Genomic DNA, 72,089 nt, shown 5'->3' on the forward strand with positions numbered 1-72,089 from the left:
CAGTTTTTTAAAGGTTTTTATATGGGGGCTTCCAGAGTCAGATTTTTGTCCTGACCACCAATGGGATATAATAATTTGAACATTTTGTTCTACCCAAATCTGACTTGGAAAAAATTTTATATGCCAAAATACTCGTTTGGACCGTTATTTTCGTTAAGCATTCACAGATTTCGGACGTTTAAATGGAGGCTTCCAGAGCCAGATTTCAGTCCTTAACACCAGTGGAATATCACAAATTTGAAAAATTTGTTCTACCAAAAACTGATTTGGAGAACAGTTTATATGCCAAAATACTCGTAAGGGCTTCCACTTTAATTTGGCATTCACAGTTTTTTGGACTTTTCTGTATGGAGGCTTCCGAAGCTAGATTTCCGTTCTGACCACCATTGGAATATCAGGAAAGTGGACATTTTTTTCTACCAAAAACTGATTTGGAGAACATTTTATATGCCAAAATACTCGGAAGGGCTTCCACTTTCTTTTGGCATTCACACCAGTGGAATATCAGAAAATTGGAAAAGTTGTTCTACCAATAACTGATTTCGACAACATTTTATATGTCAAAATACTCGTATGGGCTTCCACTTTCATTTGGCATTCACAGTTTTGTAGACGATTTTATATGGAGGTCTCCAGAACCTGATTTCCGTCCTGACCACAAGTGGAATATAAGAATTTGAAACTTTGTTCTATCAAAAACTGATTTGGAAAACATTTTATATGCCAAAATGCTCGTTAGGATTTTTACTCTCATTTGGCATTCACAGTTTTTTGAAGGTTTTTATATGGGGGCTTCCATAGTCAGATTTCCGTCCTGACCACCAATTGGATATAAGAATTTGAACTGTTTTTTCTACCAAAAACTGATTTGGAAAACATTTTATATGCCAAAATACTCCCAACCACCAGTGGAATATCACAAATTTGAAAATTGTACAGGCCAAAATATTCGTAAGGACCTTTACTCTTTTTTGGCATTCATAGTTCCTTGGACGTTTTTATATGGAGGCTTCCAGAGTCAGATTTCCGTCCTGTCCACCCGTGGGATATCACAAATTTTGTTCTACCATAAACTGACTTGGTGAAAATTTTACAGGCCAAATTATTCGTAAGGACCTTTACTCTCTTTTGGCATTCATAGGTTTTTGGACGTTTTTATATGGAGACAGATTTAAAAATTTTATTGTACCAAAAAATTGATTGGGGAAATATTTTATATGCCAAAATACACGTTAGATCTTTCACTTTCTTTTGACATTCACAGTTTTTAACGATTTTATATGGAGGCTTCCAGAGTCAGATTTCTGTCCTTAACACCAGTGGAATATAAGAAATTTAAAATTTTGTTCTACCAAAAACTGATTTGAAAAACATTTTATATGCCAAAATACTCTTATTTGGCATTCACGGATCATTTTACGTTTTTATATGGAGGCTTCCAGAGCTAAACTTCCGTCCTGATCACCAGTGGAATATCAGAAATTTGAAAATTTTGTTCTACCAAAAACTGATTTGGAGAATATTTTTATGCCAAGATACTCGTAAGAGCATCCACTTTCATTTGGCATTTACAGCTTTTTGGAAGATTTTATATGGAGGTCTGCAGAACCTGATTTCCGTACTCACAACAAGTGGAATATCAGAATTTGAAATGTTGTTCTAACAAAAACTGATTTGGAAAACATTTTATATGCCAAAATGCTCGTTAGGATCTTAACTCTCGTTTGGCATTCACAGTTTTTGAAGTTTTTTATATGGGGGCTTATAGAGTCAGATTTCCGTCCTGACCACCAATGGGATATAAGAATTTGAACATTTTGTTCTACCAAAATCTGACTTGGAAAACATTTTATATGCCAAAATACTCGTTTGGACCGTTACTTTCGTTCAGCATTCACAGATTTTGGACGCTTAAATTGAGGCTTCCAGAGCCAGATTTCCGTCCTTAACACCAGTGGAATATTACAAATTTGAAAAATTTGTTCTACCAAAGACTGATTTGGAGAACATTTTATATGCCAAAATACTCGTTAGATCTTTCACTGTCATTTGACATTCACAGCTTTTGGACGATTTTATATGGTGGCTTCCAGAGCCAGATTTCCGTAATTAACACCAGAGGAATATAAGAAATTTGAAAATTTTGTTCTACCAAAAACTGACTTGTTGAAAATTTAACTGGCCAAAATATTCGTAAGGACCTTTACTCTCCTTTGGCATTCATAGGTTTTTGGACGTTTTTATATGGAGCCTTCCAGAGTCAGATTTCCGTCCTGACCACCCGTGGGATATCACAAATTTGAAAATTTTGTTCTACCAAAAACTGACTTGGTGAAAATTTTACAGGCCAAACTATTCGTAAGGACCTTTACTCTCTTTTGGCATTCATAGTTCCTTGGACGTTTTTATATGGAGACTTCAGATTTAAAAATTTTGTTCTACCAAAAAATTGATTGGGGGAATATTTTATATGCCAAAATACTCGTTAGATCTTTCACATTCACAGTTTCGGACGATTTTATATGGAGGGTTCCAGAGTCAGATTTCCGTCCTCAACACCAATAAAATATAAGAAATTTGAACATTTTGTTCTACCAAAAACTGATTTGAAAAACATTTATATGCCAAAATACTCGTTAGATCTTTCACTGTCATTTGACATTCACAGCTTTTGGACGATTTTATATGGTGGCTTCCAGAGCCAGATTTCCGTCCTTAACACCAGTGGAATATAAGAAATTTGAAAATTTTGTTCTACCAAGAGCCGCATTATCGTCCTGACGACCAGTGGAATATCAGAAATTTAAAAATTTTGTTCCACCAAAAAATTGATTGGGGGAATATTTTATATGCCAAAATACTCGTTAGATCTTTAACTTTCATTTGACATTCACAGTTTTGGACGATTTTATATTTAGGCTTCCTGAGTCAGATTTCCGTCCTCAACACCAGTAGAATATAAGAAATTTGAACATTTTGTTCTACCAAAAACTGATTTGGAGAATATTTTGTATGCCATAATATTCGTAAGGGCTTCCACTTTCATTTGGCATTTACAGCTTTTTAGACGATTTTATATGGAGGTCTCCAGAGCCTGATTTCCTGATAAGAATTTGAAATTTTGTTCTATCAAAAACTGATTTGGAAAACATTTTATATGTCAAAATACTTGTTAGGATCTTTACTCTCATTTGACATTCACAGTTTTTTGGACGTTTTTATATGGAGGCTTCCAGAGCCGCATTTTCGTCCTGACGACCAGTGGAATATCAGAAATATAAAAATTTTGTTCCACCAAAAAATTGATTGGGGGAATATTTTATATGCCAAAATACTCGTTAGATCTTTTACTTTCATTTGACATTCACAGTTTTCGACGATTTTATATTTAGGCTTCCTGAGTCAGATTTCCGTCCTCAACACCAGTAGAATATAAGAAATTTGAACATTTTGTTCTACCAAGAGCCGCATTATCGTCCTGACGACCAGTGGAATATCAGAAATTTAAAAATTTTGTTCCACCAAAAAATTGATTGGGGGAATATTTTATATGCCAAAATACTCGTTAGATCTTTAACTTTCATTTAAACATTCACAGTTTTGGACGATTTTATATTTAGGCTTCCTGAGTCAGATTTCCGTCCTCAACACCAGTAGAATATAAGAAATTTGAACATTTTGTTCTACCAAAAACTGATTTGAAAAACATTTTATATGCCAAAATGCTCGTGGGGACCTTTACTCTTATTTGGCATTCACGGTTCATTGGACGTTTTTATATGGAGGCTTCCAGAGCTAAACTTCCGTCCTGATCACCAGTGGAATATCAGAAATTTGAAAATATTGTTCTACCAAAAACTGACTTGGAAAACATTATACATGCACAAATACTCATAAGAGCTTCCACTTTCATTTGGCATTTACAGGTTTTTGGACGATTTTATGTGGAGGTCTCCAGAGCCTTATTTTCGTCCTGACAACAAGTGGAATATAAGAATTTGAAATTTTGTTCTATCAAAAACTGATTTGAAAACATTTTATATGCCAAAATGCTCGTTAGGATCTTTGCTCTCAATTTGACATTCACAGTTTTTTGATGGTTTTTATATGGGGGCATCCAGAGTCAGATTTTTGTCCTGACCACCAATGGGATATAAGAATTTGAACATTTTGTTCTACCAAACATTTTATATGCCATAATACTCGTTTGGACCGCTATTTTCGTTAAGCATTCAAGATTTTGGACGTTTAAATGGAGGCTTTCAGAGCCAGATTTCCGTCCTAACAACCAATGGAATATCACAAATTTGAAAAATTTGTTCTACCAAAAACTGATTTGGAGAACATTTTATATGCCAAAATACTCGTAAGGGTTTCCACTTTCATTTGGCATTCACAGTTTTTAGGACTTTTCTGTATGGAGGCTTCCGAAGCTAGATTTCCGTTCTGACCACTATTGGAATATCAAAAAAGTGGACAATTTTTTCTACCAAAAACTGATTTGGAGAACATTTTATATGCCAAAATACTCGGAATTGCTTCCACTTTCTTTTGGCATTCACACCAGTGGAATATCAGAAAATTGGAAAAGTTGTTCTACCAATAACTGATTTCGACAACATTTTATATGTCAAAATACTCGTATGGGCTTCCACTTTCATTTGGCATTCACAGTTTTTTGGACGTGTATATTTGGGGGTTCCCGATTCAGATTTCCGTCCCAACCACCAGTGGAATATGACAAATTTGAAAATTTTGTTCTACCAAAAACTGACTTGCTGAAAATTTTACAGGCCAAAATATTCGTAAGGACCTTTACTCTCTTTTGGCATTCATAGTTCTTTGGACGCTTTTATATGGAGGCTTCCAGAGTCAGATTTCCGTCCTGACCACCCGTGGGATATCACAAATTTTGTTCTACCAAAAACTGACTTGGTGAAAATTTTACAGGCCAAATTATTCGTAAGGACCTTTACTCTCTTTTGGCATTCAAAGGTTTTTGGACGTTTTTATATGGAGACTTCAGATTTAAAAATGTTGTTCTACCAAAAAATTGATTGGGGGAATATATTATATGCCAAAATACTCGTTAGAACTTTCACTTTCATTTGACATTTACAGCTTTTGGACGATTATATATGGTGGCTTCCAGAGCCAGATTTCCGTCCTTAACACCAGTGGAATATAAGAAATTTTATATGCCAAAATACTCGTGAGGACCTTTGCTCTTATTTGGCATTCACAGTTCATTGGACGTTTTTATATGGAGGCTTCCAGATCATCACCAGTGGAATATCAGAAATTTGAAAATTTTGTTCTACCAAAAACTTATTTGGAGAATATTTTGTGTGCCATAATATTCGTAAGAGCTTCCACTTTCATTTGGCATTTACAGCTTTTTGGACGATTTTATATGGAGGTCTCCAGAGCCTGTTTTCCGTCCTGACGACAAGTGGAATATAAGAATTTGAAATTTTGTTCTATCAAAATCTGATTTGGAAAATATTTTATATTCCAAAATACTCGTTAGGATCTTTTCTCTCATTTGACATTCACAGTTTTTTGGACGTTTTTATATGGAGGCTTTCAGAGCCATATTTTCGTCCTGACGACCAGTGGAATATCAGAAATTTAAAAATTTTGTTCTACCAAAAAATTAATTGGGGGAATATTTTATATGCCAAAATACTCATTAGATCTTTCACTTTCATTTGATATTCACAGCTTTTGGACGATTTTATATGGAGGCTTCTAGAGTCAGATTTCCGTCCTTAACAGGAGTGGAATATAAGAAATTTGAAAATTTTGTTCTACCAAAAACATTTTATATGCCAAAATACTCGTTAGGACCTTTACTCTTATTTGGCACAGTTCATTGGACGTTTTTATATGGAGGCTTCCAGAGCTAGACTTCCGTCCTGATCAACAGTGAAATATCAGGAATTTGAAAATTTTGTTCTACCAAAAACTGATTTGGAGAATATTTTGTATGCCATAGTACTCGTAAGAGCTTCCACTTTCATTTGGCATTTACAGCTTTTTGGACGATTTTATATGGAGGTCTCCAGAGCCTGATTTCCGTCCTGACGACAAGTGGAATATAAGAACTTGAAATTTTGTTCTATCGCAATCTGATTTGGAAAATATTTTATATGCCAAAATACTGGTTAGGATCTTTACTCTCATTTGACTTTCACAGTTTTTTGTACGTTTTTATATGGAGGCTTCCAGAGGCGAATTTTCATCCTGACGACCAGTGGAATATCAGAAATTTAAGAATTTTGTTCTACCAAAAAATTGATTGGGGAATATTTTATATGCCAAAATACTAGTCAGATCTTTCACTTTCATTTGACACTCACAGTTTTGGACGATTATATATGGAGGCTTCCAGAGTCAGATTTCCGTACTCAACACCAGTAGAATATAAGAAATTTGAACATTTTGTTCTACCAAAAACTGATTTGAAAAACATTTTATATGCCAAAATACTCGTTAGCACCTTTACTCTTATTTGGCATTCACGGTTCATTTGACGTTCTTACATGGAGGCTTCCAGAGCTAAACTTCCGTCCTGATCACCAGTGGAATATCAGAAATTTGAAAATTATGTTCTACCAAAAACTGATTTGGAGAATATTTTATATGCCAAAATACTCGTTAGGATCTTTCACTTTCATTTGACATTCACAGCTTTTGGACGATTTTATATGGAGGCTTCTAGAATCAGATTTCCGTCCTTAACACGACTGGAATATAAGAAATTTGAAAATTTTGTTCTACCAAAAACATTTTATATGCCAAAATACTCGTTAGGACCTTTACTCTTATTTGGCATTCACGGTTCATTGGACGTTTTTATATGGAGGCTTCCAGAGCTAAACTTCCGTCCTGATCACCAGTGGAATATCAGAAATTTGAAAATTATGTTCTACCAAAAACTGATTTGGAGAATATTTTATATGCCAAAATACTCGGAAGGGCTTCCACTTTCTTTTGGCTTTCACACCAGTGGAATATCAGAAAATTGGAAAAGTTGTTCTACCAATAACTGATTTCGGCAACATTTTATCTGTCAAAATACTCGTGTATGCTTCCACTTTCATTTGGCATTCACAGTTTTTTGGACGCTTTTCTATGGAGGCTTCCAGAGTCAGATTTCCGTCCTGACCACCCGTGGGATATCACAAATTTGAAAATTTTGTTCTACCAAAAACTGACTTGTTGAAAATTTTACTGGCCAAAATATTCTTAAGGACCTTTACTCTCTTTTGGCATTCATAGTTCTTTGGACGCTTTTCTATGGAGACTTCCAGAGTCAGATTTCCGTCCTGACCACCCGTGGGATATCACAAATTTGAAAATTTTGTTCTACCAAAAACTGACTTGTTGAAAATTTTACTGGCCAAAATATTCGTAAGGACCTTTATTCTCTTTTGGCATTCATAGGTTTTTGGACGTTTTTATATGGAGACTTCAGATTTAAAAATTTTGTTCTACCAAAAAATTGATTGGGGGAATATTTTATATGCCAAAATACTCGTTAGATCTTTCACTTTCATTTGACATTCAAAGTTTTTGACGATTTTATATGGAGGCTTCCAGAGTCAGATTTCCGTCCTCAACACCAGTAGAATATAAGAAATTTGAAAATTTTGTTCTACCAAAAACTGATTTGAAAAGCATTTTATATGCCAAAGTACTCGTTAGGACCTTTACTCTTATTTGGCACCCGTCCCTACCACCCGTGGGATATCACAAATTTGAAAATTTTGTTCTACCAAAAACTGACTTGTTGAAAATTTTACTGGCCAAAATATTCGTAAGGACCTTTACTCTTATTTGGCATTCACAGTTCATTGGACGTTTTTATATGGAGGCTTCCAGAGCTAGACTTCCGTTCTTATCACCAGCGGAATATCAGAAATTTAAAAATTTTGTTCTACCAAAAACTAATTTGGAGAATATTTTGAATGCCATAATACTCGTAAGAGCTTCCACTTTCTTTTGGCATTCACAGTTTTTTGGACGTTTTTATTTGGAGGCTTCCAGAGTCAGATATTCGTCCCAACCACCAGTGGAATATCACAAATTTGAAAATTTGGCTCTACCAAAAACTGACTTGCTTAAAATTTTACAGGCCAAAATATTCGTAAGGACCTTTACTCTCTTTTGGCATTCACAGTTCATTGGTCGTTTTTATATGGAGGCTTCCAGAGCTAGACTTCCGTCCTGATCACCAGTGGATAATCAGAAATTTTAAAATTTTGTTCTACCAAAAACTGATTTGGAGAATATTTTGTATGCCATAATACTCGTAAGAGCTACCATTTTCATTTTTTCATTTACAGCTTTCTAGACGATTTTATATGGAGGTCTCCAGAGCCTGATTTCCGTCCTGACCACAAGTGGAATATAAGAATTTCAAATTTTTTCTATCAAAAACTGATTTGGAAAACATTTGATATGCCAAAATACTGGTTATTATCTTTACTCTCATTTGACATTCACAGTTTTTTGTACGTTTTTGTATGGAGGCTTCCAGAGGTGAATTTTCGTCCTGACGACCAGTGGAATATTAGAAATTAAAACAAGTAAAAAAACATTAAGTTCGGCCGGGCCAAACTTTTAATACCCTCCACCTTAGGGTAAAAGAAACATTAGAAGAAATGTGGCAAAAACCATTAAAATGCCGATTATGGGGAGGTACCGTTATATGGGGGCTATACCAAAACGTGGACCTATAATTACAATGTTTCGCCACCGGAGCTGGAACCCATTATGACCCACAAATACCAATTTTTAGACAAATCAGTGAAAAAATGTGGCAAAAACCATCAAAATACCGAATATCGGGAGGTACCGTTATATGGGGGCTATATCAAATCATGGACCCATGCATGCAATGTTTCGCCACCGAAGCTGGAACCAATTATGACCAACAAATACCAATTTTCGAACAAATCCCTGAAAAAATGTGGCAAAAATCATCAAATTACCGAATATCGGGAGGTACCGTTATATGGGGGCTATACCAAAACGTGGACCTATAATTACAATGTTTCGCCACCGGAGCTGGAACCCATTATGACCAACAAATACCGATTTTCAGACAAATCCGTGAAAAAATGTGGTAAAAAAAATTAAAATACTAAATATCGGGAGGTACCTTTATATGGGGGCTATACCACAACGTGGACCTATACATGCAATGTTTTGCCACACGCTCAGAGACCCGCTATGACCTACAAATACCAATTTTAAGACAAATCCGTGAAAAAATGTGGCATAAATCATCAAAATACCGAATATCGGGAGGTACCGTTATATGGGGACTATACCAAATTATGGACCCATACATTCAATGTTCCGCCACCGGAGCTGGAAACCATTATGACCCACAAATACCAATTTTTAGACAAATCGTTGAAAAAATGTGGTAAAAAAAAAAACTAAAATACTAAATATCGGGAGGTACCTTTATATGGGGGCTATACCACAACGTGGACCTATACATTCAATGTTTTGCCACACGCTCAGGGACCCGCTATGACCTACAATAACCAATTTTAAGACAAATCCGTGAAAAAATGTGGCATAAATCATCAAAATACCGAATATCGGGAGGTACCGTTATATGGGGACTATACCAGAACGTGGACCGATATATCTCATTTTCAATACCAACCATCGTAGACACAATGCAAATAGCTCTGCTAAATTTTGGAGCTCTACGACAAATAATGTGGGCTGTATCGTGATTTCAACAGACAGACAGACAGACGGACAGACAGACAGACAGACAGACAGACAGACAGACAGACAGACGGACAGACAGACAGACGGACATCGTTAAATCGACTTAGAATTTTATGCTGATTATGAATATATATACTTTATGGGGTCTAAAACGAATATTTAGGGATGTTACAAACGGAATGACAAAGTTAATATACCCTCCTTTCCAAGGTGGAGGGTATAAAAAAAAATTGTTCTACCAAAAAATTTATTGTGGGAATATATTATATGCCAAAATACTCGTTAGATCTTTCACTTTCATTTGACATTCACAGTTTTGGACGATTTTACATGGAGGCTTCCAGAGTCAGATTTCCGTACTCAACACCAGTAGAATATAAGAAATTTGAACATTTTGTTCTACCAAAAACTGATTTGAAAAACATATTATATGCCAAAATACTCGTTAGGACCTTTACTCTTATTTGGCATTCACGGTTCATTGGACGTTTTTATATGGAGGCTTCCAGAGCTAAACTTCCGTCCTGATCACCAGTGGAATATCAGAAATTTGAACATTTTTTCTACCAAAAACTGATTTGGAGAACATTTTGTATGCCAAAATACCCGTAAGAGCTTCCACTTTCAATTGGCATTTACAGCTTTTTGGACGATTTTATATGGAGGTCTCCAGAGCCTGATTTCCGTACTGACAACAAGTGGAATATAAGAATTTGAAATTTTGTTCTATCAAAAACTGATTTGGAAAACATTTTATATGCCAAAATGCTCGTTAGGATCTTTACTCTCATTTGGCATTCACAGTTTTTCAAGTTTTTATATGGAGGCTTCCGGAGCCATATTTTCGTCCTGACGACCAGTGGAATATCAAATCAAATATCTACCAAAAATTAATTGGGGGAATATTTTATATGCCAAAATACTCGTTAGATCTTTCACTTTCATTTGACATTCACAGCTTATATGGAGGCTTCCAGAGTCAGATTTCCGTCCTTAACATTAGTGGAATATAAGAAATTTGAAAATTTTGTTCTACAAAAGACATTTTATATGCCAAAATAGGACGTTAGGCTTCCAGAGCTAGACTTCCGTCCTGATCACCAGTGGAATATCAGTAATTTGAAAATTTTGTTCTACCAAAAACTGATTTGGAGAATATTTTGTATGAAATAATACTCGTAAGAGCTTCCACTTTCATTTGGCATTTACAGCTTTTTGGACGATTTTATATGGAGGTCTCCAGAGCCTGATTTCCGTCCTGACGACAAGTGGAATATAACAATTTGAAATTTTGTTCTATCAAAATCTGATTTGGAAAATATTTTATATGCCAAAATACTCGTTAGGATCTTTTCTCTCATTTGACATTCACAGTTTTTTGGACGTTTTTATATGGAGGCTTCCGGAGCCATATTTTCGTCCTGACGACCAGTGGAATATCAGAAATTTAAAAATTTTGTTCTACCAAAAATTAATTGGGGGAATATTTTATGTGCCAAAATACTCGTTAGATCTTTCACTTTCATTTGACATTCACAGCTTATATGGAGGCTTCCAGAGTCAGATTTCCGTCCTTAACATTAGTGGAATATAAGAAATTTGAAAATTTTGTTCTACCAAAAACTGATTTGAAAAACATTTTATATGCCAAAATACTCGTTAGGACCTTTACTCTTATTTGGCACTCACAGTTCATTGGACGTTTTTATATCCGTCCTGATCTCCAACGGAATATCAAAAATTTGAAAATTTTGTTCTACCAAAAACTGATTTGGAGAATATTTTGTGTGCCATAATACTCGTAAGAGCTTCCACTTTCATTTGGCCTTTACAGCTTTTTGGACGATTTTATATGGAGCTCTCCAGAGCCTGATTTCCGTCCTGACGACAAGTGGAATATAAGAATTTGAAATTTTGTTCTATCAAAATCTGATTTGGAAAATATTTTATATGCCAAAATACTCGTTAGGATCTTTTCTCTCAATTGACATTCACAGTTTTTTGGACGTTTTTATATGGAGGATTCCAGAGCCATATTTTCGTCCTGACGACCAGTAGAAATTTAAAAATTTTGTTCTACCAAAAAATTAATTGGGGGAATATTTTATATGCCAAAATACTCGTTAGGATCTTTACTCTCATTTGACATTCACAGTTTTTTGGACGATTTCGGATTTCAGATATCCGTTCCAACCACCAGTGGAATATCAGAAATATGAAAATTTTGTTCTACCGAAAACTGACTTGGTGAAAATTTTACAGGCCAAACTATTCGTAAGGACCTTTACTCTCTTTTGGCATTCATAGGTTTTTGGACGTTTTTATATGGAGACTTCCATAGTCAGATTTAAAATTTTGTTCTACCAAAAAATTGATTTGGGGGAATATTTTATATGCCAAAATACTCGTTAGATCTTTCACTGTCATTTGACATTCACGACATAGACTTCCGTCCTGGTCACCAGTGGATAATCAGAAATTTGAAAATTTTGTTCTACCAAAAACTGATTTGGCATTCACAGTTTTTTGGACGTTTTTATTTGGAGGCTTCCAGAGTCAGATATTCGTCCCAACCATCAGTGGAATATCACAAATTTGAAAATTTTGCTCTACAAAAAACTGACTTGCTTAAAATTTTACAGGCCAAAATATTCGTAAGGACCTCTACTCTCTTTTGGCATTCACAGTTCATTGGACGTTTTTATATGGAGGCTTTCAGAGCTAGACTTCCGTCCTGATCACCAGTGGATAATCAGAAATTTGAAAATTTTGTTCTACCAAAAACTGATTTGGAAAATATTTTGTATGCCATAATACTCGTAAGAGCTACCATTTTCATTTTTTCATTTACAGCTTTTTAGACGATTTTATATGGAGGTCTCCAGAGCCTGATTTCCTGATAAGAATTTGAAATTTTGTTCTATCAAAAACTGATTTGGAAAACATTTTATATGTCAAAATACTTGTTAGGATCTTTACTCTCATTTGACATTCACAGTTTTTTGGACGTTTTTATATGGAGGCTTCCAGAGCCGCATTTTCGTCCTGACGACCAGTGGAATATCAGAAATATAAAAATTTTGTTCCACCAAAAAATTGATTGGGGGAATATTTTATATGCCAAAATACTCGTTAGATCTTTTACTTTCATTTGACATTCACAGTTTTTTGTACGTTTTTGTATGGAGGCTTCCAGAGGTGAATTTTCGTCCTGACGACCAGTGGAATAGCAGAAATTAAAAAAAAAAAAAATTGTTCTACCAAAAAATTTATTGTGGGAATATATTATATGCCAAAATACTCGTTAGATCTTTCACTTTCATTTGACATTCACAGTTTTGGACGATTTTACATGGAGGCTTCCAGAGTCAGATTTCCGTACTCAACACCAGTAGAATATAAGAAATCTGAACATTTTGTTCTACCAAAAACTGATTTGAAAAAAATATTATGTGCCAAAATACTCGTTAGGACCTTTACTCTTATTTGGCATTCGTGGTTCATTGGACGTTTTTATATGGAGGCTTCCAGAGCTAAACTTCCGTCCTGATCACCAGTGGAATATCAGAAATTTGAACATTTTTTCTACCAAAAACATTTTATATGCCAAAATACTCGTTAGGACCTTTACTCTTATTTGGCACAGTTCATTGGACGTTTTTATATGGAGGCTTCCAGAGCTAGACTTCCGTCCTGATCACAAGTGGAATATCAGAAATTTAAGAATTTTGTTCTACCAAAAAATTGATTGGGGAATATTTTATATGCCAAAATACTAGTTAGATCTTTCACTTTTATTTGACATTCACAGTTTTGGACGATTATATATGGAGGCTTCCAGAGTCAGCTTTCCGTACTCAACACCAGTAGAATATAAGAAATTTGAACATTTTGTTTTACAAAAAACTGATTTGAAAAACATTTTATATGCCAAAATACTCGTTAGCACCTTTACTCTTATTTGGCATTCACGGTTCATTGGACGTTTTTATATGGAGGCTTCCAGAGCTAAACTTCCGTCCTGATCACCAGTGGAATATCACATTTGAAAATTATGTTCTACCAAAAACTGAGTTGGAGAATATTTTGTATGCCAAAATACTCGTAAGAGCTTCCACTTTCATTTGGCATTTACAGCTTTTTGGACGATTTTATATGGAGGTCTCCAGAGCCTGATTTCCGTACTGACAACAAGTGGAATATAAGAATTTGAAATTTTGTTCTATCAAAAACTGATTTGGAAAACATTTTATATGCCAAAATGCTCGTTAGGATCTTTACTCTCATTTGGCATTCACAGTTTTTGAAGTTTTTTATATGGGGGCTTCCTGAGTCAGATTTCCGTCCTGACCACCAATGGGATATAAGAATTTGAACATTTTGTTCTACCAAAATCTGACTTGGAAAACATTTTATATGCCAAAATACTCGTTTGGACCGTTACTTTCGTTAAGCATTCACAGATTTTGGACGCTTAAATGGAGGCTTCCAAAGCCAGACTTCCGTCATTAACACCAGTGGAATATCACAAATTTAAAAAAGTTGTTCTACCAAAAACTGATTTGGAGAACATTTTATATGCCAAAATACTCGTAAGGGTTTCCACTTTCATTTGGCATTCACAGTTTTTTGGACTTTTCTGTGTGGAGGCTTACGAAGCTAGATTTCCGTTCTGACCACCATTGGAATATCAGGAAAGTGGAAAATTTTTTCTACCAAAAACTGACTTGTTGAAAATTTTACTGGCCAAAATATTCGTAAGGACCTTTACTCTCTTTTGGCATTCATAGTTCTTTGGACGCTTCTCTATGGAGGCTTCCAGAGTCAGATTTCCGTCCTGACCACCCGTGGGATATCACAAATTTGAAAATTTTGTTCTACCAAATACTGATTTGAAAAACATTTTATATACCAAAGTACTCGTTAGGACCTTTACTCTTATTTGGCACCCGTCCCTACCACCCGTGGGATATCACAAATTTGAAAATTTTGTTCTACCAAAAACTGACTTGCTCAAAATTTTACAGGCCAAAATATTCGTAAGGACCTTTACTCTCTTTTGGCATTCATAGTTCTTTGGACGCTTTTATATGGAGGCTTCCAGAGTCAGATTTCCGTCCTGACCACCCAAGGGATATCACAAATTTGAAAATTTTGTTCTACCAAAAACTGACTTGGTGAAAATTTTACAGGCCAAACTATTCGTAAGGACCTTTACTCTCTTTTGGCATTCATAGGTTTTTGGACGTTTTATATGGAGGCTTCCATAGTCAGATTTCCGTCCTTAACATTAGTGGAATATAAGAAATTTGGAAATTTTGTTCTACCAAAAACTGATTTGGAAAAAATTTTATATGCCAAAATGCTCGTTAGGATCTTTACTCTCATTTGGCATTCACAATTTTTGAAGTTTTTTATATGGGGGCTTCCAGAGTCAGATTTCCGTCCTGACCTCTAATGGGATATAAGAATTTGAATATTTTGTTCTACCAAAATCTGACTTGGAAAACATTTTATATGCCAAAACTACTCGCTTGTACCGTTACTTTCCTTAAGCATCCACAGATTTTGGAGCCAGATTTCCGTTCTTAACACCAGTGGAATATCACGAATTTGAGAAATTTGTTCTACCAAAAACTGATTTGGAGAACATTTTGCATGCCAAATACTCGTAAGGGCTTCCACTTTCATTTGGCATTCACAGTTTTTTGGACTTTTCTATATGGAGGCTTCCGAAGCTAGATTTCCGTTCTGACCACCATTGGAATATCAGGAAAGTGGAAAATTTTTTCTACCAAAAACTGATTTGGAGAACATTTTATATGCCAAAATACTTGGAAGGGCTTCCACTTTCTTTTGGCATTCACACCAGTGGAGTATCAGAAAATTGGAAAAGTTGTTCTACCAATAACTAATTTCGACAACATTTTATATGTCAAAATACTCGCATGGGCTTCCACTTTCATTTGGCATTCACAGTTTTTTCTACGTTTTTATTTGGAGGTTCCCGATTCAGATTTCCGTCCCAACAACCAGTGGAATATCAGGTCTTTTGACGTTTTTATATGGAGACTTCGGATTTAAAATTTTTGTCCTACCAAAAAATTGATTGGGGGAATATTTTATGTGCCAAAATACTCGTTAGATCTTTCACTTTCATTTGACATTCACAGTTTTTTGGACGTTTTTATATGGAGGCTTCCAGAGTCAAATTTCCGTCCTCAACACCAGTAGAATATAAGAAATTTGAAAATTTTGTTCTACCAAAAACTGATTTGAAAAACATTTTATATGCCAAAATACTCGTTAGGACCTTTACTCTCTTTAGGCATTCACAGTTCATTGGACGATTTTATATGGAGGTCTCCAAAGCCTGATTTCCGTCCTGACCACAAGTGGAATATTAGAATTTGAAATTTTGTTCTATCAAAAACTGATTTGGAAAATATATTATATGCCAAAATGCTCGTTAGGATTTTTACTCTCATTTGGCATTCACAGTTTTTTGAAGATTTTTATATGGGGGCTTCCAGAGTCAGATTTCCGTCCTGACCACCAATGGGATATAAGAATTTGAACAGCTTGTTCTACCATAAACTGACTTGGAAAACATCTTATATGCCGAAATACTCGTTTGGATCGTTACTGTCGTGAAGCATTCACAGATTTTGGACGTTTAAATGGAGGCTTCCAGAGGCAGATTTCCGTCTTGACCACCAGTGGAATATCACAAATTTGAAAAATTTGTTCTACCAAAAACTGATTTGGAGAACAGTTTACAGGCCCAACTATTCGTAAGGGCCTTTTTTCTCTTTTGGCATTCATAGGTTTTTTTTTTGTTCTACCAAAAAATTTATTGGGTTAATATTTTATATGCCAAAATACTCGTTAGATCTTTCACTTTCATTTGTCTTTTACAGCTTTTGAACGATTTTATGTGATGGCTTCCAGAACCAGATTTCCGTCCTTACCACCAGTGGAATATAAGAAATTTGAAAATTTTGTTCTACCAAAAACTGATTGGAAAAACATTTTATATGCCAAAATACTCGTTAGGATTTTTACTCTTATTTGGCATTCACAGTTCATTGGACGTTTTTATATGGAGACTTCCAGAGCTAGACTTCCGTCCTGATCACCAGTGAAATATCAGAAATTTGAAAATTTTGTTCTACCAAAAACTGATTTGGAGAATAATTTGTATGACATATTACTCGTAAGAGCATCCACTTTCATTTGGCATTTACAGCTTTTTGGACGATTTTATATGGAGGTCTCCATAGCCTGATTTCCGTCCTGACCACAAGTGGAATATAAGAATTTTAAATTTCGTTCTATCAAAATCTGATTTGGAAAACATTTTATATGCCAAAATGCTCGTTAGGATTTTTACTCTCATTTGGCATTCACAGTTTTTTGAAGATTTTTATATGGGGCTTCCAGAGTCAGATTTCCGTCCTGACCACCAATGGGATATAAGAATTTGAACAGCTTGTTCTACCATAAACTGACTTGGAAAACATTTTATATGCCAAAATACTCGTTTGGATCGTTACTGTCGTGAAGCATTCACAGATTTTGGACGTTTAAATGGAGGCTTCCAGAGTCAGATTTCCGTCCTGACCACCAGTGGAATATAACAAATTTGAAAAATTTGTTCTACCAAAAACTGATTTGGAGAACATTTAAATGCCAAAATACTCGTAAGGGCTTCCAATTTAATTTGGCATTCACAGTTTTTTTAGACTTTTGTGTATGGAGGCTTCCGAAGCTAGACTTCCGTTCTGACCACCATTGGACTATCAGGAAAGTGGACATTTTTTTTACCAAAAACTGATTTGGAGAACATTTTATATGCCAAAATACTCGGAAGGGCTTCCACTTTCTTTTGGCATTCACACCAGTGGAATATCAGAAAATTGGAAAAGTTGCTCTACCAAAAACTGACTTGGTGAAAAATTTACAGGCCAAACTATTCGTAAGGACCTTTACTGTCTTTTGGCATTCATAGGTTTTTGGACGTTTTTATATGGAGGCTTCAGATTTAAAAATTTTGTTCTACCAAAAAATTTATTGGGTCAATATTTTATATGCCAAAATACTCGTTAGATCTTTCACTTTCATTTGACTTTTACATCTTTTGAACGATTTTATGTGATGGCTTCCAGAGCCAGATTTCCGTATTTACCACAGTTTTTTGGACGATTTCAGATTTTCGTCCCAACCACCAGTGGAATATCAGAAATTTGAAAAATTTTTTCTACCAAAAACTGACTTGCTGAAAATTTTACAGGCCAAACTATTCGTAAGGACCTTTACTCTCTTTTGGCATTCATAGTTTTTTGGACGCTTTTATATGGAGGCTTCTAGAGTCAGATTTCCGTCCTGACCAACCGTGGGATATCAGAAAATTAGAAAAGTTACTCTACTAAAAACTAACTTGGTGAAAAATTTACAGGCCAAACTATTCGTAAGGACCTTTACTCTCTTTTGGCATTCATAGGTTTTTGGACGTTTTTATATGGAGACTTCAGATTTAAAAATTTTGTTCTACCAAAAAATTGATTGGGTTAATATTTTATATGCCAAAATACTCGTTAGATCTTTCACTTTCATTTGACTTTTACATCTTTTGAACGATTTTATGTGATGGCTTCCAGAGCCAGATTTCCGTATTTACCACCAGTGGAATATAAGAAATTTGAAAATTTTGTTCTACCAAATACTGATTTGAAAAACATTTTATATGCCAAAATACTCGTTAGGATCTTTTCTCTCATTTGACATTCACAGTTCATTGGACGTTTTTATATGGAGACTTCCAGAGCTAGACTTCCGTCCTGATCACCAGTGAAATATCAGAAATTTAAAAAATTTGTTCTACCAAAAACTGATTTGGAGAATATTTTGTATGCCATATTACTCGTAAGAGCTTCCACTTTCATTTGGCATTTACAGCTTTTTGGACGATTTTATATGGAGGTCTCCATAGCCTGATTTCCGTCCTGACCACAAGTGGAATATAAGAATTTTAAAATTCGTTCTATAAAAATCTGATTTGGAAAATATTTTATATGCCAAAATACTCGTTATCATCTTTTCTCTCATTTGACATTCACAGTTTTTGGACGTTTTTATATGGAGGCTGTCAGAGCCATATTTTCGTCCTGACGACCAGTGGAATATCAGAAATTTAAAAATTTTGTTCTACCAAAAACTGATTGGGGGAATATTTTATATGCCAACATACTCGTTAGATCTTTCACTTTCATTTGACATTCAAAGCTTTTGGACGATTTTATATGGAGGCTTTCCGTTCTTAACACCAGTGGAATATAAGAAATTTGAAAATTTTGTTCTACCAAAACTGATTTGAAAAACATTTTATATGCCAAAATACTCGTTAGGATTTTTACTCTTATTTAGCATTCACAGTTCATTGGACGTTTTTATATGGAGGCTTCCAGAGCTAGACTTCCGTCCTGATCACCAGTAAAATATCAGAAATTTGAAAATTTTGTTCTACAAAAAACTCATTTGGAGAATATTTTGTATGCCATATTACTCGTAAGTGCTTTCACTTTCATTTGGCATTTACAGCTTTTTGGACGATTTTATATGGAGGTCTCCGTAGCCTGATTTCCGTCCTGACCACAAGTGGAATATAAGAATTTGAAATTTTATTCTATCAAAAACTGATTTGGAGAACATTTTATATGCCAAAATACTCGTTAGGATCTTTACTCTCGTTTGACATTTACAGTTTTTTGGAGGATTTCCGATTTTCGTCCCAACCACCAGTGGAATATCAGAAATTTGAAAAATTTTTTCTACCAAAAACTGACTTGCTGAAAATTTTACAGGCCAAACTATTCGTAAGGACTTTTACTCTCTTTTGGCATTCATAGTTTTTTGGACGCTTTTATATGGAGGCTTCCAGAGCCAAATTTTCGTCCTGACCATCAGAAATTTAAAAATTTTGTTCTACCATAAAAGTGATTGGGGGATATTTTATATGCCAAAATACTCGTTAGATCTTTCACTTTCATTTGATATTCCAAGCTTTTGGACGATTTTATATGGAGGCTTCCAGAGTCAGATTTCCGTCCTTAACACCAGTGGAATATAAGAAATTTGAAATTTTGTTCTACCTAAAACTGATTTGAAAAACATTTTATATGCCAAAATACTCGTTAGGATTTTTACTCTTATTTGGCATTCACAGTTCATTGGACGTTTTTATATGGAGGCTTCCAGAGCTAAACTTCCGTCCTGATCACCAGTGAAATATCAGAAATTTGAACATTTTGTTCTACCAAAAACTGATTTGGAGAATATTTTGTATGCCATATTACTCGTAAGAGCTTCCACTTTCATTTGGCATTTACAGCTTTTTGGACGATTTTATATGGAGGTCTCCATAGCCTGATTTCCGTCCTGACCACAAGTGGAATATAAGAATTTGAAATTTTGTTCTATCAAAAACTGATTTGAAAAACATTTTATATGCCAAAATACTCGTTAGGACCTTCACTCTTATTTGGCATTCACAGTTCATTGGACGTTTTTATATGGGGGCTTCCACAGCTCGACTTCCGTCCTGATCACCAATGGAATATCAGAAATTTGAAAATTTTGTTCTACCAAAAACTGATTTGGAGAATATTTTATATGCCAAAATGCTCGATAGGATCTTTACTCTCGTTTGGCATTCACAGTTTTTGAAGTTTTTTATATGGGGGCTTCCAGAGTCAGATTTCCGTCCTAACCACCAATGGGATATAAGAATTTGAACATTTTGTTCTAACAAAATCTGACTTGGAAAACATTTTATATGCCAAAATACTCGTAAGGGCTTCTACTTTCATTTGGCATTCACAGTTTTTTGGACTTTTCTGTATGGAGGCTTCCGAATCTAGATTTCCGTTCTGACCACCATTGGAATATCAGGAAAGTGGAAAATTTTTTCTACCAAAAACTGATTTGGAGAACATTTTATATGCCAAAATACTCGGAAGGGCTTCCACTTTCTTTTGGCATTGAAAACAGTGGAATATCAGAAAGTTGGAAAGGTTGTTCTACCTATAACTGATTTCGACAACATTTTATATGTCAAAATACTCGTATGGGCTTCCACTTTCATTTGGCATTCACAGCTTTTTGGACGTTTTTATTTGGAGGTTCCCGATTCAGATTCCCATCCCAACCACCAGTGGAATATCACAAATTTGAAAATTTTACAGGCCAAAATATTCGTAAGGACCGTTACTCTATTTTGGCATTCATAGTTCTTTGGACGCTTTTCTATGGAGGCTTCCAGAGTCAGATTTCCGTCCTGACCACCCCTGAGATATCACAAATTTGAAAATTTTGTTCTACCAAAAACTAACTTGGTGAAAACTTTACAGGCCAAACTATTCGTAAGGACCTTTACTCTCTTTTGGCATTCATATGTTTTTGGACGTTTTTATATGGAGACTTCAGATTTAAAAATTTTGTTCAACCAAAAAATTGATTGGGGGAATATTTTATATGCCAAAATACTCGTTATATCTTTCACTTTCATTTGACATTCACAGCTTATATGGAGGCTTCCAGAGTCAGATTTCCGTCCTTAACATTAGTGGAATATAAGAAATGTGAAAATTTTGTTCTACCAAAAACTGATTTGAAAAACATTTTATATGCCAAAATACTCGTTAGGACCTTTACTCTTATTTGGCATTCACAGTTCATTGGACGTTTTTATATGGAGGCTTCCAGAGCTAGACTTCCGTCCTGATCACCAGCGGAATATCAGAATTTTAAAAATTTTGTTCTACCAAAAACTGATTTGGAGAATATTTTGTATGCCATAATACTCGTAAGAGCTTCCACTTTCATTTGGCACAGTTTTTGGACGTTTTATTTATTTGCTGGCTTCCAGAGTCAGATGTTCGTCCCAACCACCAGTTGAATATCACAAATTTGAAAATTTTGTTCTACCAAAAACTGACTTGCTTAAAATTTTACAGGCCAAAATATTCGTAAGGACCTTTACTCTCTTTTGGCATTCACAGTTCATTGGACGTTTTTATATGGAGGCTTCCAGAGCTAGACTTCCGTCCTGATCACCAGTGGATAATCAGAAATTTGAATATTTTGTTCTACAAAAAACTGATTTGGAGAATATTTTATATGCCAAAATGCTCGTTAGGATCTTTACTCTCGTTTGGCATTCACAGTTTTTTGTTCGTTTTTGTATGGAGGCTTCCAGAGGTGAATTTTCGTCCTGACGACCAGTGGAATATCAGAAATTAAAACAAAAAAAAAATTGTTCTACCAAAAAATTTATTGTGGGAATATATTATATGCCAAAATACTCGTTAGATCTTTCACTTTCATTTGACATTCACAGTTTTGGACGATTTTACATGGAGGCTTCCAGAGTCAGATTTCCGTACTCAACACCAGTAGTATATAAAGAATTTGAAATTTTGTTCTATCAAAAACTGAGTTGGAAAACATATTATATGCCAAAATGCTCGTTAGGATCTTTACTCTCATTTGGCATTCACAGTTTTTGAAGTTTTTCATATGGGAGCTTCCGGAGTCAGATTTCCGTCCTGACCACCAATGGGATATAAGAATTTGAACATTTTATTCTACCAAAATCTGACATGGAAAACATTTTATATGCCAAAATACTCGTTTGGACCGTTACTTTCGTTAAGCATCCACAGATTTTGGACGTTTAAATGGAGGCTTCCAGAGCCAGATTTCCGTCCTTAACACCAGTGGAATATCACGAATTTGAAAAATTTGTTCTACCAAAAACTGATTTGGAAAACATTTTATATGCCAAAAGACTCGGAAGGGCTTCCACTTTCTTTTGGCATTCACACCAGTGGAATATCAGAAAATTGGAAAAGTTGTTCTACCAATAACTGATTTCGACAACATTTTATATATCAAAATACTCGTATGGGCTTCCACTTTCATTTGGCATTCACAGTTTTTTGGACGTTTTTATTTGGAGGTTCCCGATTCAGATTTCCGTCCCAACCACCAGTGGAATATCACAAATTTGAAAATTTTAAAGGCCAAAATATTCGTAAGGACCTTTACTCTCTTTTGGCATTCATAGTTCCTTGGACGCTTTTCTATGGAGGCTTCCAGAGTCAGATTTCCGTCCTGACCACCCGTGGGATATCACAAATTTGAAAATTTTGTTCTACCAAAAACTGTCTTGTTGAAAATTTTACAGGACAAAATATTTGTAAGTACCTTTACTCTCTTTTGGCATTCATAGGTTTTTGGACGTTTTTATATGGAGACTTCGGATTTAAAAATTTTGTCCTACCAAAAAATTGATTGGGGAATATTTTATATGCCAAAATACTCGTTAGATCTTTCACTTTCATTTGACATTCACAGTTTTTGACGATTTTATATGGAGGCTTCCAGAGTCAGATTTCCGTCCTCAACACCAGTAGAATATAAGAAATTTGAAAATTTTGTTCTACCAAAAACTGATTTGAAAAACATTTTATATGCCAAAATACTCGTTAGGACCTTTACTCTCTTTTGGCATTCACAGTTCATTGGACGATTTTATATGGAGGTCTCCAAAGCCTGATTTCCGTCCTGACCACAAGTGGAATATAAGAATTTGAAATTTTGTTCTATCAAAAACTGATTTGGAAAACATTTTATATGCCAAAATGCTCGTTAGGATTTTTACTCTCATTTTGCATTCACAGTTTTTTGAAGATTTTTATATGGGAGCTCCCAGAGTCAGATTTCCGTCCTGACCACCAATGGGATATAAGAATTTGAACAGCTAGTTCTACCATAAACTGTCTTAGAAAACATTTTATATGCCAAAATACTCGTTTGGAGCGTTACTGTCGTGAAGCATTCACAGATTTTGGACATTTAAATGGAGGCTTCCAGAGTCAGATTTCCGTCCTGACCACCAGTGGAATATCACAAATTTGAAAAATTTGTTCTACCAAAAACTGATTTGGAGAACATTTTATATGCCAAAATACTCTTAAGGGCTTCCACTTTAATTAGGCATTCACAGTTTTTTGGACTTTTCTGTATGGAGGTTTCCGAAGCTAGATTTCCGTTCTGACTACCATTGGAATATCAGGAAAGTGGAATTTTTTTTTTTACCAAAAACTGATTTGGAGAACATTTTATATGCCAAAATACTCGGAAGGGCTTCCACTTTCTTTTGGCATTCACACCAGTGGAATATCAGAAAATTGGAAAAGTTGGTCTACCAAAAACTGACCTGGTGAAAATTTCACAGGCAAACTATTCGTAAGGACCTTTACTCTCTTTTGGCATTCATAGGTTTTTGGACGTTTTTATACCCTCCACCTTGGAAAGGAGGGTATATTAACTTTGTCATTCCGTTTGTAACATCCCTAAATATTCGTTTTAGACCCCATAAAGTATATATATTCATAATCAGCATAAAATTCTAAGTCGATTTAACGATGTCCGTCTGTCTGTCTGTCCGTCTGTCTGTCTGTCTGTCTGTCTGTCTGTCCGTCTGTCTGTCTGTTGAAATCACGATACAGCCCACATTATTTGTCGTAGAGCTCCAAAATTTAGCAGAGCTATTTGCATTGTGTCTACGATGGTTGGTATTGAAAATGAGATATATCGGTCCACGTTCTGGTATAGTCCCCATATAACGGTACCTCCCGATATTCGGTATTTTGATGATTTATGCCACATTTTTTCACGGATTTGTCTTAAAATTGGTTATTGTAGGTCATAGCGGGTCCCTGAGCGTGTGGCAAAACATTGAATGTATAGGTCCACGTTGTGGTATAGCCCCCATATAAAGGTACCTCCCGATATTTAGTATTTTAGTTTTTTTTTACCACATTTTTTCAACGATTTGTCTAAAAATTGGTATTTGTGGGTCATAATGGTTTCCAGCTCCGGTGGCGGAACATTGAATGTATGGGTCCATAATTTGGTATAGTCCCCATTTAACGGTACCTCCCGATATTCGGTATTTTGATGATTTATGCCACATTTTTTCACGGATTTGTCTTAAAATTGGTATTTGTAGGTCATACCGGGTCTCTGAGCGTATGGCAAAACATTGCATGTATAGGTCCACGTTGTGGTATAGCCCCCATATAAAGGTACCTCCCGATATTTAGTATTTTAATTTTTTTTACCACATTTTTTCACGGATTTGTCTGAAAATCGGTATTTGTTGGTCATAATGGGTTCCAGCTCCGGTGGCGAAACATTGTAATTATAGGTCCACGTTTTGGTATAGCCCCCATATAACGGTACCTCCCGATATTCGGTAATTTGATGATTTTTGCCACATTTTTTCAGGGATTTGTTCGAAAATTGGTATTTGTTGGTCATAATTGGTTCCAGCTTCGGTGGCGAAACATTGCATGCATGGGTCCATGATTTGATATAGCCCCCATATAACGGTACCTCCCGATATTCGGTATTTTGATGGTTTTTGCCACATTTTTTCACTGATTTGTCTAAAAATTGGTATTTGTGGGTCATAATGGGTTCCAGCTCCGGTGGCGAAACATTGTAATTATAGGTCCACGTTTTGGTATAGCCCCCATATAACGGTACCTCCCCATAATCGGCATTTTAATGGTTTTTGCCACATTTCTTCTAATGTTTCTTTTACCCTAAGGTGGAGGGTATTAAAAGTTTGGCCCGGCCGAACTTAATGTTTTTTTACTTGTTATATGGAGACTTCGGATTTAAAAATTTTGTCCTACCAAAAAATTGATTGGGGAATATTTTATATGCCAAAATACTCGTTAGATCTTTCACTTTCAGTTGACATTTACAGCTTTTGAACGATTTTATGTGATGGCTTCCAGAGCCAGATTTCCGTCCTTACCACCAGTGGAATATAAGAAATTTGAAAATTTTGTTCTACCAAAAACTGATTTGAAAAACATTTTATATGCCAAAATACTCGTTAGGATCTTTCCTCTCATTTGACATTCACAGTTTTTTGGACGTTTTTATATGGAGGCTGCCAGTGCCATATTTTCGTCCTGACGACCAGTGGAATATCAGAAATTTAATAATTTTGTTCTACCAAAAATTGATTGGGGGAATATTTTATATGCCAAAATACTCGTTAGATCTTTCACTTTCATTTGACATTTACAGCTTTTGGACGATTTTATGTGGTGGCTTCCAGAGCCAGATTTCCGTCCTTAACACCAGTGGAATATAAGAAATTTGAAAATTTTGTTCTACCAAAAACTGATTTGAAAAACATTTTATATGCCAAAATACTCGTTAGGATCTTTCCTCTCATTTGACATTCACAGTTTTTTGGACGTTTTTATATGGAGGCTGCCAGTGCCATATTTTCGTCCTGACGACCAGCGGAATATCAGAAATTTAATAATTTTGTTCTACCAAAAATTGATTGGGGGAATATTTTATATGCCAAAATACTCGTTAGATCTTTCACTTTCATTTGACATTTACAGCTTTTGGACGATTTTATGTGGTGGCTTCCAGAGCCAGATTTCCATCCTTAACAGCAGTGGAATATAAGAAATTTGAAAATTTTGTTCTACCAAAAACTGTCTTGAAAAACATTTTATATGCAATAATACTCGTAAGAGCATCCACTTTCATTTGGCATTTACAGCTTTTTGGACGATTTTATATGGAGGTCTCCATAGCCTGATTTCCGTCCTGAGCACAAGTGGAATATAAGAATTTGAAATTTTGTTCTATCAAAATCTGATTTGGAAAATATTTTATATGCCAAAATACTCGTTAGGATCTTTTCTCTCATTTGACATTCACAGTTTTTTGGACGTTTTTATATGGAGGCTGCCAGAGCCATATTTTCGTCCTGACGACCAGTGGAATATCAGAAATTTAATAATTTTGTTCTACCAAAAAATTGATTGGGGGAATATTTTACAGGCCAAAATACTCGTTAGATCTTTCACTTTCATTTGACATTCAAAGCTTTTGGACGATTTTATATGGAAGCTTCCAGAGTCAGATTTCCGTCCTTAACACCAGTGGAATATAAGAAATTTTAAAATTTTGTTCTACCAAAAACTGATTTGAAAAACATTTTATATGCCAAAATACTCGTTAGGAGTTTTACTCTTATTTGGCACTCACAGTTCATTGGACGTTTTTATATGGAGGCTCCCAGAGATAGACTTCCGTCCTGATCACCAGTGAAATATCAGAAATTTGAAAATTTTGTTCTACCAAAAACTGATTTGGAGAATATTTGTATGCCATATTACTCGTAAGAGCTTCCACTTTCATTTGGCATTTTCAGCTTTTTGGACGATTTTATATGGAGGTCTCCATAGCCTGATTTCCGTCCTGACCACAAGTGGAATATAAGAATTTGAAATTTTGTTCTATCAAAAACTGATTTGGAAAACATTTTATATGCCAAAATACTCGATAGGATCTTTACTCTCGTTTGACATTTACAGTTTTTTGGACGATTTCAGATTTCCGTCCCAACCACCAGTGGAATATCAGAAATTTGAAAATTTTTTTCTACCAAAAACTGACTTGCTGAAAATTTTACAGGCCAAACTATTCGTAAGGACCTTTGCTCTCTTATGGCAATCATAGTTTTTTGGGCGCTTTTATATGGAGGCTTCCAGAGTCAGATTTCCGTCCTGACCACCCGTGGGATATCACAAATTTGAAAATTTTGTTTTACCAATAACTTACTTGGTGAAAATTTTACAGGCCAAACTGTTCGTAAGGACCTTTACTCTGTTTTGGCATTCATAGGTTTTCGGACATTTTTGTATGGAGACTTCCATAATCAGATTTAAAATTTTGTTCTACCAAAAAAATTGATTTGGGGGAATATTTCATATGCCAAAATACTCGTTAGATCTTTCACTTTCATTTGACATTCACAGTTTTGAACGTTTTTATATGGAGGCTTCCAGAGTCAGATTTCCGTCCTGACCTCCCGTGCGATATCACAAATTTGAAAATTTTGTTCTACCAAACACTGACTTGGTTTAAATTTTACAGGGCAAACTATTGGTAAGGACCTTTACTCTCTTTTGGCATTCATAGTTTTTTGGACGTTTTTATAGGAGACTTCCATAGTCAGATTTAAAATTTTGTTCTACCAAAAAATTGATTTGGGGGAATATTTTATATGCCAAAATACTCGTTACATCTTTCACAGTCACTTGACATTCACAGCTTTTGGACGATTTTATATGGTGGCTTCCAGAGCCAGATTTCCATCCTTAACACCAGTGGAACATAAGAAATTTGAAAATTTTGTTCTACCAAACACTGATTTGGGGAATATTTTGTATGCCATAATACTCGTAAGAACTACCACTTTCATTTGGCATTTACAGCTTTTTAGACGATTTTATATGGAGATCTCCAGAGCTTGATTTCCGTCCTGACCACAAGTGGAATATAAGAATTTGAAATTTTGTTCTATCAAAAACTGATCTGGAAAACATTTTATATGCCAAAATACTGGTTCGGATCTTTATTCTCATTTGACATTAACAGTTTTTTGGACGTTTTTATATGGAGGCTTCCAGAGCCACATTTTCGTCCTGACGACCAGTGGAATATCAGAAATTTAAAAATTTTGTTCCACCAAAAACTGATTTGGAGAATATTTTGTATGCCATAATACTCGTAAGAGCTTCCACTTTCATTTCGCATTTACAGTTTTTTGGACGCTTCTATATGGAGGCCTCCAGAGTCAGATTTCCGTCCTGACCACCCGTGGAATATCAGAAATTTGAAAATTTTTTTCTACCAAAAACTGACTTGCTTAAAATTTTACAGGCCAAAATATTCGTAAGGACCTTTACTCTCTTTTGAAATTCATAGTTTTTTGGACGCTTTTATATGGAGGCTTCCAGAGTCAGATTTCCGTCCTGACCACCCGTGGGATATCACAAATTTTGTTCCAACAAAAACTGACTTGGTGAAATTTTTACAGGCAAAACTATTCGTAAGGACCTTTACTCTCTTTTGGCATTTATAGGTTTTTGGACGTTTTATATGGAGACTTCAGATTTAAAAATTTTGTTCTACCAAAAAATTGATTAGGGGAATATTTTATATGCTGAAATACTCGTTAGATCTTTCACTTTCATTTGACATTTACAGCTTTTGGACGATTTTATGTGGTGGCTTCCAGAGCCAGATTTCCGTCCTTAACACCAGTGGAATATAAGAAATTTGAAAATTTTGTTCTACCAAAAACTGTCTTGAAAAACATTTTATATGCCATAATACTCGTAAGAGCATCCACTTTCATTTGGCATTTACAGCTTTTTGGACGATTTTATATGGAGGACTCCATAGCCTGATTTCCGTCCTGAGCACAAGTGGAATATAAGAATTTGAAATTTTGTTCTATCAAAATCTGATTTGGAAAATATTTTATATGCCAAAATACTCGTTAGGATCTTTTCTCTCATTTGACATTCACAGTTTTTTGGACGTTTTTATATGGAGGCTGCCAGAGCCATATTTTCGTCCTGACGACCAGTGGAATATCAGAAATTTAATAATTTTGTTCTACCAAAAAATTGATTGGGGGAATATTTTACAGGCCAAAATACTCGTTAGATCTTTCACTTTCATTTGACATTCAAAGCTTTTGGACGATTTTATATGGAAGCTTCCAGAGTCAGATTTCCGTCCTTAACACCAGTGGAATATAAGAAATTTTAAAATTTTGTTCTACCAAAAACTGATTTGAAAAACATTTTATATGCCAAAATACTCGTTAGGATTTTTACTCTTATTTGGCACTCACAGTTCATTGGACGTTTTTATATGGAGGCTCCCAGAGATAGACTTCCGTCCTGATCACCAGTGAAATATCAGAAATTTGAAAATTTTGTTCTACCAAAAACTGATTTGGAGAATATTTGTATGCCATATTACCCGTAAGAGCTTCCACTTTCATTTGGCATTTTCAGCTTTTTGGACGATTTTATATGGAGGTCTCCATAGCCTGATTTCCGTCCTGACCACAAGTGGAATATAAGAATTTGAAATTTTGTTCTATCAAAAACTGATTTGGAAAACATTTTATATGCCAAAATACTCGATAAGATCTTTACTCTCGTTTGACATTTACAGTTTTTTGGACGATTTCAGATTTCCGTCCCAACCACCAGTGGAATATCAGAAATTTGAAAATTTTTTTCTACCAAAAACTGACTTGCTGAAAATTTTACGGGCCAAACTATTCGTAAGGACCTTTACTCTCTTATGGCAATCATAGTTTTTTGGACGCTTTTATATGGAGGCTTCCAGAGTCAGATTTCCGTCCTGACCACCCGTGGGATATCACAAATTTGAAAATTTTGTTTTACCAATAACTTACTTGGTGAAAATTTTACAGGCCAAACTATTCGTAAGGACCTTTACTCTGTTTTGGCATTCATAGGTTTTCGGACATTTTTGTATGGAGACTTCCATAGTCAGATTTAAAATTTTGTTCTACCAAAAAAATTTATTTTGGGGAATATTTCATATGCCAAAATACTCGTCAGATCTTTCACTTTCATTTGACATTCACAGTTTTGGACGTTTTTATATGGAGGCTTCCAGAGTCAGATTTCTCCCTCCTCCCGTGGGATATCACAAATTTGAAAATTTTGTTCTACCAAACACTGACTTGGTTTAAATTTTACAGGCCAAACTATTGGTAAGGACCTTTACTCTCTTTTGGCATTCATAGTTTTTTGGACGTTTTTATAGGAGACTTCCATAGTCAGATTTAAAATTTTGTTCTACCAAAAAATTGATTTGGGGGAATATTTTATATGCCAAAATACTCGTTACATCTTTCACAGTCACTTGACATTCACAGCTTTTGGACGATTTTATATGGTGGCTTCCAGAGCCAGATATCCGTCCTTAACACCAGTGGAATATAAGAAATTTGAAAAATTTGTTCTACCAAACACTGATTTGGGGAATATTTTGTATGCCATAATACTCGTAAGAACTACCACTTTCATTTGGCATTTACAGCTTTTTAGACGATTTTATATGGAGATCTCCAGAGCCTGATTTCCGTCCTGACCACAAGTGGAATATAAGAATTTGAAATTTTGTTCTATCAAAAACTGATCTGGAAAACATTTTAAATGCCAAAATACTGGTTCGGATCTTTACTCTCATTTGACATTCACCGTTTTTTGGACGTTTTTATATGGAGGCTTCCAGAGCCACATTTTCGTCCTGACGACCAGTGGAATATCAGAAATTTAAAAATTTTGTTCCACCAAAAACTGATTTGGAGAATATTTTGTATGCCATAATACTCGTAAGAGCTTCCACTTTCATTTGGCATTTACAGCTTTTTGGACGCTTCTATATGGAGGCCTCCAGAGTCAGATTTCCGTCCTGACCACCCGTGGAATATCAGAAATTTGAAAATTTTGTTCTACCAAAAACTGACTTGCTTAAAATTTTACAGGCCAAAATATTCGTAAGGACCTTTACTCTCTTTTGAAATTCATAGTTTTTTGGACGCTTTTATATGGAGGCTTCCAGAGTCAGATTTCCGTCCTGACCACCCGTGGGATATCACAAATTTTGTTCCAACAAAAACTAACTTGGTGAAATTTTTACAGGCCAAACTATTCGTAAGGACCTTTACTCTCTTTTGGCATTCATAGGTTTTTGGACGTTTTATATGGAGACTTCAGATTTAAAAATTTTGTTCTACCAAAAAATTGATTAAGGGAATATTTTATATGCTGAAATACTCGTTAGATCTTTCACTTTCATTTGACATTTACAGCTTTTGGACGATTTTATGTGGTGGCTTCCAGAGCCAGATTTCCGTCCTTAACACCAGTGGAATATAAGAAATTTTAAAATTTTGTTCTACCAAAAACTTTCTTGAAAAACATTTTATATGCCATAATACTCGTAAGAGCATCCACTTTCATTTGGCATTTAGAGCTTTTTATTTAATGTGGTGGCTTCCAGAGCCAGATTTCCGTCCTTAACACCAGTGGAATATAAGAAATTTTAAAATTTTGTTCTACCAAAAACTGTCTTGAAAAACATTTTATATGCCATAATACTCGTAAGAGCATCCACTTTCATTTGGCATTTAGAGTTTTTGGACGATTTTATATGGAGGTCTCCAGAGCCTGATTTCCGTCCTGACCACAAGTGGAATATAAGAATTTTAAATTTCGTTCTATCAAAATCTGATTTGGAAAATATTTTATATGCCAAAATACTCGTTAGGATCTTTTCTCTCATTTGACATTCACAGTATTTTGGACGTTTTTATATGGAGGCTTCCAGAGTCAGATTTTTGTCCTGACTACCAATGGGATATAAGAATTTGAACATTTTCTTCTACCAAAATCTGACTTGAAAAACATTTTATATGCCATACTACTCGTTTGGACCGTTATTTTCGTTAAGCTTTCACAGATTTTGGACGTTTAAATGGAGGCTTCCAGAGCCAGATTTCCGTCCTAACCACCAGTGGAATATCACAAATTTGAAAAATTTGTTCTACCAAAAACTGATTTGGAGAACATTTTATATGCCAAAATACTCGGAATTGCTTCCACTTTTTTTTGGCATTCACACCAGTGGAATATCAGAAAATTGGAAAAGTTGTTCTACCAATAACTGATTTCGACAACATTTTATATGTCAAAATACTCGTATGGGCTTCCACATCATTTAGCATTCACAGTTTTTTGGACGTGTTTAGTTGGGGGTTCCCGATTCAGATTTCCGTCCCAACCACCAGTGGAATATGACAATTTTGAAAATTTTGTTGTACCAAAAACTGACTTGCTGAAAATTTTACAGGCCAAAATATTCCTAAGGACCTTTACTCTCTTTTGGCATTCATAGTTTTTTAAACGCTTTTATATGGAGGCTTCCAGAGTCAGATTTCCGTCCTGACCACCCGTGGGATATCACAAATTTTTTTCTACCAAAAACTGACTTGGTGAAAATTTTACAGGCAAAATTATTCGTAAGGACCTTTACTCTCTTTTGGCATTCATAGGTTTTTGGACGTCTTTATATGGAGACTTCAGATTTAAAAATGTTGTTCTGCAAAAAAAATGATTGGGGGAATATATTACATTCCAAAATACTCGTTAGATCTTTCACTTTCATTTGACATTTACAGCTTTTGGACGATTATATATGGTGGCTTCCAGAGCCAGATTTCCGTCCTTAACACCAGTGGAATATAAGAAATTTTATATGCCAAAATACTCGTTAGATCTTTCACTTTCATTTGACATTCACAGCTTTTAAACGATTTTATATGGAGGCTTCTAGAGTCAGATTTCCGTCCTTAACACGAGTGGAATATAAGAAATTTGAAAATTTTGTTCTACCAAAAACATTTTATATGCCAAAATACTCGTTAGGACCTTTACTCTTATTTGGCATTCACGGTTCATTGGACGTTTTTATATGGAGCCTTCCAGAGCTAAACTTCCGTCCTGATCACCAGTGGAATATCAGAAATTTGAAAATTATGTTCTACCAAAAACTGATTTGGAGAATATTTTATATGCCAAAATGCTCGGAAGGGCTTCCACTTTCTTTTGGCTTTCACACCAGTGGAATATCAGAAAATTGGAAAAGTTGTTCTACCAATAACTGATTTCGACAAAATTTTATATGTCAAAATACTCGTATAGGCTTCCACTTTCATTTGGCATTCACAGTTTTTTGGACGCTTTTCTATGGAGGCTTCCAGAGTCAGATTTCCGTCCTGACCACCCGTGGGATATCACAAATTTGAAAATTTTGTTCTACCAAAAACAGATTTGTTGAAAATTTTACTGGCCAAAATATTCGTAAGGACCTTTACTCTCTTTTGGCATTCATAGTTCTTTGGACGCTTTTCTATGGAGGCTTCCAGAGTCAGATTTCCGTCCTGACCACCCGTGGGATATCACAAATTTGAAAATTTTGTTCTACCAAAAACTGACTTGTTGAAAATTTTACTGGCCAAAATATTCGTAAGGACCTTTACTCTCTTTTGGCATTCATAGGTTTTTGGACGTTTTTATATGGAGACTTCAGATTTAAAAATTTTGTTCTACCAAAAAATTGATTAGGGGAATATTTTATATGCCAAAATATTCGTTAGATCTTTCACTTTCATTTGACATTCAAAGTTTTTGACGATTTTATATGGAGGCTTCCAGAGTCAGATTTCCGTCCTAAACACTAGTAGAATATAAGAAATTTGAAATTTTTGTTCTACTAAAAACTGATTTGAAAAACATTTTATATGCCAAAGTACTCGTTAGGACATTTACTCTTATTTGGCACCCGTCCCTACCACCCGTGGGATATCACAAATTTGAAAATTTTGTTCTACCAAAAACTGACTTGCTTAAAATTTTACGGGCCAAAATATTCGTAAGGACCTTTACTCTCTTTTGGCATTCATAGTTCTTTGGACGCTTTTATATGGAGGCTTCCAGAGTCAGATTTCCGTCCTGACCACCCATGGGATATCACAAATTTGAAAATTTTGTTCTACCAAAAACTGACTTGGTGAAAATTTTACAGGCCAAACTATTCGTAAGGACCTTTACTCTCTTTTGGCATTCATAGGTTTTTGGACGTTTTATATGGAGGCTTACAGAGTCAGATTTCCGTCCTGACCGCCCGTGGGATATCACAAATTTGAAAATTTTGTTCTACCAAAAACTGACTTGGTGAAAATTTTACAGGCCAAACTATTCGTAAGGACATTTACTCTCTTTTGGCATTCATAGGTTTTTGGACGTTTTATATAGAGGCTTCCAGAGTCAGATTTCCATCCTGACCACCCGTGGGATATCACAAATTTGAAAATTTTGTTCTACCAAAAACTGACTTGGTGAAAATTTTACAGGCCAAACTATTCGTAAGGACCTTTACTCTCTTTTGGCATTCATAGTTTTGGACGTTTTTATATGGAGACTTCAGATTTAAAAATTTTGTTCAACCAAAAAATTGATTGGGGGAATATTTTATATGCCAAAATACTCGTTAGATCTTTCACTTTCATTTGACATTCACAGTTTATATGGAGGCTTCCAGAGTCAGATTTCCGTCCTTAACATTAGTGGAATATAAGAAATTTGGAAATTTTGTTCTACCAAAAACTTTCTTGAAAAACATTTTATATGCCATAATACTCGTAAGAGCAGCCACTTTCATTTGGCATTTAGAGCTTTTTATTTAATGTGGTGGCTTCCAGAGCCAGATTTCCGTCCTTAACACCAGTGGAATATAAGAAATTTTAAAATTTTGTTCTACCAAAAACTGTCTTGAAAAACATTTTATATGCCATAATACTCGTAAGAGCATCCACTTTCATTTGGCATTTAGAGTTTTTGGACGATTTTATATGGAGCTCTCCAGAGCCTGATTTCCGTCCTGACCACAAGTGGAATATAAGAATTTGAACATTTTGTTCTACCAACAACTGGACAAACTATTCGTAAGGACCTTTACTCTCTTTTGGCATTCATAGTTTTTTAAACGCTTTTATATGGAGGCTTCCAGAGTCAGATTTCCGTCCTGACCACCCGTGGGATATCACAAATTTTGTTCCACCAAAAACTGACTTGGTGAAAATTTTACAGGCAAAATTATTCGTAAGGACCTTTACTCTCTTTTGGCATTCATAGGTTTTTGGACGTCTTTATATGGAGACTTCAGATTTAAAAATGTTGTTCTGCAAAAAAAATGATTGGGGGAATATATTACATTCCAAAATACTCGTTAGATCTTTCACTTTCATTTGACATTTACAGCTTTTGGACGATTATATATTGTGGCTTCCAGAGCCAGATTTCCGTCCTTAACACCAGTGGAATATAAGAAATTTTATATGCCAAAATACTCGTTAGATCTTTCACTTTCATTTGACATTCACAGCTTTTAAACAATTTTATATGGAGGCTTCTAGAGTCAGATTTCCGTCCTTAACACGAGTGGAATATAAGAAATTTGAAAATTTTGTTCTACCAAAAACATTTTATATGCCAAAATACTCGTTAGGACCTTTACTCTTATTTGGCATTCACGGTTCATTGGACGTTTTTATATGGAGGCTTCCAGAGCTAAACTTCCGTCCTGATCACCAGTGGAATATCAGAAATTTGAAAATTATGTTCTACCAAAAACTGATTTGGAGAATATTTTATATGCCAAAATACTCGGAAGGGCTTCCACTTTCTTTTTGCTTTCACACCAGTGGAATATCAGAAAATTGGAAAAGTTGTTCTACCAATAACTGATTTCGACAAAATTTTATATGTCAAAATACTCGTATAGGCTTCCACTTTCATTTGGCATTCACAGTTTTTTGGACGCTTTTCTATGGAGGCTTCCAGAGTCAGATTTGGACGTTTTATATGGAGGTCTCCAGAGCCTGATTTCCGTACTGACAACAAGTGGAATATAAGAATTTGAAATTTTGTTCTATCAAAAACTGATTTGGAAAACATTTTATATGCCAAAATGCTCGTTTGGATCTTTACTCTCATTTGGCATTCACAGTTTTTGATGTTTTTATATGGAGGCTTCCGGAGCCATATTCTCGTCCTGACGACCAGTGGAATATCAGAAATTTAAAAATTTTGTTCTACCAAAAATTAATTGGGGGAATATTTTATATGCCAAAATACTCGTTAAATCTTTCACTTTCAGTTGACATTCACAGCTTATATGGAGGCTTCCAGAGTCAGATTTCCGTCCTTAACATTAGTGGAATATAAGAAATTTGAAAATTTTGTTCTACCAAAAACATTTTATATGCCAAAATACTCGTTAGGACCTTTACTCTTATTTGGCACAGTTCATTGGACGTTTTTATATGGAGGCTTCCAACGCTAGACTTCCGTCCTTATCACCAGTGGAATATCAGGAATTTGAAAATTTAGTTCTACCAAAAACTGATTTGGAGAATATTTTGTATGCCATAATACTCGTAAGAGCTACCATTTTCGTTTTTTCATTTACAGCTTTCTAGACGCTTTTATATGGAGGTCTCCAGAGCCTGATTTCCGTCCTGACCACAAGTGGAATATAAGAATTTGAAATTTTGTTCTATCAAAAACTGATTTGGAAAACATTTGATATGCCAAAATACTGGTTAGGATCTTTACTCTCATTTGACATTCACAGTTTTTTGTACGTTTTGTATGGAGGCTTCCAGAGGTGAATTTTCGTCCTGACGACCTGTGGAATATTATAAATTAAAAAAAAATTGTTCTACCAAAAAATTTATTGTGGGAATATATTATATGCCAAAATACTCGTTAGATCTTTCACTTTCATTTGACATTCACAGTTTTGGACGATTTTACATGGAGGCTTCCAGAGTCAGATTTCCGTACTCAACACCAGTAGAATATAAGAAATTTGAACATTTTGTTCTACCAAAAACTGATTTGAAAAACATATTATATGCCAAAATACTCGTTAGGACCTTTACTCTTATTTGGCATTCACGGTTCATTGGACGTTTTTATATGGAGGCTTCCAGAGCTAAACTTCCGTCCTGATCACCAGTGGAATATCAGAAATTTGAACATTTTTTCTACCAAAAACTGATTTGGAGAACATTTTGTATGCCAAAATACCCGTAAGAGCTTCCACTTTCAATTGGCATTTACAGCTTTTTGGACGATTTTATATGGAGGTCTCCAGAGCCTGATTTCCGTACTGACAACAAGTGGAATATAAGAATTTGAAATTTTGTTCTATCAAAAACTGATTTGGAAAACATTTTATATGCCAAAATGCTCGTTTGGATCTTTACTCTCATTTGACATTCACAGTTTTTTGGACGTTTTTATATGGAGGCTTCCGGAGCCATATTTTCGTCCTGACGACCAGTGGAATATCAGAAATTTAAAAATTTTGTTCTACCAAAAATTAATTGGGGGAATATTTTATATGCCAAAATACTCGTTAAATCTTTCACTTTCAGTTGACATTCACAGCTTATATGGAGGCTTCCAGAGTCAGATTTCCGTCCTTAACATTAGTGGAATATAAGAAATTTGAAAATTTTGTTCTACCAAAAACATTTTATATGCCAAAATACTCGTTAGGACCTTTACTCTTATTTGGCACAGTTCATTGGACGTTTTTATATGGAGGCTTCCAACGCTAGACTTCCGTCCTTATCACCAGTGGAATATCAGGAATTTGAAAATTTTGTTCTACCAAAAACTGATTTGGAGAATATTTTGTATGCCATAATACTCGTAAGAGCTTCCACTTTCATTTAGCATTTACAGATTTTTGGACGATTTTATATGGAGGTCTCCAGAGCCTGATTTCCGTCCTGACGACAAGTGGAATATAAGAATTTGAAATTTTGTTCTATCAAAATCTGATTTGGAAAATATTTTATATGCCAAAATACTCGTTAGGATCTTTTCTCTCATTTGACATTCACAGTTTTTTGGACGTTTTTATATGGAGGCTTCCGGAGCCATATTTTCGTCCTGACGACCAGTGGAATATCAGAAATTTAAAAATTTTGTTCTACCAAAAATTAATTGGGGGAATATTTTATATGCCAAAATACTCGTTAGATCTTTCACTTTCATTTGACATTCACAGCTTATATGGAGGCTTCCAGAGTCAGATTTCCGTCCTTAACATTAGTGGAATATAAGAAATTTTAAAATTTTGTTCTACCAAAAACTGATTTGAAAAAATGTAATATGCCAAAATACTCGTTAGGACCTTAACTCTTATTTGGCATTCACAGTTCATTGGACGTTTTTATATCCGTCCTGATCTCCAAAGGAATATCAAAAATTTGAAAATTTTGTTCTACCAAAAACTGATTTGGAGAATATTTTGTATGTCATAATACTCGTAAGAGCTTCCACTTTCATTTGGCATTTACAGCTTTTTGGACGATTTTATATGGAGGTCTCCAGAGCCTGATTTCCGTCCTGACGACAAGTGGAAATTTAAAAATTTTGTTCTACCAAAAAACATTCACAGTTTTTTGGACGATTTCGGATTTCAGATGTCCGTTCCAACCACCAGTGGAATATCAGAAATATGAAAATTTTGTTCTACCGAAATCTGACTTGGTGAAAATTTTACAGGCCAAACTATTCGTAAGGACCTTTACTCTCCTTTGGCATTCATAGGTTTTTGGACGTTTTTATATGGAGACTTCCATAGTCAGATTTAAAATTTTGTTCTACCAAAAAATTGATTTGGGGGAATATTTTATATGCCAAAATACTCGTTAGATCTTTCACTGTCATTTGACATAGATTTCCGTCCTGGTCACCAGTGGATAATCAGAAATTTGAAAATTTTGTTCTACCAAAAACTGATTTGGAGAATATTTTGTATGCCATAATACTCGTAAGAGCTACCATTTTTATACCCTCCACCTTGGAAAGGAGGGTATATTAACTTTGTCATTCCGTTTGTAACATCCCTAAATATTCGTTTTAGACCCCATAAAGTATATATATTCATAATCAGCATAAAATTCTAAGTCGATTTAACGATGTCCGTCTGTCTGTCTGTCTGTCCGTCTGTCTGTCTGTTGAAATCACGATACAGCCCACATTATTTGACGTAGAGCTCCAAAATTTAGCAGAGCTATTTGCATTGTGTCTACGTTGGTTGGTATTGAAAATGAGATATATCGGTCCACGTTCTGGTATAGTCCCCATATAACGGTACCTCCCGATATTCGGTATTTTGATGATTTATGCCACATTTTTTCACGGATTTGTCTTAAAATTGGTATTTGTAGGTCATAGCGGGTCCCTGAACGTGTGGCAAAACATTGAATGTATAGGTCCACGTTGTGGTATAGCCCCATATAAAGGTACCTCCCGATATTTAGTATTTTAGTTTTTTTTTACCACATTTTTTCAACGATTTGTCTAAAAATTGGTATTTGTGGGTCATAATGGTTTCCAGCTCCGGTGGCGGAACATTGAATGTATGGGTCCATAATTTGGTATAGTCCCCATATAACGGTACCTCCCGATATTCGGTATTTTGATGATTTATGCCACATTTTTTCACGGATTTGTCTTAAAATTGGTATTTGTAGGTCATAGCGGGTCTCTGAGCGTGTGACAAAACATTGCATGTATAGGTCCACGTTGTGGTATAGCCCCCATATAAAGGTACCTCCCGATATTTAGTATTTTAATTTTTTTTACCACATTTTTTCACGGATTTGTCTGAAAATCGGTATTTGTTGGTCATAATGGGTTCCAGCTCCGGTGGCGAAACATTGTAATTATAGGTCCACGTTTTGGTATAGCCCCCATATAACGGTACCTCCCGATATTCGGTAATTTGATGATTTTTGCCACATTTTTTCAGGGATTTGTTCGAAAATTGGTATTTGTTGGTCATAATTGGTTCCAGCTTCGGTGGCGAAACATTGCATGCATGGGTCCATGATTTGATATAGCCCCCATATAACGGTACCTCCCGATATTCGGTATTTTGATGGTTTTTACCACATTTTTTCACTGATTTGTCTAAAAATTGGTATTTGTGGGTCATAATGGGTTCCAGCTCCGGTGGCGAAACATTGTAATTATAGGTCCACGTTTTGGTATAGCCCCCATATAACGGTACCTCCCCATAATCGGCATTTTAATGGTTTTTGCCACATTTCTTCTAATGTTTCTTTTACCCTAAGGTGGAGGGTATTAAAAGTTTGGCCCGGCCGAACTTAATGTTTTTTACTTGTTATATTTTCATTTACAGCTTTTTAGACGATTTTATATGGAGGCCTCCAGAGCCTGATTTCCATCCTGACCACAAGTGGAATATTAGAATATGAAATTTTGTTCTTTCAAAAACTGATTTGGAAAACATTTTATATGCCAAAATACTAGTTAGATCTTTCATTTTTATTTGACATTCACAGTTTTGGACGATTATATATGGAGGCTTCCAGAGTCAGATTTCCGTACTCAACACCACTAGAATATAAGAAATTTGAACATTTTGATCTACCAAAAACTGATTTGAAAAACATTTTATATGCCAAAATACTGGTTAGCACCTTTACTCTTATTTGGCATTCACGGTTCATTGGACGTTTTTATATGGAGGCTTCCAGAGGTGAATTTTCGTCCTGACGACCAGTGGAATATTATAAATTAAAAAAAAAATTGTTCTACCAAAAAATTTATTGTGGGAATATATTATATGCCAAAATACTCGTTACATCTTTCACAGTCACTTGACATTCACAGCTTTTGGACGATTTTATATGGTGGCTTCCAGAGCCAGATATCCGTCCTTAACACAAGTGGAATATAAGAAATTTGAAAAATTTGTTCTACCAAACACTGATTTGGGGAATATTTTGTATGCCATAATACTCGTAAGAACTACCACTTTCATTTGGCATTTACAGCTTTTTAGACGATTTTATGTGGAGATCTCCAGAGCCTGATTTCCGTCCTGACCACAAGTGGAATATAAGAATTTGAAATTTTGTTCTATCAAAAACTCATCTGGAAAACATTTTAAATGCCAAAATACTGGTTCGGATCTTTACTCTCATTTGACATTCACCGTTTTTTGGACGTTTTTATATGGAGGCTTCCAGAGCCACATTTTCGTCCTGACGACCAGTGGAATATCAGAAATTTAAAAATTTTGTTCCACCAAAAACTGATTTGGAGAATATTTTGTATGCCATAATACTCGTAAGAGCTTCCACTTACATTTGGCATTTACAGCTTTTTGGACGCTTCTATATGGAGGCCTCCAGAGTCAGATTTCCGTCCTGACCACCCGTGGAATATCAGAAATTTGAAAATTTTGTTCTACCAAAAACTGACTTGCTTAAAATTTTACAGGCCAAAATATTCGTAAGGACCTTTACTCTCTTTTGAAATTCATAGTTTTTTGGACGCTTTTATATGGAGGCTTCCAGAGTCAGATTTCCGTCCTGACCACCCGTGGGATATCACAAATTTCGTTCCAACAAAAACTAACTTGGTGAAATTTTTACAGGCCAAACTATTCGTAAGGACCTTTACTCTCTTTTGGCATTCATAGTTTTTTGGACGCTTTTATATGGAGGCTTCCAGAGTCAGATTTCCGTCCTGACCACCCGTGGGATATCACAAATTTCGTTCCAACAAAAACTAACTTGGTGAAATTTTTACAGGCCAAACTATTCGTAAGGACCTTTACTCTCTTTTGGCATTCATAGGTTTTTGGACGTTTTATATGGAGACTTCAGATTTAAAAATTTTGTTCTACCAAAAAATTGATTAGGGGAATATTTTATATGCTGAAATACTCGTTAGATCTTTCACTTTCATTTGATATTTACAGCTTTTGGACGATTTTATGTGGTGGCTTCCAGAGCCAGATTTCCGTCCTTAACACCAGTGGAATATAAGAAATTTTAAAATTTTGTTCTACCAAAAACTTTCTTGAAAAGCATTTTATATGCCATAATACTCGTAAGAGCATCCACTTTCATTTGGCATTTAGAGCTTTTTATTTAATGTGGTGGCTTCCAGAGCCAGATTTCCGTCCTTAACACCAGTGGAATATAAGAAATTTTAAAATTTTGTTCTACCAAAAACTGTCTTGAAAAACATTTTATATGCCATAATACTCGTAAGAGCATCCACTTTCATTTGGCATTTACAGCTTTTTGGACGATTTTATATGGAGGTCTCCAGAGCCTGATTTCCGTCCTGACCACAAGTGGAATATAAGAATTTTAAATTTCGTTCTATCAAAATCTGATTTGGAAAATATTTTATATGCCAAAATACTCTTTAGGATCTTTTCTCTCATTTGACATTCACAGTTTTTTGGACGTTTTTATATGGAGGCTTCCAGAGTCAGATTTTTGTCCTGACTACCAATGGGATATAAGAATTTGAACATTTTCTTCTACCAAAATCTGACTTGAAAAACATTTTATATGCCATACTACTCGTTTGGACCGTTATTTTCGTTAAGCATTCACAGATTTTGGACTTTTAAATGGAGGCTTCCAGAGCCAGATTTCCGTCCTACCCACCAGTGGAATATCACAAATTTGAAAAATTTGTTCTACCAAAAACTGATTTGGAGAACATTTTATATGCCAAAATACTCGGAATTGCTTCCACTTTTTTTTGGCATTCACACCAGTGGAATATCAGAAAATTGGAAAAGTTGTTCTACCAATAACTGATTTCGACAACATTTTATATGTCAAAATACTCGTATGGGCTTCCACATCATTTAGCATTCACAGTTTTTTGGACGTGTTTAGTTGGGGGTTCCCGATTCAGATTTCCGTCCCAACCACCAGTGGAATATGACAATTTTGAAAATTTTGTTGTACCAAAAACTGACTTGCTGAAAATTTTACAGGCCAAAATATTCGTAAGGACCTTTACTCTCTTTTGGCATTCATAGTTTTTTAAACGCTTTTATATGGAGGCTTCCAGAGTCAGATTTCCGTCCTGACCACCCGTGGGATATCACAAATTTTGTTCCACCAAAAACTGACTTGGTGAAAATTTTACAGGCAAAATTATTCGTAAGGACCTTTACTCTCTTTTGGCATTCATAGGTTTTTGGACGTCTTTATATGGAGACTTCAGATTTAAAAATGTTGTTCTGCAAAAAAAATGATTGGGGGAATATATTACATTCCAAAATACTCGTTAGATCTTTCACTTTCATTTGACATTTACAGCTTTTGGACGATTATATATGGTGGCTTCCAGAGCCAGATTTCCGTCCTTAACACCAGTGGAATATAAGAAATTTTATATGCCAAAATACTCGTTAGATCTTTCACTTTCATTTGACATTCACAGCTTTTAAACAATTTTATATGGAGGCTTCTAGAGTCAGATTTCCGTCCTTAACACGAGTGGAATATAAGAAATTTGAAAATTTTGTTCTACCAAAAACATTTTATATGCCAAAATACTCGTTAGGACCTTTACTCTTATTTGGCATTCACGGTTCATTGGACGTTTTTATATGGAGGCTTCCAGAGCTAAACTTCCGTCCTGATCACCAGTGGAATATCAGAAATTTGAAAATTATGTTCTACCAAAAACTGATTTGGAGAATATTTTATATGCCAAAATACTCGGAAGGGCTTCCACTTTCTTTTTGCTTTCACACCAGTGGAATATCAGAAAATTGGAAAAGTTGTTCTACCAATAACTGATTTCGACAAAATTTTATATGTCAAAATACTCGTATAGGCTTCCACTTTCATTTGGCATTCACAGTTTTTTGGACGCTTTTCTATGGAGGCTTCCAGAGTCAGATTTGGACGTTTTATATGGAGGCTTACAGAGTCAGATTTCCGTCCTGACCACCCGTGGGATATCACAAATTTGAAAATTTTGTTCTACCAAAAACTGACTTGGTGAAAATTTTACAGGCCAAACTATTCGTAAGGACCTTTACTCTCTTTTGGCATTCATAGTTTTGGACGTTTTTATATGGAGACTTCAGATTTAAAAATGTTGTTCAACCAAAAAATTGATTGGGGGAATATTTTATATGCCAAAATACTCGTTAGATCTTTCACTTTCATTTGACATTCACAGTTTATATGGAGGCTTCCAGAGTCAGATTTCCATCCTTAACATTAGTGGAATATAAGAAATTTGGAAATTTTGTTCTACCAAAAACTGATTTGAAAAACATTTTATATGCCAAAATACTCGTTAGGACCTTTACTCTTATTTGGCATTCACAGTTCATTGGACGTTTTTATATGGAGGCTTCCAGAGCTAGACTTCCGTTCTGATCACCAGCGGAATATCAAAAATTTAAAAATTTTGTTCTACCAAAAACTGATTTGGAGAATATTTTGTATGCCATAATACTCGTAAGAGCTACCATTTTCGTTTTTTCATTTACAGCTTTCTAGACGCTTTTATATGGAGGTCTCCAGAGCCTGATTTCCGTCCTGACCACAAGTGGAATATAAGAATTTGAAATTTTGTTCTATCAAAAACTGATTTGGAAAACATTTGATATGCCAAAATACTGGTTAGGATCTTTACTCTCATTTGACATTCACAGTTTTTTGTACGTTTTTGTATGGAGGCTTCCAGAGGTGAATTTTCGTCCTGACGACCAGTGGAATATTATAAATTAAAAAAAAAATTGTTCTACCAAAAAATTTATTGTGGGAATATATTATATGCCAAAATACTCCTTAGATCTTTCACTTTCATTTGACATTCACAGTTTTGGACGATTTTACATGGAGGCTTCCAGAGTCAGATTTCCGTACTCAACACCAGTAGAATATAAGAAATTTGAACATTTTGTTCTACCAAAAACTGATTTGAAAAACATATTATATGCCAAAATACTCGTTAGGACCTTTACTCTTATTTGGCATTCACGGTTCATTGGACGTTTTTATATGGAGGCTTCCAGAGCTAAACTTCCGTCCTGATCACCAGTGGAATATCAGAAATTTGAACATTTTTTCTACCAAAAACTGATTTGGAGAACATTTTGTATGCCAAAATACCCGTAAGAGCTTCCACTTTCAATTGGCATTTACAGCTTTTTGGACGATTTTATATGGAGGTCTCCAGAGCCTGATTTCCGTACTGACAACAAGTGGAATATAAGAATTTGAAATTTTGTTCTATCAAAAACTGATTTGGAAAACATTTTATATGCCAAAATGCTCGTTTGGATCTTTACTCTCATTTGACATTCACAGTTTTTTGGACGTTTTTATATGGAGGCTTCCGGAGCCATATTTTCGTCCTGACGACCAGTGGAATATCAGAAATTTAAAAATTTTGTTCTACCAAAAATTAATTGGGGGAATATTTTATATGCCAAAATACTCGTTAAATCTTTCACTTTCAGTTGACATTCACAGCTTATATGGAGGCTTCCAGAGTCAGATTTCCGTCCTTAACATTAGTGGAATATAAGAAATTTGAAAATTTTGTTCTACCAAAAACATTTTATATGCCAAAATACTCGTTAGGACCTTTACTCTTATTTGGCACAGTTCATTGGACGTTTTTATATGGAGGCTTCCAACGCTAGACTTCCGTCCTTATCACCAGTGGAATATCAGGAATTTGAAAATTTTGTTCTACCAAAAACTGATTTGGAGAATATTTTGTATGCCATAATACTCGTAAGAGCTTCCACTTTCATTTAGCATTTACAGATTTTTGGACGATTTTATATGGAGGTCTCCAGAGCCTGATTTCCGTCCTGACGACAAGTGGAATATAAGAATTTGAAATTTTGTTCTATCAAAATCTGATTTGGAAAATATTTTATATGCCAAAATACTCGTTAGGATCTTTTCTCTCATTTGACATTCACAGTTTTTTGGACGTTTTTATATGGAGGCTTCCGGAGCCATATTTTCGTCCTGACGACCAGTGGAATATCAGAAATTTAAAAATTTTGTTCTACCAAAAATTAATTGGGGGAATATTTTATATGCCAAAATACTCGTTAGATCTTTCACTTTCATTTGACATTCACAGCTTATATGGAGGCTTCCAGAGTCAGATTTCCGTCCTTAACATTAGTGGAATATAAGAAATTTTAAAATTTTGTTCTACCAAAAACTGATTTGAAAAAATTTAATATGCCAAAATACTCGTTAGGACCTTAACTCTTATTTGGCATTCACAGTTCATTGGACGTTTTTATTTCCGTCCTGATCTCCAACGGAATATCAAAAATTTGAAAATTTTGTTCTACCAAAAACTGATTTGGAGAATATTTTGTATGTCATAATACTCGTAAGAGCTTCCACTTTCATTTGGCATTTACAGCTTTTTGGACGATTTTATATGGAGGTCTCCAGAGCCTGATTTCCATCCTGACGACAAGTGGAAATTTAAAAATTTTGTTCTACCAAAAAACATTCACAGTTTTTTGGACGATTTCGGATTTCAGATGTCCGTTCCAACCACCAGTGGAATATCAGAAATATGAAAATTTTGTTCTACCGAAATCTGACTTGGTGAAAATTTTACAGGCCAAACTATTCGTAAGGACCTTTACTCTCCTTTGGCATTCATAGGTTTTTGGACGTTTTTATATGGAGACTTCCATAGTCAGATTTAAAATTTTGTTCTACCAAAAAATTGATTTGGGGGGATATTTTATATGCCAAAATACTCGTTAGATCTTTCACTGTCATTTGACATAGATTTCCGTCCTGGTCACCAGTGGATAATCAGAAATTTGAAAATTTTGTTCTACCAAAAACTGATTTGGAGAATATTTTGTATGCCATAATACTCGTAAGAGCTACCATTTTTATACCCTCCACCTTGGAAAGGAGGGTATATTAACTTTGTCATTCCGTTTGTAACATCCCTAAATATTCGTTTTAGACCCCATAAAGTATATATATTCATAATCAGCATAAAATTCTAAGTCGATTTAACGATGTCCGTCTGTCTGTCTGTCTGTCTGTCTGTCCGTCTGTCTGTCTGTCTGTCCGTCTGTCTGTCTGTCTGTCTGTTGAAATCACGATACAGCCCACATTATTTGACGTAGAGCTCCAAAATTTAGCAGAGCTATTTGCATTGTGTCTACGATGGTTGGTATTGAAAATGAGATATATCGGTCCACGTTCTGGTATAGTCCCCATATAACGGTACCTCCCGATATTCGGTATTTTGATGATTTATGCCACATTTTTTCACGGATTTGTCTTAAAATTGGTATTTGTAGGTCATAGCGGGTCCCTGAGCGTGTGGCAAAACATTGAATGTATAGGTCCACGTTGTGGTATAGCCCCCATATAAAGGTACCTCCCGATATTTAGTATTTTAGTTTTTTTTTACCACATTTTTTCAACGATTTGTCTAAAAATTGGTATTTGTGGGTCATAATGGTTTCCAGCTCCGGTGGCGGAACATTGAATGTATGGGTCCATAATTTGGTATAGTCCCCATATAACGGTACCTCCCGATATTCGGTATTTTGATGATTTATGCCACATTTTTTCACGGATTTGTCTTAAAATTGGTATTTGTAGGTCATAGCGGGTCTCTGAGCGTGTGGCAAAACATTGCATGTATAGGTCCACGTTGTGGTATAGCCCCCATATAAAGGTACCTCCCGATATTTAGTATTTTAATTTTTTTTACCACATTTTTTCACGGATTTGTCTGAAAATCGGTATTTGTTGGTCATAATGGGTTCCAGCTCCGGTGGCGAAACATTGTAATTATAGGTCCACGTTTTGGTATAGCCCCCATATAACGGTACCTCCCGATATTCGGTAATTTGATGATTTTTGCCACATTTTTTCAGGGATTTGTTCGAAAATTGGTATTTGTTGGTCATAATTGGTTCCAGCTTCGGTGGCGAAACATTGCATGCATGGGTCCATGATTTGATATAGCCCCCATATAACGGTACCTCCCGATATTCGGTATTTTTATGGTTTTTGCCACATTTTTTCACTGATTTGTCTAAAAATTGGTATTTGTGAGTCATAATGGGTTCCAGCTCCGGTGGCGAAACATTGTAATTATAGGTCCACGTTTTGGTATAGCCCCCATATAACGGTACCTCCCCATAATCGGCATTTTAATGGTTTTTGCCACATTTCTTCTAATGTTTCTTTTACCCTAAGGTGGAGGGTATTAAAAGTTTGGCCCGGCCGAACTTAATGTTTTTTACTTGTTATATTTTCATTTACAGCTTTTTAGACGATTTTATATGGAGGCCTCCAGAGCCTGATTTCCATCCTGACCACAAGTGGAATATTAGAATATGAAATTTTGTTCTTTCAAAAACTGATTTGGAAAACATTTTATATGCCAAAATACTGGTTAGGATCTTTACTCTCATTTGACTTTCACAGTTTTTTGTACGTTTTTATATGGAGGCTTCCAGAGGCGAATTTTCGTCCTGACGACCAGTGGAATATCAGGAATTTAAGAATTTTGTTCTACCAAAAAATTGATTGGGGAATATTTTATATGCCAAAATACTAGTTAGATCTTTCATTTTTATTTGACATTCACAGTTTTGGCGATTATATATGGAGGCTTCCAGAGTCAGATTTCCGTACTCAACACCACTAGAATATAAGAAATTTGAACATTTTGATCTACCAAAAACTGATTTGAAAAACATTTTATATGCCAAAATACTGGTTAGCACCTTTACTCTTATTTGGCATTCACGGTTCATTGGACGTTTTTATATGGAGGCTTCCAGAGGCGAATTTTCGTCCTGACGACCAGTGGAATATTATAAATTAAAAAAAAAATTGTTCTACCAAAAAATTTATTGTGGGAATATATTATATGCCAAAATACTCGTTAGATCTTTCACTTTCATTTGACATTCACAGTTTTGGACGATTTTACATGGAGGCTTCCAGAGTCAGATTTCCGTACTCAACACCAGTAGAATATAAGAAATTTGAACATTTTGTTCTACCAAAAACTGATTTGAAAAACATATTATATGCCAAAATACTCGTTAGGACCTTTACTCTTATTTGGCATTCACGGTTCATTGGACGTTTTTATATGGAGGCTTCCAGAGCTAAACTTCCGTCCTGATCACCAGTGGAATATCAGAAATTTGAAAATTTTTTCTACCAAAAACTGATTTGGAGAACATTTTGTATGCCAAAATACCCGTAAGAGCTTCCACTTTCAATTGGCATTTACAGCTTTTTGGACGATTTTATATGGAGGTCTCCAGAGCCTGATTTCCGTACTGACAACAAGTGGAATATAAGAATTTGAAATTTTGTTCTATCAAAAACTAATTTGGAAAACATTTTATATGCCAAAATGCTCGTTTGGATCTTTACTCTCATTTGGCATTCACAGTTTTTGATGTTTTTATATGGAGGCTTCCGGAGCCATATTTTCGTCCTGACGACCAGTGGAATATCAGAAATTTAAAAATTTTGTTCTACCAAAAATTAATTGGGGGAATATTTTATATGCCAAAATACTCGTTAAATCTTTCACTTTCAGTTGACATTCACAGCTTATATGGAGGCTTCCAGAGTCAGATTTCCGTCCTTAACATTAGTGGAATATAAGAAATTTGAAAATTTTGTTCTACCAAAAACATTTTATATGCCAAAATACTCGTTAGGACCTTTACTCTTATTTGGCACAGTTCATTGGACGTTTTTATATGGAGGCTTCCAACGCTAGACTTCCGTCCTTATCACCAGTGGAATATCAGGAATTTGAAAATTTAGTTCTACCAAAAACTGATTTGGAGAATATTTTGTATGCCATAATACTCGTAAGAGCTTCCACTTTCATTTAGCATTTACAGATTTTTGGACGATTTTATATGGAGGTCTCCAGAGCCTGATTTCCGTCCTGACGACAAGTGGAATATAAGAATTTGAAATTTTGTTCTATCAAAATCTGATTTGGAAAATATTTTATATGCCAAAATACTCGTTAGGATCTTTTCCCTCATTTGACATTCACAGTTTTTTGGACGTTTTTATATGGAGGCTTCCGGAGCCATATTTTCGTCCTGACGACCAGTGGAATATCAGAAATTTAAAAATTTTGTTCTACCAAAAATTAATTGGGGGAATATTTTATATGCCAAAATACTCGTTAGATCTTTCACTTTCATTTGACATTCACAGCTTATATGGAGGCTTCCAGAGTCAGATTTCCGTCCTTAACATTAGTGGAATATAAGAAATTTTAAAATTTTGTTCTACCAAAAACTGATTTGAAAAAATTTAATATGCCAAAATACTCGTTAGGACCTTAACTCTTATTTGGCATTCACAGTTCATTGGACGTTTTTATATCCGTCCTGATCTCCAACGGAATATCAAAAATTTGAAAATTTTGTTCTACCAAAAACTGATTTGGAGAATATTTTGTATGTCATAATACTCGTAAGAGCTTCCACTTTCATTTGGCATTTACAGCTTTTTGGACGATTTTATATGGAGGTCTCCAGAGCCTGATTTCCGTCCTGACGACAAGTGGAAATTTAAAAATTTTGTTCTACCAAAAAATTAATTGGGGGAATATTTTATATGCCAAAATACTCGTTAGGATCTTTACTCTCATTTGACATTCACAGTTTTTTGGACGATTTCGGATTTCAGATATCCGTTCCAACCACCAGTGGAATATCAGAAATATGAAAATTTTGTTCTACCGAAATCTGACTTGGTGAAAATTTTACAGGCCAAACTATTCGTAAGGACCTTTACTCTCCTTTGGCATTCATAGGTTTTTGGACGTTTTTATATGGAGACTTCCATAGTCAGATTTAAAATTTTGTTCTACCAAAAAATTGATTTGGGGGAATATTTTATATGCCAAAATACTCGTTAGATCTTTCACTGTCATTTGACATAGATTTCCGTCCTGGTCACCAGTGGATAATCAGAAATTTGAAAATTTTGTTCTACCAAAAACTGATTTGGAGAATATTTTGTATGCCATAATACTCGTAAGAGCTACCATTTTTATATTTTCATTTACAGCTTTTTAGACGATTTTATATGGAGGCCTCCAGAGCCTGATTTCCATCCTAACCACAAGTGGAATATTAGAATATGAAATTTTGTTCTATCAAAAACTGATTTGGAAAACATTTTATATGCCAAAATACTGGTTAGGATCTTTACTCTCATTTGACTTTCACAGTTTTTTGTACGTTTTTATATGGAGGCTTCCAGAGGCGAATTTTCGTCCTGACGACCAGTGGAATATCAGGAATTTAAGAATTTTGTTCTACCAAAAAATTGATTGGGGAATATTTTATATGCCAAAATACTAGTTAGATCTTTCATTTTCAATTGACATTCACAGTTTTGGACGATTATATATGGAGGCTTCCAGAGTCAGATTTCCGTACTCAACACCACTAGAATATAAGAAATTTGAACATTTTGTTCTACCAAAAACTGATTTGAAAAACATTTTATATGCCAAAATACTCGTTAGCACCTTTACTCTTATTTGGCATTCACGGTTCATTGGACGTTTTTATATGGAGGCTTCCAGAGCTAAACTTCCGTCCTGATCACCAGTGGAATATCAGAAATTTGAAAATTATGTTCTACCAAAAACTGATTTGGAGAATATGTTGTATGCCAAAATACTCGTTAGGATCTTTTCTCTCATTTGACATTCACAGTTTTTTGGACGTTTTTATATGGAGGCTTCCAGAGCCATATTTTCGTCCTGACGACCAGTAGAAATTTAAAAATTTTGTTCTACAAAAAAATTAATTGGCGGAATATTTTATATGCCAAAATACTCGTTAGGATCTTTACTCTCATTTGACATTCACAGTTTTTTGGACGATTTCGGATTTCAGATATCCGTTCCAACCACCAGTGGAATATCAGGAATATGAAAATTTTGCTCTACCGAAATCTGACTTGGTGAAAATTTTACAGGCCAAACTATTCGTAAGGACCTTTACTCTCCTTTGGCATTCATAGGTTTTTGGACATTTTTATATGGAGACTTCCATAGTCAGATTTAAAATTTTTTTTCTACCAAAAAATTGATTTGGGGGAATATTTTATATGCCAAAATACTCGTTAGATCTTTCACTGTCATTTGACATAGATTTCCGTCCTGGTCAGCAGTGGATAATCAGAAATTTGAAAATTTTGTTCTACCAAAAACTGATTTGGAGAATATTTTGTATGCCATAATACTCGTAAGAGCTACCATTTTTATTTTTTCATTTACAGCTTTTTAGACGATTTTATATGGAGGCCTCCAGAGCCTGATTTCCATCCTGACCACAAGTGGAATATTAGAATATGAAATTTTGTTCTATCAAAAACTGATTTGGAAAACATTTTATATGCCAAAATACTGGTTAGGATCTTTACTCTCATTTGACTTTCACAGTTTTTTGTACGTTTTTATATGGAGGCTTCCAGAGGCGAATTTTCGTCCTGACGACCAGTGGAATATCAGAAATTTAAGAATTTTGTTCTACCAAAAAATTGATTGGGGAATATTTTATATGCCAAAATACTAGTTAGATCTTTCACTTTCATTTGACATTCACAGTTTTGGACGATTATATATGGAGGCTTCCAGAGTCAGATTTCCGTACTCAACACCAGTAGAATATAAGAAATTTGAACATTTTGTTCTACCAAAAACTGATTTGAAAAACATTTTATATGCCAAAATACTCGTTGGCACCTTTACTCTTATTTGGCAATCACGGTTCATTGGACGTTTTTATATGGAGGCTTCCAGAGCTAGACTTCCGTCCTGATCACCAGTGGAATATCAGAAATTTGAAAATTATGTTCTACCAAAAACTGATTTGGAGAACATTTTGTATGCCAAAATACTCGTAAGAGCTTCCACTTTCATTTGGCATTTACAGCTTTTTGGACGATTTTATATGGAGGTCTCCAGAGCCTGATTTCCGTACTGACAACAAGTGGAATATAAGAATTTGAAATTTTGTTCTATCAAAAACTGATTTGGAAAACATTTTATATGCCAAAATGCTCGTTAGGATCTTTACTCTCATTTGGCATTCACAGTTTTTGAAGTTTTTTATATGGGGGCTTCCTTAACACCAGTGGAAAATAAGAAATTTGAAAATTTTGTTCTACCAAAAACTGATTTGGAGAACATTTTATATGCCAAAATACTCGTAAGGGTTTCCACTTTCATTTGGCATTCACAGTTTTTTGGACTTTTCTGTATGGAGGCTTACGAAGCTAGATTTCCGTTCTGACCACCATTGGAATATCAGAAAATTGGAAAAGTTGTTCTACCAATAACTGATTTCGACAACATGTTATATGTCAAAATACTCGTAAAGGCTTCCACTTTCATTTGGCATTCACAGTTTTTTGGACGCTTTTCTATGGAGGCTTCCAGAGTCAGATTTCCGTCCTGACCACCAGTGGGATATCACAAATTTGAAAATTTTGTTCTACCAAAAACTGACTTGTTGAAAATTTTACTGGCCAAAATATTCGTAAGGACCTTTACTCTCTTTTGGCATTCATAGTTCTTTGGACGCTTTTCTATGGAGGCTTCCAGAGTCAGATTTCCGTCCTGACAACCCGTGGGATATCACAAATTTGAAAATTTTGTTCTACCAAAAACTGACTTGGTGAAAATTTTACAGGCCAAACTATTCGTAAGGACCTTTACTCTCTTTTGGCATTCATAGGTTTTTGGACGATTTTATATGGAGACTTCAGATTTAAAAATTTTGTTCAACCAAAAAATTGATTGGAGGAATATTTTATATGCCAAAATACTCGTTAAACCTTTCACTTTCATTTGACATTCACAGCTTATATGGAGGCTTCCAGAGTCAGATTTCCGTCCTTAACATTAGTGGAATATAAGAAATTTGGAAATTTTGTTCTACCAAAAACTGATTTGAAAAACATTTTATATGCCAAAATACTCGTTAGGACCTTTCCTCTTATTTGGCATTCACAGTTCATTGGACGTTTTTATATGGAGGCTTCCAGAGCTAGACTTCCGTTCTGATCACCAGCGGAATATCAGAAATTTAAAAATTTTGTTTTACCAAAAACTGATTTGGAGAATATTTTGTATGCCATAATACTCGTAAGAGCTTCCACTTTCATTTGGCATTCACAGTTTTTTGGACGTTTTTATTTGGAGGCTTCCAGAGTCAGATATTCGTCCCAACCACCAGTGGAATATCACAAATTTGAAAATTTTGCTCTACCAAAAACTGACTTGCTTAAAATTTTACAGGCAAAAATATTCGTAAGGACCTTTACTCTCTTTTGGCATTCACAGTTCATTGGACGTTTTTATATGGAGGCTTCCAGAGCTAGACTTCCGTCCTGATCACCAGTGGATAATCAGAAATTTGAAAATTTTGTTCTACCAAAAACTGATTTGGAGAATATTTTGTATGCCATAATACTCGTAAGAGCTACCATTTTCATTTTTTCATTTACAGCTTTTTAGACGATTTTATATGGAGGTTTCCAGAGCCTGATTTCCGTCCTGACCACAAGTGGAATATAATAATTTGAAATTTTGTTCTTTCAAAAACTGATTTGGAAAACATTTGATATGCCAAAATACTGGTTAGCCATATTTTCGTCCTGACGACCAGTAGAAATTTAAAAATTTTGTTCTACCAAAAAATTAATTGGGGGAATATTTTATATGCCAAAATACTCTTTAGGATCTTTACTCTCATTTGAGATTCACAGTTTTTTGGACGATTTCAGATTTCAGATATCCGTTCCAACCACCAGTGGAATATCAGAAATATGAAAATTTTGTTCTACCGAAAACTGAATTGCTGAAAAATTTACAGGCCAAACTATTCGTAAGGACCTTTACTCTCTTTTGGCATTCATAGGTTTTTGGACGTTTTTATATGGAGACTTCCATAGTCAGATTTAAAATTTTGTTCTACCAAAAAATTGATTTGGGGGAATATTTTATATGCCAAAATACTCGTTAGATCTTTCACTGTCATTTGACATTCACGACATAGATTTCCGTCCTGGTCACCAGTAGATAATCAGAAATTTGAAAATTTTGTTCTACCAAAAACTGATTTGGAGAATATTTTGTATGTCATAATACTCGTAAGAGCTACCATTTTTATTTTTTCATTTACAGCTTTTTAGACGATTTTATATGGAGGCCTCCAGACCCTGATTTCCATCCTGACCACAAGTGGAATATTAGAATTTGAAATTTTGTTCTATCAAAAACTGATTTGGAAAACATTTTTTATTCCAAAATACTGGTTAGGATCTTTACTCTCATTTGACTTTCACAGTTTTTATATGGAGACTTCCATAGTCAGATTTACAATTTTGTTCTACCAAAAAATTGATTTGGGGGAATATTTTATATGCCAAAATACTCGTTAGATCTTTCACTGTCATTTGACATTCACGACATAGATTTCCGTCCTGGTCACCAGTGTATAATCAGAAATTTGAAAATTTTGTTCTACCAAAAACTGATTTGGAGAATATTTTGTATGCCATAATACTCGTAAGAGCTACCATTTTTATTTTTTCATTTACAGCTTTTTAGACGATTTTATATGGAGGCCTCCAGACCCTGATTTCCGTCCTGACCACAAGTGGAATATTAGAATTTGAAATTTTGTTCTATCAAAAACTGATTTGGAAAACATTTTTTATGCCAAAATACTGGTTAGGATCTTAACTCTCATTTGACATTCACAGTTTTTTGTACGTTTTTATATGGAGGCTTCCAGAGTCAGATTTCCGTACTCAACACCAGTAGAATATAAGAAATTTGAACATTTTGTTCTACCAAAAACTGATTTGAAAAACATTTTATATGCCAAAATACTCGTTAGCACCTTTACTCTTATTTGGCATTCACGGTTCATTGGACGTTTTTATATGGAAGCTTCCAGAGCTAAACTTCCGTCCTGATCACCAGTGGAATATCAGAAATTTGAAAATTATGTTCTACCAAAAACTGATTTGGAGAATATTTTGTATGCCAAAATACTCGTAAGAGCTTCCACTTTCATTTGGCATTTACAGCTTTTTGGACGATTTTATATGGAGGTCTCCAGACCCTGATTTCCGTACTGACAACAAGTGGAATATAAGAATTTGAAATTTTGTTCTATCAAAAACTGATTTGGAAAACATTTTATATGCCAAAATGCTCGTTAGGATCTTTACTCTCATTTGGCATTCACAGTTTTTGAAGTTTTTTATATGGGGGCTTCCTGAGTCAGATTTCCGTCCTGACCACCAATGGGATATAAGAATTTGAACATTTTGTTCTACCAAAATCTGACTAGGAAAACATTTTATATGCCAAAATACTCGTTTGGACCGTTAGTTTCGTTAAGCATTCACAGATTTTGGACGTTTAAATGGAGGCTTCCAGAGCCAGATTTCCGTCATTAACACCAGTGGAATATCACAAATTTGAAAAAGTTGTTCTACCAAAAACTGATTTGGAGAACATTTTATATGCCAAAATACTCGTAAGGGTTTCCACTTTCATTTGGCATTCACAGTTTTTTGGACTTTTCTGTATGGAGGCTTACGAAGCTAGATTTCCGTTCTGACCACCATTGGAATATCAGAAAATTGGAAAAGTTGTTCTACCAATAACTGATTTCGACAACATTTTATATGTCAAAATACTCGTAAAGGCTTCCACTTTCATTTGGCATTCACAGTTTTTGGACGCTTTTCTATGGAGGCTTCCAGAGTCAGATTTCCGTCCTGACCACCCGTGGGATATCACAAATTTGAAAATTTTGTTCTACCAAAAACTGACTTGTTGAAAATTTTACTGGCCAAAATATTCGTAAGGACCTTTACTCTCTTTTGGCATTCATAGGTTTTTGGACGTTTTATATGGAGGCTTCCAGAGTCAGATTTCCGTCCTGACCACCCGTGGGATATCACAAATTTGAAAATTTTGTTCTACCAAAAACTGACTTGGTGAAAATTTTACAGGCCAAACTATTCGTAAGGACCTTTACTCTCTTTTAGCATTCATAGGTTTTTGGACGTTTTATATGGAGGCTTCCAGAGTCAGATTTCCGTCCTGACCACCCGTGGGATATCACAAATTTGAAAATTTTGTTCTACCAAAAACTGACTTGGTGAAAATTTTACAGGCCAAACTATTCGTAAGGACCTTTACTCTCTTTTAGCATTCATAGGTTTTTGGACGTTATTATATGGAGACTTCAGATTTAAAAATTTTGTTCAACCAAAAAATTGATTGGGGGAATATTTTATATGCCAAAATACTCGTTAGATCTTTCACTTTCATTTGACATTCACAGCTTATATGGAGGCTTCCAGAGTCAGATTTCCGTCCTTAACATTAGTGGAATATAAGAAATTTGGAAATTTTGTTCTACCAAAAACTGATTTGAAAAACATTTTATATGTCAAAATACTCGTTAGGACCTTTCCTCTTATTTGGCATTCACAGTTCATTGGACGTTTTTATATGGAGGCTTCCAGAGCTAGACTTCCGTTCTGATCACCAGCGGAATATCAGAAATTTAAAAATTTTGTTCTACCAAAAACTGATTTGGAGAATATTTTGTATGCCATAATACTCGTAAGAGCTTCCACTTTCATTTGGCATTCACAGTTTTTTGGACGTTTTTATTTGGAGGCTTCCAGAGTCAGATATTCGTCCCAACCACCAGTGGAATATCACAAATTTGAAAATTTTGCTCTACCAAAAACTGACTTGCTTAAAATTTTACAGGCCAAAATATTCGTAAGGACCTTTACTCTCTTCTGGCATTCACAGTTCATTGGACGTTTTTATATGGAGGCTTCCAGAGCTAGACTTCCGTCCTGATCACCAGTGGATAATCAGAAATTTGAAAATTTTGTTCTACCAAAAACTGATTTGGAGAATATTTTGTATGCCATAATACTCGTAAGAGCTACCATTTTCATTTTTTCATTTACAGCTTTTTAGACGATTTTATATGGAGGTGTCCAGAGCCTGATTTCCGTCCTGACCACAAGTGGAATATAATAATTTGAAATTTTGTTCTATCAAAAACTGATTTGGAAAACATTTGATATGCCAAAATACTGGTTAGGATCTTTACTCTCATTTGACATTCACAGTTTTTTGTACGTTTTTGTATGGAGGCTTCCAGAGGTGAATTTTCGTCCTGACGACCAGTGGAATAGCAGAAATTAAAAAAAAAAAATTGTTCTACCAAAAAATTTATTGTGGGAATATATTATATGCCAAAATACTCGTTAGATCTTTCACTTTCATTTGACATTCACAGTTTTGGACGATTTTACATGGAGGCTTCCAGAGTCAGATTTCCGTACTCAACACCAGTAGAATATAAGAAATTTGAACATTTTGTTCTACCAAAAACTGATTTGAAAAAAATATTTTACGCCAAAATACTCGTTAGGACCTTTACTCGTATTTGGCATTCACGGTTCATTGGACGTTTTTATATGGAGGCTTCCACAGCTAAACTTCCGTCCTGATCACCAGTGGAATATCAGAAATTTGAACATTTTTTCTACCAAAAACTGATTTGGAGAATATTTTGTATGCCAAAATACCCGTAAGAGCTTCCACTTTCATTTGGCCTTTACAGCTTTTTGGACGATTTTATATGGAGCTCTCCAGAGCCTGATTTCCGTCCTGACGACAAGTGGAATATAAGAATTTGAAATTTTGTTCTATCAAAATCTGATTTGGAAAATATTTTATATGCCAAAATACTCGTTAGGATCTTTTCTCTCATTTGACATTCACAGTTTTTTGGACGTTTTTATATGGAGGCTTCCAGAGCCATATTTTCGTCCTGACGACCAGTAGAAATTTAAAAATTTTGTTCTACCAAAAAATTAATTGGGGGAATATTTTATATGCCAAAATACTCGTTAGGATCTTTACTCTCATTTGAGATTCACAGTTTTTTGGACGATTTCAGATTTCAGATATCCGTTCCAACCACCAGTGGAATATCAGAAATATGAAAATTTTGTTCTACCGAAAACTGACTTGGTCAAAATTTTACAGGCCAAACTATTCGTAAGGACCTTTACTCTCTTTTGGCATTCATAGGTTTTTGGACGTTTTTATATGGAGACTTCCATAGTCAGATTTAAAATTTTGTTCTACCAAAAAATTGATTTGGGGGAATATTTTATATGCCAAAATACTCGTTAGATCTTTCACTGTCATTTGACATTCACGACATAGATTTCCGTCCTGGTCACCAGTGGATCATCAGAAATTTGAAAATTTTGTTCTACCAAAAACTGATTTGGAGAATATTTTGTATGCCATAATACTCGTAAGAGCTACCATGTTTATTTTTTCATTTACAGCTTTTTAGACGATTTTATATGGAGGCCTCCAGACCCTGATTTCCATCCTGACCACAAGTGGAATATTAGAATTTGAAATTTTGTTCTATCAAAAACTGATTTGGAAAACATTTTTTATGCCAAAATACTGGTTAGGATCTTTACTCTCATTTGACTTTCACAGTTTTTATATGGAGACTTCCATAGTCAGATTTACAATTTTGTTCTACCAAAAAATTGATTTGGGGGAATATTTTATATGCCAAAATACTCGTTAGATCTTTCACTGTCATTTGACATTCACGACATAGATTTCCGTCCTGGTCACCAGTGGATAATCAGAAATTTGAAAATTTTGTTCTACCAAAAACTGATTTGGAGAATATTTTGTATGCCATAATACTCGTAAGAGCTACCATTTTTATTCTTTCATTTACAGCTTTTTAGACGATTTTATATGGAGGCCTCCAGACCCTGATTTCCATCCTGACCACAAGTGGAATATTAGAATTTGAACATTTTGTTCTATCAAAAACTGATTTGGAAAACATTTTTTATGCCAAAATACTGGTTAGGATCTTTACTCTCATTTGACTTTCACAGTTTTTTGTACGTTTTTATATGGAGGCTTCCAGAGTCAGATTTCCGTACTCAACACCAGTAGAATATAAGAAATTTGAACATTTTGTTCTACCAAAAACTGATTTGAAAAACATTTTATATGCCAAAATACTCGTTAGCACCTTTACTCTTATTTGGCATTCACGGTTCATTGGACGTTTTTATATGGAAGCTTCCAGAGCTAAACTTCCGTCCTGATCACCAGTGGAATATCAGAAATTTGAAAATTATGTTCTACCAAAAACTGATTTGGAGAATATTTTGTATGCCAAAATACTCGTAAGAGCTTCCACTTTCATTTGGCATTTACAGCTTTTTGGACGATTTTACATGGAGGTCTCCAGAGCCTGATTTCCGTACTGACAACAAGTGGAATATAAGAATTTGAAATTTTGTTCTATCAAAAACTGATTTGGAAAACATTTTATATGCCAAAATGCTCGTTAGGATCCTTACTCTCATTTGGCATTCACAGTTTTTGAAGTTTTTTATATGGGGGCTTCCTGAGTCAGATTTCCGTCCTGACCACCAATGGGATATAAGAATTTGAACATTTTGTTCTACCAAAATCTGACTTGGAAAACATTTTATATGCCAAAATAATCGTTTGGACCGTTATTTCGTTAAGCATTCACAGATTTTGGACGCTTAAATGGAGGCTTCCAAAGCCAGATTTCCGTCATTAACACCAGTGGAATATCACAAATTTGAAAAAGTTGTTCTACCAAAAACTGATTTGGAGAATATTTTATATGCCAAAATACTCGTAAGGGTTTCCACTTTCATTTGGCATTCACAGTTTTTTGGACTTTTCTGTATGGAGGCTTACGAAGCTAGATTTCCGTTCTGACCACCATTGGAATATCAGAAAGTGGAAAATTTTTTCTACCAAAAACTGATTTGGAGAACATTTTATATGCCAAAATACTCGGAAGGGCTTCCACTTTCTTTTGGCTTTCACACCAGTGGAATATCAGAAAATTGGAAAAGTTGTTCTACCAATAACTGATTTCGACAACATTTTATATGTCAAAATACTCGTATAGGCTTCCACTTTCATTTGGCATTCACAGTTTTTTGGACGCTTTTCTATGGAGGCTTCCAGAGTCAGATTTCCGTCCTGACCACCCGTGGGATATCACAAATTTTAAAATTTTGTTCTACCAAAAACTGACTTGTTGAAAATTTTACTGGCCAAAATATTCGTAAGGACCTTTACTCTCTTTTGGCATTCATAGGTTTTTGGACGTTTTTATATGGAGACTTCAGATTTTAAAATACTCGTTAGATCTTTCACTTTCATTTGACATTCACAGCTGATATGGAGGCTTCCAGAGACAGATTTCCGTCCTTAACATTAGTGGAATATAAGAAATTTGGAAATTTTGTTCTACCAAAAACTGATTTGAAAAACATTTTATATGCCAAAATACTCCTTAGGACCTTTACTCTTATTTGGCATTCACAGTTCATTGGACGTTTTTATATGGAGGCTTCCAGAGCTAGACTTCCGTTCTGATCACCAGCGGAATATCAGAAATTTAAAAATGTTGTTCTACCAAAAACTGATTTGGAGAATATTTTGTATGCCATAATACTCCTAAGAGCTTCCACTTTCATTTGGCATTCACATTTTTTTGGACGTTTTTATTTGGAGGCTTCCAGAGTCAGATATTCGTCCCAACCACCAGTGGAATATCACAAATTTGAAAAACTGACTTGCTTAAAATTTTACAGGCCAAAATATTCGTAAGGACCTTTACTCTCTTTTGGCATTCACAGTTCATTGGACGATTTTATATGGAGGCTTCCAGAGCTAGACTTCCGTCCTGATCACCAGTGGATAATCAGAAATTTGAAAATTTTGTTCTACCAAAAACTTATTTGGAGAATATTTTGTATGCCATAATACTCGTAAGAGCTACCATTTTCATTTTTTCATTTACAGCGTTTTAGACGATTTCTCCAGAGCCTGATTTCCGTCCTGACCGTAAGTGGAATATAAGAATTTGAAATTTTGTTCTATCAAAAACTGATTTGGAAAACATTTTATATGCCAAAATGCTCGTTAGGATCTTTACTCTCATTTGACATTCACAGTTTTTTGTACGTTTTTGTATGGAGGCTTCCAGAGGTGAATTTTCGTCCTGACGACCAGTGGAATATCAGAAATTAAAACAAAAAAAAAATTGTTCTACAAAAAAATTTATTGTGGGAATATATTATATGCCAAAATACTTGTTAGATCTTTCACTTTCATTTGACATTCACAGTTTTGGACGATTTTACATGGAGGCTTCCAGAGTCAGATTTCCGTACTCAACACCAGTAGAATATAAGAATTTGAAATTTTGTTCTATCAAAAACTGATTTGGAAAACATTTTATATGCCAAAATGCTCGTTAGGATCTTTACTCTCATCTGGCATTCACAGTTTTTTGGACGATTTTATATGGAGGCTTCCAGAGTCAGATTTCCGTCCTCAACACCAGTAGAATATAAGAAATTTAAAAATTTTGTTCTACCAAAAACTGATTTGAAAAACATTTTATATGCCAAAATACTCGTTAGGACCTTTACTCTTTTTAGGCATTCACAGTTCATTGGACGATTTTATATGGAGGTCTCCAAAGCCTGATTTCCGTCCTGACCACAAGTGGAATATTAGAATTTGAAATTTTGTTCTATCAAAAACTGATTTGGAAAACATTTTATATGCCAAAATGGTCGTTAGGATTTTTACTCTCATTTGGCATTCACAGTTTTTTGAAGATTTTTATATGGGGGCTTCCAGAGTCAGATTTCCGTCCTGACCACCAATGGGATATAAGAATTTGAACAGCTTGTTCTACCATAAACTGACTTGGAAAACATTTTATATGCCGAAATACTCGTTGCGATCGTTACTGTCGTGAAGCATTCACAGATTTTGGACGTTTAAATGGAGGCTTCCAGAGTCAGATTTCCGTCTTGGCCACCAGTGGAATATCACAAATTTGAAAAATTTGTTCTACCAAAAACTGATTTGGAGAACAGTTTACAGGCCAAACTATTCGTAAGGACCTTTTTTCTCTTTTGGCATTCATAGGTTTTTGGACGTTTTTATATGGAGACTTCAGATTTAAAAATTTTGTTCTACCAAAAAATTTATTGGGTTAATATTTTATATGCCAAAATACTCGTTAGATCTTTCACTTTCATTTGTCTTTTACAGCTTTTGAACGATTTTATGTGATGGCTTCCAGAACCAGATTTCCGTCCTTACCACCAGTGGAATATAAGAAATTTGAAAATTTTGTTCTACCAAAAACTGATTTGAAAAACATTTTATATGCCAAAATACTCGTTAGGATTTTTACTCTTATTTGGCATTCACAGTTCATTGGACGTTTTTATATGGAGACTTCCAGAGCTAGACTTCCGTCCTGACCACCAGTGAAATATCAGAAATTTGAAAATTTTGTTCTACTAAAAACTAATTTGGAGAATATTTTGTATGACATATTACTCGTAAGAGCATCCACTTTCATTTGGCATTTACAGCTTTTTGGACGATTTTATATGGAGGTCTCCATAGCCTGATTTCCGTCCTGACCACAAGTGGAATATAAGAATTTTAAATTTCGTTCTATCAAAATCTGATTTGGAAAACATTTTATATGCCAAAATGCTCGTTAGGATTTTTACTCTCATTTGGCATTCACAGTTTTTTGAAGATTTTTATATGGGGCTTCCAGAGTCAGATTTCCGTCCTGACCACCAATGGGATATAAGAATTTGAACAGCTTGTTCTACCATAAACTGACTTGGAAAACATTTTATATGCCAAAATACTCGTTTGGATCGTTACTGTCGTGAAGCATTCACAGATTTTGGACATTTAAATGGAGGCTTCCAGAGTCAGATTTCCGTCCTGACCACCAGTGGAATATCAGAAATTTGAAAAAAATTTTCTACCAAAAACTGACTTGCTGAAAATTTTACAGGCCAAACTATTCGTAAGGACCTTTACTCTCTTTTGGCATTCATAGTTTTTTGGACGCTTTTATATGGAGGCTTCCAGAGTCAGATTTCCGTCCTGACCACCCGTGGGATATCACAAATTTGAAAATTTTGTTCTACCAAAAACTGACTTGCTGAAAATTTTACAGGCCAAACTATTCGTAAGGACCCTTACTCTCTTTTGGCATTCATAGTTTTTGGACGTTTTTATATGGAGGCTGCCAGAGCCATATTTTCGTCCTGACGACCAGTGGAATATCAGAAATTTAAAAATTTTGTTCTACCATAAAAGTGATTGGGGGAATATTTTATATGCCAAAACACTCGTTAGATCTTTCACTTTCATTTGACATTCCAAGCTTTTGGACGATTTTATATGGAGGCTTCCAGAGTCAGATTTCCGTCCTTAACACCAGTGGAATATAAGAAATTTGAAATTTTGTTCTACCAAAAACTGATTTGAAAAACATTTTATATGCCAAAATACTTGTTAGGATTTTTACTCTTATTTGGCATTCACAATTCATTGGACGTTTTTATATGGAGGCTTCCAGAGCTAGACTTCCGTCCTGATCACCAGTGAAATATCAGAAATTTGAACAGTTTGTTCTATCAAAAACTGATTTGGAGAATATTTTGTATGCCATATTACTCGTAAGAGCTTCCACTTTCATTTGGCATTTACAGCTTTTTGGACGATTTTATATGGAGGTCTCCATAGCCTGATTTCCGTCCTGACCACAAGTGGAATATAAGAATTTGAAATTTTGTTCCAGAGCTCGACTTCCGTCCTGATCACCAATGGAATATCAGAAATTTGAAAATTTTGTTCTACCAAAAACTGATTTGGAGAATATTTTATATGCCAAAATGCTCGTTAGGATCTTTACTCTCGTTTGGCGTTCACAGTTTTTGAAGTTTTTATATGGGGGCTTCCAGAGTCAGATTTCCGTCCTGACCACCAATGGGATATAAGAATTTGAAGATTTTGTTCTAACAAAATCTGACTTGGAAAACATTTTATATGCCAAAATACCCGTTTGGACCGTTACTTTCGTTAAGCATTCACAGATTTTGGACGTTTAAATGGAGGCTTCCAGAGCCAGATTTCCGTCCTTAACACCAGGGGAATATCACAAATTTGAAAATTTTGTTCTACCAAAAACTGATTTGGAGAACATTTTATATGCCAAAATACTCGTAAGGGCTTCCACTTTCATTTGGCATTCACAGTTTTTTGGACTTTTCTGTATGGAGGCTTCCGAATCTAGATTTCCGTTCTGACCACCATTGGAATATCAGGAAAGTGGAAAATTTTTTCTACCAAAAACTGATTTGGAGAACATTTTATATGCCAAAATACTCGGAAGGGCTTCCACTTTCTTTTGGAATTCAAAACAGTGGAATATCAGAAAATTGGAAAAGTTGTTCTACCTATAACTGATTTCGACAACATTTTATATGTCAAAATACTCGTATGGGCTTCCACTTTCATTTGGCATTCACAGCTTTTTGGACGTTTTTATTTGGAGGTTCCCGATTCAGATTCCCGTCCCAACCACCAGTGGAATATCATAAATTTGAAAATTTTACAGGCCACAATATTCGTAAGGACCGTTACTCTCTTTTGGCATTCATAGTTCTTTGGACGCTATTCTATGGAGGCTTCCAGAGTCAGATTTCCGTCCTGACCACCCGTGGGATATCACAAATTTGAAAATTTTGTTCTACCAAAAACTAACTTGGTGAAAACTTTACAGGCCAAACTATTCGTAAGGACCTTGACTCTCTTTTGGCATTCATATGTTTTTGGACGTTTTTATATGGAGACTTCAGATTTAAAAATTTTGTTCAACCAAAAAATTGATTGGGGGAATATTTTATATGCCAAAATACTCGTTAGATCTTTCACTTTCATTTGACATTCACAGCTTATATGGAGGCTTCCAGAGTCAGATTTCCGACCTTAACATTAGTGGAATATAAGAAATTTGAAAATTTTGTTCTACCAAAAACTGATTTGAAAAACATTTTATATGCCAAAATGCTCGTTAGGATCTTTACTCTCATCTGGCATTCACAGTTTTTTGGACGATTTTATATGGAGGCTTCCAGAGTCAGATTTCCGTCCTCAACACCAGTAGAATATAAGAAATTTGAAAATTTTGTTCTACCAAAAACTGATTTGAAAAACATTTTATATGCCAAAATACTCGTTAGGACCTTTACTCTCTTTAGGCATTCACAGTTCATTGGACGATTTTATATGGAGGTCTCCAAAGCCTGATTTCCGTCCTGACCACAAGTGGAATATTAGAATTTGAAATTTTGTTCTATCAAAAACTGATTTGGAAAACATTTTATATGCCAAAATGCTCGTTAGGATTTTTACTCTCATTTGGCATTCACAGTTTTTTGAAGATTTTTATATGGGGGCTTCCAGAGTCAGATTTCCGTCCTGACCACCAATGGGATATAAGAATTTGAACAGCTTGTTCTACCATAAACTGACTTGGAAAACATTTTATATGCCGAAATACTCGTTGGGATCGTTACTGTCGTGAAGCATTCACAGATTTTGGACGTTTAAATGGAGGCTTCCAGAGTCAGATTTCCGTCTTGACCACCAGTGGAATATCACAAATTTGAAAAATTTGTTTTACCAAAAACTGATTTGGAGAACAGTTTACAGGCCAAACTATTCGTAAGGACCCTTACTCTCTTTTGGCATTCATAGTTTTTTGGACGTTTTTATATGGAGGCTGCCAGAGCCATATTTTCGTCCTGACGACCAGTGGAATATCAGAAATTTAAAAATTTTGTTCTACCATAAAAGTGATTGGGGGAATATTTTATATGCCAAAACACTCGTTAGATCTTTCACTTTCATTTGACATTCCAAGCTTTTGGACGATTTTATATGGAGGCTTCCAGAGTCAGATTTCCGTCCTTAACACCAGTGGAATATAAGAAATTTGAAATTTTGTTCTACCAAAAACTGATTTGAAAAACATTTTATATGCCAAAATACTTGTTAGGATTTTTACTCTTATTTGGCATTCACAATTCATTGGACGTTTTTATATGGAGGCTTCCAGAGCTAGACTTCCGTCCTGATCACCAGTGAAATATCAGAAATTTGAACAGTTTGTTCTATCAAAAACTGATTTGGAGAATATTTTGTATGCCATATTACTCGTAAGAGCTTCCACTTTCATTTGGCATTTACAGCTTTTTGGACGATTTTATATGGAGGTCTCCATAGCCTGATTTCCGTCCTGACCACAAGTGGAATATAAAAATTTGAAATTTTGTTCCAGAGCTCGACTTCCGTCCTGATCACCAATGGAATATCAGAAATTTGAAAATTTTGTTCTACCAAAAACTGATTTGGAGAATATTTTATATGCCAAAATGCTCGTTAGGATCTTTACTCTCGTTTGGCGTTCACAGTTTTTGAAGTTTTTTATATGGGGGCTTCCAGAGTCAGATTTCCGTCCTGACCACCAATGGGATATAAGAATTTGAAGATTTTGTTCTAACAAAATCTGACTTGGAAAACATTTTATATGCCAAAATACCCGTTTGGACCGTTACTTTCGTTAAGCATTCACAGATTTTGGACGTTTAAATGGAGGCTTCCAGAGCCAGATTTCCGTCCTTAACACCAGGGGAATATCACAAATTTGAAAATTTTGTTCTACCAAAAACTGATTTGGAGAACATTTTATACTCGTAAGGGCTTCCACTTTCATTTGGCATTCACAGTTTTTTGGACTTTTCTGTATGGAGGCTTCCGAATCTAGATTTCCGTTCTGACCACCATTGGAATATCAGGAAAGTGGAAAATTTTTTCTACCAAAAACTGATTTGGAGAACATTTTATATGCCAAAATACTCGGAAGGGCTTCCACTTTCTTTTGGAATTCAAAACAGTGGAATATCAGAAAATTGGAAAAGTTGTTCTACCTATAACTGATTTCGACAACATTTTATATGTCAAAATACTCGTATGGGCTTCCACTTTCATTTGGCATTCACAGCTTTTTGGACGTTTTTATTTGGAGGTTCCCGATTCAGATTCCCGTCCCAACCACCAGTGGAATATCATAAATTTGAAAATTTTACAGGCCACAATATTCGTAAGGACCGTTACTCTCTTTTGGCATTCATAGTTCTTTGGACGCTATTCTATGGAGGCTTCCAGAGTCAGATTTCCGTCCTGACCACCCGTGGGATATCACAAATTTGAAAATTTTGTTCTACCAAAAACTAACTTGGTGAAAACTTTACAGGCCAAACTATTCGTAAGGACCTTGACTCTCTTTTGGCATTCATATGTTTTTGGACGTTTTTATATGGAGACTTCAGATTTAAAAATTTTGTTCAACCAAAAAATTGATTGGGGGAATATTTTATATGCCAAAATACTCGTTAGATCTTTCACTTTCATTTGACATTCACAGCTTATATGGAGGCTTCCAGAGTCAGATTTCCGACCTTAACATTAGTGGAATATAAGAAATTTGAAAATTTTGTTCTACCAAAAACTGATTTGAAAAACATTTTATATGCCAAAATGCTCGTTAGGATCTTTACTCTCATCTGGCATTCACAGTTTTTTGGACGATTTTATATGGAGGCTTCCAGAGTCAGATTTCCGTCCTCAACACCAGTAGAATATAAGAAATTTGAAAATTTTGTTCTACCAAAAACTGATTTGAAAAACATTTTATATGCCAAAATACTCGTTAGGACCTTTACTCTCTTTAGGCATTCACAGTTCATTGGACGATTTTATATGGAGGTCTCCAAAGCCTGATTTCCGTCCTGACCACAAGTGGAATATTAGAATTTGAAATTTTGTTCTATCAAAAACTGATTTGGAAAACATTTTATATGCCAAAATGCTCGTTAGGATTTTTACTCTCATTTGGCATTCACAGTTTTTTGAAGATTTTTATATGGGGGCTTCCAGAGTCAGATTTCCGTCCTGACCACCAATGGGATATAAGAATTTGAACAGCTTGTTCTACCATAAACTGACTTGGAAAACATTTTATATGCCGAAATACTCGTTGGGATCGTTACTGTCGTGAAGCATTCACAGATTTTGGACGTTTAAATGGAGGCTTCCAGAGTCAGATTTCCGTCTTGACCACCAGTGGAATATCACAAATTTGAAAAATTTGTTTTACCAAAAACTGATTTGGAGAACAGTTTACAGGCCAAACTATTCGTAAGGACCTTTTTTCTCTTTTGGCATTCATAGGTTTTTGGACGTTTTTATATGGAGACTTCAGATTTAAAAATTTTGTTCTACCAAAAAATTTATTGGGTTAATATTTTATATGCCAAAATACTCGTTAGATCTTTCACTTTCATTTGTCTTTTACAGCTTTTGAACGATTTTATGTGATGGCTTCCAGAACCAGATTTCCGTCCTTACCACCAGTGGAATATAAGAAATTTGAAAATTTTGTTCTACCAAAAACTGATTTGAAAAACATTTTATATGCCAAAATACTCGTTAGGATTTTTACTCTTATTTGGCATTCAAAGTTCATTGGACGTTTTTATATGGAGACTTCCAGAGCTAGACTTCCGTCCTGATCACCAGTGAAATATCAGAAATTTGAAAATTTTGTTCTACTAAAAACTAATTTGGAGAATATTTTGTATGACATATTACTCGTAAGAGCATTCACTTTCATTTGGCATTTACAGCTTTTGGACGATTTTATATGGAGGTCTCCATAGCCTGATTTCCGTCCTGACCACAAGTGGAATATAAGAATTTTAAATTTCGTTCTATCAAAATCTGATTTGGAAAACATTTTATATGCCAAAATGCTCGTTAGGATTTTTACTTTCATTTGGCATTCACAGTTTTTTGAAGATTTTTATATGGGGCTTCCAGAGTCAGATTTCCGTCCTGACCACCAATGGGATATAAGAATTTGAACAGCTTGTTCTACCATAAACTGACTTGGAAAACATTTTATATGCCAAAATACTCGTTTGGATCGTTACTGTCGTGAAGCATTCACAGATTTTGGACATTTAAATGGAGGCTTCCAGAGTCAGATTTCCGTCCTGACCACCAGTGGAATATCAGAAATTTGAAAAAATTTTTCTACCAAAAACTGACTTGCTGAAAATTTTACAGGCCAAACTATTCGTAAGGACCTTTACTCTCTTTTGGCATTCATAGTTTTTGGACGCTTTTATATGGAGGCTTGCAGAGTCAGATTTCCGTCCTGACCACCTGTGGGATATCACAAATTTGAAAATTTTGTTCTACCAAAAACTGACTTGCTGAAAATTTTACAGGCCAAACTATTCGTAAGGACCTTTACTCTCTTTTGGCATTCATAGTTTTTTGGACGTTTTTATATGGAGGCTGCCAGAGCCATATTTTCGTCCTGACGACCAGTGGAATATCAGAAATTTAAAAATTTTGTTCTACCATAAAAGTGATTGGGGGAATATTTTATATGCCAAAACACTCGTTAGATCTTTCACTTTCATTTGACATTCCAAGCTTTTGGACTATTTTATATGGAGGCTTCCAGAGTCAGATTTCCGTCCTTAACACCAGTGGAATATAAGAAATTTGAAATTTTGTTCTACCAAAAACTGATTTGAAAAACATTTTATATGCCAAAATACTTGTTAGGATTTTTACTCTTATTTGGCATTCACAATTCATTGGACGTTTTTATATGGAGGCTTCCAGAGCTAGACTTCCGTCCTGATCACCAGTGAAATATCAGAAATTTGAACATTTTGTTCTATCAAAAACTGATTTGGAGAATATTTTGTATGCCATATTACTCGTAAGAGCTTCCACTTTCATTTGGCATTTACAGCTTTTTGGACGATTTTATATGGAGGTCTCCATAGCCTGATTTCCGTCCTGACCACAAGTGGAATATAAGAATTTGAAATTTTGTTCTATAAAACACTGATTTGGAAAACATTTTATATGCAAAATACTCGTTAGGACCTTTACTCTTATTTGGCATTCACAGTTCATTGGACGTTTTTATATGGAGGCTTCCAGAGCTCGACTTCCGTCCTGATCACCAATGGAATATCAGAAATTTGAAAATTTTGTTCTACCAAAAACTGATTTGGAGAATATTTTATATGCCAAAATGCTCGTTAGGATCTTTACTCTCGTTTGGCATTCACAGTTTTTGAAGTTTTTTTATATGGGGGCTTCCAGAGTCAGATTTCCGTCCTGACCACCAATGGGATATAAGAATTTGAAGATTTTGTTCTAACAAAATCTGACTTGGAAAACATTTTATATGCCAAAATACCCGTTTGGACCGTTACTTTCGTTAAGCATTCACAGATTTTGGACGTTTAAATGGAGGCTTCCAGAGCCAGATTTCCGTCCTTAACACCAGGGGAATATCACAAATTTGAAAATTTTGTTCTACCAAAAACTGATTTGGAGAACATTTTATATGCCAAAATACTCGTAAGGGCTTCCACTTTCATTTGGCATTCACAGTTTTTTGGACTTTTCTGTATGGAGGCTTCCGAATCTAGATTTCCGTTCTGACCACCATTGGAATATCAGGAAAGTGGAAAATTTTTTCTACCAAAAACTGATTTGGAGAACATTTTATATGCCAAAATACTCGGAAGGGCTTCCACTTTCTTTTGGAATTCAAAACAGTGGAATATCAGAAAATTGGAAAAGTTGTTCTACCTATAACTGATTTCGACAACATTTTATATGTCAAAATACTCGTATGGGCTTCCACTTTCATTTGGCATTCACAGCTTTTTGGACGTTTTTATT

The sequence above is a fragment of the Musca domestica genome, unplaced genomic scaffold (genome assembly GCF_030504385.1).
Source record: "Musca domestica strain aabys unplaced genomic scaffold, Musca_domestica.polishedcontigs.V.1.1 28, whole genome shotgun sequence".
In the NCBI taxonomy this organism is placed as follows: Eukaryota; Metazoa; Arthropoda; class Insecta; order Diptera; family Muscidae; genus Musca; species Musca domestica.